General features: G+C 40.4%; 4 protein-coding genes across 8 annotated transcripts in view; 3 read left to right on the top strand and 1 right to left on the bottom strand.

Moving 5' to 3' along the window:
- Nucleotides 1-5,145: 5,145 nt before the first annotated feature.
- tmed7 (transmembrane p24 trafficking protein 7) lies at nucleotides 5,146-12,441 on the top strand. Of its 3 annotated transcripts, none has more exons than XM_048243401.1 (4): nucleotides 5,146-5,183; nucleotides 5,529-5,726; nucleotides 6,024-6,269; nucleotides 10,424-12,441. In XM_048243401.1, the coding sequence occupies exons 2-4, from the start codon at nucleotides 5,559-5,561 to the stop codon at nucleotides 10,658-10,660; spliced, it is 651 nt and encodes a 216-aa protein (XP_048099358.1). In that variant the 5' UTR covers nucleotides 5,146-5,183; nucleotides 5,529-5,558; the 3' UTR covers nucleotides 10,661-12,441. The 3 variants fall into 3 exon arrangements, with proteins under 3 accessions (XP_048099358.1, XP_048099359.1, XP_048099357.1); XM_048243402.1 differs by lacking the exon at nucleotides 5,146-5,183 and adding an exon at nucleotides 5,196-5,412; XM_048243400.1 differs by lacking the exon at nucleotides 5,146-5,183 and having other exon boundaries at nucleotides 5,427-5,726.
- Nucleotides 12,442-20,539: 8,098 nt separating this feature from the next.
- Nucleotides 20,540-42,035, top strand: LOC125294698 (protein fem-1 homolog C-like). Its single transcript, XM_048243641.1, has 2 exons — nucleotides 20,540-22,748; nucleotides 38,157-42,035. Exons 1-2 carry the CDS (start codon nucleotides 22,205-22,207, stop codon nucleotides 39,500-39,502), a joined length of 1,890 nt encoding a protein of 629 aa, XP_048099598.1. The 5' UTR covers nucleotides 20,540-22,204; the 3' UTR covers nucleotides 39,503-42,035.
- A 5,991-nt stretch (nucleotides 42,036-48,026) lies between these two features.
- LOC125295194 (coiled-coil domain-containing protein 112) lies at nucleotides 48,027-62,312 on the top strand. Of its 2 annotated transcripts, XM_048244422.1 has the most exons (9): nucleotides 48,033-48,556; nucleotides 48,656-48,774; nucleotides 48,874-48,963; nucleotides 49,185-49,260; nucleotides 49,342-49,732; nucleotides 54,515-54,931; nucleotides 55,281-55,376; nucleotides 61,922-62,040; nucleotides 62,213-62,312. In XM_048244422.1, the coding sequence occupies exons 1-9, from the start codon at nucleotides 48,423-48,425 to the stop codon at nucleotides 62,241-62,243; spliced, it is 1,473 nt and encodes a 490-aa protein (XP_048100379.1). In that variant the 5' UTR covers nucleotides 48,033-48,422; the 3' UTR covers nucleotides 62,244-62,312. The 2 variants fall into 2 exon arrangements, with proteins under 2 accessions (XP_048100380.1, XP_048100379.1); XM_048244423.1 differs by lacking the exons at nucleotides 61,922-62,040; nucleotides 62,213-62,312 and having other exon boundaries at nucleotides 48,027-48,556; nucleotides 55,292-55,376.
- A 2,898-nt stretch (nucleotides 62,313-65,210) lies between these two features.
- plekha2 (pleckstrin homology domain containing A2) overlaps nucleotides 65,211-72,089 on the bottom strand; it is an 11,516-nt gene continuing 4,637 nt past the window's right edge. For both annotated transcript variants that reach the window (XM_048243904.1, XM_048243905.1), the window contains 6 exons: nucleotides 68,726-68,851; nucleotides 68,534-68,602; nucleotides 68,345-68,415; nucleotides 67,987-68,050; nucleotides 66,971-67,048; nucleotides 65,211-66,448 (listed from right to left, as the gene is read on the bottom strand). In XM_048243904.1, coding sequence (XP_048099861.1) covers nucleotides 66,116-66,448; nucleotides 66,971-67,048; nucleotides 67,987-68,050; nucleotides 68,345-68,415; nucleotides 68,534-68,602; nucleotides 68,726-68,851 — 741 coding nt within the window. In that variant the 3' untranslated portion in view covers nucleotides 65,211-66,115. The remainder of the gene's footprint in view (nucleotides 66,449-66,970; nucleotides 67,049-67,986; nucleotides 68,051-68,344; nucleotides 68,416-68,533; nucleotides 68,603-68,725; nucleotides 68,852-72,089) is intronic.

Genomic DNA, 72,089 nt, shown 5'->3' with positions numbered 1-72,089 from the left:
TAAAAAGAAAAAAAAAAAAAAAAAAAAAAAAAAAAAAAAAAAAATCTGACTAAACCTATATGACCGCCGCTTCGCTGTGCGGCGGTCATAATAATGATCTAAAGTACTTATTTTTCATTCTACATTGATCTTGCACACAGCTTTGCAAGACCTGGTGCTAGGGCTCAGTTGTGTTTCTAAAATCATATCAATAGACCTAGAGGGCTGAAATGTGGTCAATTCAAGATGCTTGTTATCAATTGTTATGGGAGAATTTAAAAAGAGACTGGCACTCTTGCACTCTGGTAACATATCTTTACCCATTCCTGTTATGGTGGAAAGAGAAGTAAAAGTGAAAGTGAAGTGGAGTGAAATATGACATCATTTACGGGAAACCTTCTCTGTAGCCCTCATCCTCTTGCTCCATCTTTGTCCCATTTAACATAAATGGCCTACATTCCTGATACTGAAAATGTATGGATGGTTCATCTTTATTTAGAACATACAGGTACATTTTCAGAAGATTTTTTGTCTGAAGAGGGTCAGTTTCTGGGCTCATGTGAGGGAGGATGGACATCTTAAAAATCGCAATAGGCCTAACATACATTGCATGGCCATATCATGAAGTCAATATTGGGGGATACCAAATGTGCATGGCAGGGGATACAAATGCATGAACACATGAGGTGATATGTTTATTTATGTTATAAATATTGTTAAAAAATGTTAATATAATGTCAATAACAATAAACAATTAAAAACAATAATCATACTGTTTTCCCATTTTCATGGGTCCATTCTATCTAATGCCAGTGAGAGTCGAACAAATTACTACCATAACTATCATATCCCTTGAGGAGGGAGCTAGAAATGGACCAACAGGTTATGGGAGAATTTAAAAAGAGACTGGCACTCTTGCACTCTGGTAACATTTGTGTGGTCCAGGTACCATAAAAAATTGTTGTTATTCACAAGACTACTTTTACTTTTATACTTTAAGTAAATTTCCAAGCCTGTACTTTGTTACTTTTAATTGAGTAAAGAAGTTAAATCAGTACTTTTACTTTTACCAGAGTATTTTTTAACACAAGTATTTATACTTCTACTTAAGTATGGGAAGTGAGTACTTTTGCCATCTCTGCCGATCTAGGCAAGGCTGTCGGCCTGGTATTTCTTCACTTAACTGAGATCATCTTACCTCTGCACTCCCTTTCTGTCAGTTACTTAATTATCTAGCGTATCATTTTCCAGTTTGTGATCACTACTGAATTGTGATTTAACAGTGAGTGATACTGCTGTAACGTAACAATTTGTGTAGATATTGGAGGGGAGTGGCATTTTGTGCATTGCTGAATATTGGTGTGGACATGCCCCCCTCAAAGTATATTATGATTACGGCCTTGATACAGTCCATTCAGAAAGTGTTCAAACCCCTTCCCTTTTTCATATCCTTATGCTAAAATCATTAAAAATTCAGTTCCCCCTCATTGGTCTGAAGTAACCTATCCCATAATGAAAAAAGGACTTAAAAATGTTCAGACCTCATTACATGAAGCATATTTGGTGAGTCTTCCTGATGCGACAAGCTTTGAACATGATTTGAAGATTTTCTGCTAATCCTTTCTGCAGATCCTCTCAAGCTCTGATTGGATGGGGACCTTTTGGTGGACATTCAATTTGGTTCAAGTCAGGGTGTTGGGCCCTTCAAAGACATCCACAGAGTTTTCCAAATAGCCATGTGCTTAGGGTACTTGGAAAACTCTGTGACTGAATTAATCTGTTGCAAGGTGAACCTTTGGGCCCCTCTGGGGTCTCGAGCACTCTGGAGCAGGTTTTCCTTCAGGATATCTCTATACGGACAATAAAAAGTAATTTAGAAGGGAAATTGAAGAGAAGCAGGGAGCAGTTTGAAGTTGAAAGACTCAATGATATTAAACGCTGTAGACAAAGACGTTTTGCTCTTCTTGGTCAATTTGCGTTGATGTAGTAGGCTGTAGTATATACCAACTTAGGCTATACACCTATTTAGCTTGCAAAAATCTATTAATTTTCCATGAATCAAAAGTCGAAATGTGCCCCACGCACTCATATGATCTGGCTGGCGAATGAAAATGTGCTTTAACTATTTACAAACATTACATAAAACATTCTAACAAAAAAAAAGGCCTATACTGTAGCTGCAACATATAAAATGAGCAGTGCTAAAAAAAATATTTTTAAAAATAGCAAAATTAAAAAATGACAAAATGATCAGTCCAGCTGCTGATAAAACACAGAATGCCCGTTATGTGACTCATCCATGTGGAAGCTGGGGAATGGTGGAGGAGGAGAGTGATATGGAGCCGCAGCAGGTGCACGGTAGTGGCGTGGGGTATGTGTTCTGGAACAGGAGCTGGAATTCTGGCAACCATGTCCCACAAAAGGGAGGACTGTGCCTGCATGTCCCTTTGGATGTCCTTGAACATGTTGCCCAAGAACCCCATCTCTGAAGAGCGACAGGGCTGGCCGAGTGGCTGCTCCCCCAAATCGCACAGCATAGGTCGAAATATGGCCGATCCAGTCTTCCCCTGCCACTTCTGCCGTTGTGATCATTAACGCTGTTAAACTTTTTGCGCAGGCATTTCAATTTGCTGGTGACCTGCGCTTTGTACCGTGAATAACCGAGGTCACTGAGTTTTCTGGCCAGTCTTTCCAATAAAGGACTCCCCATGTCTTCTTTCTCCTTTGCTGTTGATGTTGCTCCTGTTGCTGCTGATGAGATGATTAGTTGTTCATGTTTATAATGTATACAGTATGTGGTGGGTTGCATAGATAGCATACACCCCCGCCCACGTCCCCGTGTAAAAACGACTAATGACTTGTTGCCCGGTCATTGCCACTGAAAAACAATCAAATATGATGCTGCTACAACCACGCTTCACCACTGGGATGTTGTTAGGCAGGGAGTGATCTGTGCGTCGTTTCTTCCAGATAGAACATTTATAACAGATGCCACAATTCAGTCTTGCTTTCAACATACCAGACATTCTTGTATCCTTCAGGTGCTTTTATGCCAACTCCAAGACTTTCCTTTTGGTTGTCCTGGTTGTCCTGGTTGTTGAGAATTTTTTTTTTAAAAGCTTAAACTGTTTACCATGTTGTTAGTCGCTTTGGTTAAAAATGTGTCAGCCAAATGTAATGTAATGTAATGTATACATGCATTTGGGCTCCCTCTACAGTTGTGGAGTATTTGCATTTTAAAGAACTGTAAATCTGTTACTTAACTGTAAACTGTAAATCCACTCGCCTTATTCAGGTGGCGGCCACTGTGTAAACCAAAAGGAGCCTAATGGGTACACTGAATATCATTAATGCGTTTTCGCCACCTACTGGCGAATGCATAGAACACAACAATCCTATGGTTTGTGTACCCTGTAGTCTTGTTTTGGTTTACAATGGCCGCTGCCTGAATAAGGTGAATGGCTTCTGCCCTTCCCCCTGGAAACAGTACATGTGAATGTGATTTTTTTTTAGAAGCCGAAGAATAGGAACAGGAACAGGCAAAGATATAATGACCGGAGAAAAATGTTGCATTGTCACATTGTTGTGTTGTGGTGGTTGTTCCTGTTGTTTATTAGGCCACCATTGGCCCAAAATATACTTAAATTAGCTAGCAGATCATGAGAAGATAGTTGAATGTGTATTGGCTTTAATTTAACTAAGACAACTTCTAGCAACAAACACTAAAACTAACACCCATGGATTAGCTTCCTTGCTAGCACGCTGCCTCCCATGCCCAAGATGAAGAATTCAAGTCTAATGCAGGAGTAGGCCTACACTTTTTTACACAAAGCAGGTTACCGTAGCAGCAAATGTGACGTGTTTGAATGAATTTGAAAATGTATTTGAAAAACACACAGCTATATATTCTGAGGTGCCAACCAACTACAGACAGAGTTTGATATCCATGATGAAAGCAAAAACCACTGAAACTGCTGTCAGTAAATAATTGCATGTGAAGTTTGAGTGTGCAGTTACAATTTTTTCTTTGTTTGTGTTTGAATGTTAGGCCTATAAAATAAAATCAATATCCACAAACAAAGCTTTAGTATACACACTATGGTGAAAAAAGAATGTGCTAGCCAATTTAGATCCAGCATGTTTTTGTTTGGATTTAGCAAGTAAAGAAACCAGGCTGCAATTAGGCTTTGGATCCATAACAACCATGTACCTACGATCATGTACCTAATAGACCTAGCATTCAAGCTAGATTGTATAGCATCCAGTTATCAGGCTGCTAAAGTGCAAATGAATACTACTGCATTTCTAAGCTAGTGGGAGAACTACTATAGAGTGGCAGCACACCAAGGCAGGCACATGACTGGGCCTGTGCTCCCAAAGTTGTAAAAAAGGGTTCAAAGTTAATGAAGACAGAATATCTCGTATTTACAGGTAATTGTACTCCATCATTAGGAATAATATTCCACTTCTGCTAATAGATGGCCTTAAATAGGCTACCTACCACACACTTTAAAATCACATAGTCCTAAGTGAGGACAGAGACTAACATGTAAATAAATACATGCCTGCCATCTAGTAATATTGTTTTTCCATAATTATTGAAGTGATTGGTTTCCATAATTCTGGAAGTCTGTCTAATCTTAAATCACAAATCACACAAACACAAAAAGGTAAACACAAAAAGGTAACAATTACGACATTTCTTGTCATAGCAATAACTGAAACGTGAACCTGAGCTATAGCCTAGATTAGGCCTAAACCAAAGAAACAGATGCTGATGACACACCAGGACTTCTGAAAAATTGTTATGAAACTTTCTTGCTTATCTTGCACAACCTAGGCTTGTTTGGTGTCCCTAGCAGACATTAATGTTTAAATGTATTTAGCATAGGCTACAATGCAAAATCTTACATTTACACTACGCTTTGTTTTCCTAATGGAAGGTTGTGCTTCAGTTTCAACAGCTCTGTTTTCTTTTTGCAAAAAAATCTGTTTATTTGAAATATGTATTTTGTGGTTGTTTTGTAAAGCATGTAATGCATAGCATAAAGTAGGCCCTAAAATAATGCGCAGGAGAGCTGCAAATGAACAGCTAGTAAGAGAAAATCGGATAGTGGCACATCTGACAACTAGAAAGCCTTTGCGATGGTGCTACGTAGCCAGGAAGTACATGTACTTCCGCCATCCGGGTCATTGCATTTGAGGTAAGTTAAATCGCAGGATTGTTCCTTCAACGCCGTACACTAAATTATAGTTATTTGTGAACAGTTTTGTCCGTTTACGTGGCAATATGATTATGTAAAAAATACAAGTTAGCCCCTACCATATACAGATTTTCCCAATTGTTGATTGGTCCCACTTCCCCACCGGCTGGTTAAACGAGCAAGAGCTAGCATAGCATTCAAGACTGGATATTGGGTTGCTCCGTCCAGGGTGATATGTGACTCGTGCCGTGTGACATTTCACAATGTTAAAGGTTCTGATTGCTGTAATTCGTGTTGCTAAGTGTATTTTTACATTTGATGCATAAACAGCTGTTTCAATTCCAGGGTACTTGCTGGCAAATACTAGCTACTGCTATGATGGGTGAATGTCGTCGTGTCAGGATGTGGGTACAGGTGCTCTGTGCTCATTTACTTTGTGGATTGGTGCTTACTTCGGAGCTCACATTCGAGCTTCCCGACAATGCAAAGCAGTGTTTCTATGAAGACATCGTCATTGGCACGAAATGTACATTGGAGTTTCAGGTAGGTGACTCCTTCACTAGGTGAACTTCGTTAGCTAGTTTTTACGTAGGCTCTACGAAGGTTGATGGGGAAACATTTGACGGAGGGAGCTAGTTTTTCCAGAATGTTGGCATTGTTTCCATCCCTAACGTTATACACATTAAATATGGCCATTGGATGAGCATGTAGAAGCAGACATGGTACTATAACTGAGTAGTCATGTAACTTGGACATTGCTACTGTATGCTTGCAACTGGTCAAATGCATTGAGTGCTGGTCCATTCATTTGCGTATTGAAATTTGAACGTCATCTTTTAGGTCGTTACCGGGGGGCATTACGATGTCGACTGCCGCCTGGAGGACCCTGACGGAACTGTGCTTTACAAGGAGATGAAAAAGCAGTATGACAGCTTCACGTTCACAGCCGCCAAGAACGGCACCTTCAAGTTTTGTTTCAGCAATGAATTCTCCACATTCACCCACAAGACTGTATACTTTGACTTTCAAGTCGGAGATGATCCTCCCCTCTTCCCCAACGAGAACAGAGTCACCGCCCTCACACAGGTTGCGTAGGCACAGGCTGGAGTATTGAACCTTTTTCACAGCAGCCATTTTTTTACATAAAATATGGCAGACCCAGGTGTTAGGAATTACACTAATTAAGGTTGTAATTGTGCTATACACACATTGAACAGTGACTTCATTAACATAATCAGTAACACCTGAGGTTGTCCTACTTTTTCATGTCAAAATGGCTGCTGTGAAAAAGGTCTATAATGAAATACTGCATTAAAGTAGCACTATGGAGTCATGGTCTAAAACGAACACGGTAGCTACTTAAAAGGCATGCAAACACCACCCAGAGCCTTGTTGACAGAGGCTTTCTGACATGCTGAATGTTGTCTGGTGATATAGGCAGCAATGTCTCACTGTGAAACACACTGTGCTGTGTGTTCCTACCCGGAACTTCATAGTGCAGATCCTGGATGGCTCGTGGGAAAGACACATGTGTTTATCTATCCTTCACCTGACCATATATCATAATGTATTTGGACATGATGCCAAAACTAATTGCCAGATAAAAGCTTTTCTTGTAAAGTGGCAAATTGTTGCATAGTGTTTTAAATTGGGTATTTGGGTACAATCTAGATACAAGTTGCTGATGACTTACAACTTACAGAGTTGTAACTGTGTCAGCAGCCTTCGACTACTATTATAGTCGAATCAGCAAACTGGAAATAGTGACATATTGAAAGCTACAGACTATATTATGAAATGGAAGATATCACAGTTAAACAGTAAAATCTGTTTTACCAGTTCCAACAAAAATATTTATCGTGATTTCTAGAACACAGTTAAAAACAACATATGGTTGAACATAGGGCTGGGCGATATGGACCAAAAGTCATATCCTGATATATTTAGGTTGAATATCGATATACGATATATATCCCGATATTTTTTTCGCAAAGTTAGAGCTGTAAAATGAAATGTTCAGTCAAATATGAGTAGTTTTATTGAAAACTCACTACTCAAATAACAATTAAATGTAAACATAAAACTGGAGTGCCTTTTTTGAAATCAAAGCTCTGTAAGGTGCACATTTAAATAAAAAAAAGTATCTTAAATAAAAATAGCCTATAAAATAAAATAGGCCAATCTTTTTCTGAAATAAATATATTTATATGAGAAAAGTAGCGTGCAGTTTCACAGCAGTGCAGAGAGCTCCGGTCAGCGGCTTGCGTGGAGCAAGGATCACAGCACAAATTTGAACTATATCGATATATGCGATATGGTCTAATTCCATATCGCATTTTAAAATACATCGATATATCGCCCAGCCCTAGTTGAACAAAACACCAGAAAACTCGTTCAGAGAAACAATCAAACAAAAAAAAAAATAACAATACATATAAATATACCCTTAAAAAAAAAAAAAGACCAATGGTTGGGGCAGATCTAACAGGGAAAGGCAGACTATTTCATAATTTCGCCCCTACTACAGAAAAAGTCACAGTCACCTTTAGGATGGGATCACATTAGCCAGCGGCAAGCGGCAGCAGCAAGTGTAATGCTCAGACCATAATAAGTTCTATATCGTTCTAATGGTAACACAAACGGTTTGCCTCAACTGACAATTGAATACGCCCGCATTGCACTTTGAAAGTTGAACCAAGTTCAACGCTCAGCTTGTTCAACGCTAGCGTTACACCAGCGTTGCCACCGTTCCGCTGCTGAACCATAGAGAACAATAGGAAACATGCCGCTTGTCGCTGGCTACTGTGATCCCCACCTTAAGCTTAACTGATGGGGACCAAGAGTAAAAGTTTGTAAGAAAACCTCAGTGTACTAGAAGGACCGATTAGATGTTATAGTTCACTAATATACATTGGAGCTTGTCCATATATGGCTTTCAAAACAAAAGAAAAAAAAGGAAAAGGAAAACATTTGTACTTCACTCTAAATTTTACAGGTAACCAGTGCAGTGACATTAAAATAAGGTGATCTGGTGCTATTTAGGTAGCAGATGTGCGGGTGCATTTTGGACCATCTGAAGTAGAGTGGACTGACTCGCACCAAAATGCAGAGCATGCATGACATTGCAGGATCATCATTTCCTCTTGCGCCATAAAGCACAGTCTATAGGCTGCGCTCAGTGAAACAAAACCATGTGGTTTTGTTCATTGACAATGTCATATAACTATTCTGATGAGCTAGCTAGAACGGCAAAAGTGTTACAGTCTGAAGTTGACAACAGGTGGATTGAGTGAGTGCCCCTACAAACTACCATCTGGATCATAGGAAAATTACTAGTGCTGTCAAACGATTAATTTTTTTTAATCGCTGAATTCCTATAGTTAATCATGATTAATCACATATTTTATCACATGATTAAAATTCTATTATTTTACATTTCTTAACTTTCCAGGAGTCCATATTGACAATATAAAGCAATTATTGTGTATCTTGATTGGGATTCAAATGAAAGCAAAGCAAGTTAGCCTACTTTATTAACTTAACTTTAGACGTAGGTCTATTTGATTATTTCAAATCAAATTTCAAAAGATGTGCAGCAGGCCTTGAGGCAACACAATATAGGCCTATTCTTCAGAAATATAGCTGATATAAACTGAAATAAATGCTACCGCAGAAGTGCATGCACAAAATGTACACACATTATAAAGGCCATAACAAACATAAAATACTATAAATATAAATACTATAACTTATTCATACTATATTCATTATCTTTGAGTTCAGTTGAAAAGAATGGAATCAAATGTAAATGAATGTCCAAAGCAGAGTTCATCGCACTCATGTCGGCATTGGTGTCCACAGCAATTTAAAACACCATTCAGCCGACTGCCGGAGGTTCACAACTGTGCTGGTGTTTATTAGCTTATCTCCACGACTACGGGAGGAGGACTAGGAGGAAGTAAAGTTCTTAGACTATTTGCTACTAGGAAGTGTCTGGCAGTTTGAGGACAAGAAACGGAGCATCAAAGCCACTTTGGCATCATCATAAAGATACATTTAATCTGCATCACGCCCCATTTTAGCGGAAAACAAGTTAACATTATATCATTGATTCCAATGGGAAAGACAGCTAGTACTCACACGTTGACGTTCTAGTTATTAATTCACAGAACATTCAAAGCTACATGTACCATAATATCCCATGTAAAACTGTTAGCTTGCTAGCTAGTTAACTGTGGAACTTTAGTATAACATAGCCAATTATCTTCTAGTTGTAGGAAATAGGCTACGTTCATATCACAAGTGATAGAATGAATGTGTGACTTGTTTAGTTGATGTTATGACATGTAAAGTTAAGCTTGCCGAACTTAGTTATAGTCAAGTTCAAATCGGCAGAATTTCTTAAAAAATAATAATATGTAATACATTATTGGCCTTTTTGTTTTACTTGTTTTACTTTTACTAGTTGTTTGTGTTTTTTTTTTTGGGGGGGGGTGCCAATTTGTTGTTACATACCCTTCAAAAAATGGGTAGCTGCGCCCCTGTTCAAATCAGTCCAGTTTATACAGGTTTTCAAATATTCTAATCCTCTAGTGTTCCAAATTATTGAAATGTTATTTAATAAAATGATAAACACACACACACACACAAAAAATCGAGGTATGTATTGAACTATGGGTCAAAAATCATGATAGACCAAATTCACGATTTGGTTTGTATCGTTACAGCCCTACTATATGGCAATTATGTGGAGAGGGTCCCTACAGACCAATTGAAGTATTGTTAACTTTGAAAGTATACAAAGAGGTTATAATACAGACGGTTGATAAAGTCAATGCGTTACCTTAATTGGTCTTCCAGTTGCCATGAACATGAGCAAATTAGTGGGTGCGTTTTGACTTCTTGCCATGCTGTGCAGATCTGGTTAAATGTGATGCATGTTTGCATTGTAACGTTCAGCCACATCTGCACAGCACTCCGTCGTAAGAGCCCACTGATTTGCGACCAGAGGACAAGCTTAGGTAGTGCACTGACGCTAAAGTAAAAAAAGTGTTATAATAAGTATTTATAAATATTTAGTGAAACTAGCTGGCACAAAGGGTTAGGTCTTCAGAAAGCTAATTGTTCTCACAAGCTTTTATATGCTTCATATTTCATTGTCACACCATAAAGCAGCACATTAAAACTTCTAAATTGACCATGCAATAAACTATGCCCTTTCCTTTTGCCTGTCTTCCTAGATGGAGTCTGCATGTGTATCCATTCATGAGGCACTGAAGTCGGTGATTGACTACCAGACCCATTTCCGTTTAAGAGAGGCTCAGGGCCGCAGCCGGGCTGAGGACCTTAACACCAGAGTGGCCTTCTGGTCCATCGGCGAGGCTATCATTCTGTTGGTGGTTAGCATCAGTCAAGTAGTGCTGTTGAGGAGCTTCTTCTCTGATCGCAAAACCACCACTACACGTGTTGGTTCTTAATGCTGTTTCCCCTGCCCTCAGCATTGTCTGACCCCCTTCCCACAACTCCCATGATAACTGCTCTCCATTATGGAGACTTCAGTAGACTAGGCCCTGATCCACCGCTCAGTGGCTTAGAGGGTTTCTGTTTCTTTATGTGTTTGACTGCTTTTGTATGTTTCTGTTTTGTTTTTAGTGCTACAATGTGAAGTTTTTTTTTTTTTTTTTTTTTTAACAGCCAAACAAATATTTGAACACTGCGGTGAAAGACCTAATGGCTTAACTTATTTTGTGGATGTAATGTTATTTTTTATGTATATCTGAATGTAAAAAAAGAATTCAGACACAGAACCAGACCCATCACTGAATCTGCATGATTTGAAATACCCCTATAGACGTCCTGCATTCAGACTGCAGCTACACCTCTCTTGTCTGAAATTCCAGCCTGCTTAAACAAAATTTGTCACTGTAAATTGGCCCTAAAAGATAAGATGCATATCTATAAGCAGGTTATTGGAATTTGCAACAACATTTAATGATATTAAGCATAAACACAAAATAGTTTTCAATAAGTCAACTCAACAGCGCAATGTCTTAACCACTATTTTTTATTACATTAGGAGAGATATTCTGACATAGAACACAGGTCTGACTTAAAGGAATTTATTATATTAGAATATAATTATGTTGGTTGCCATTTAGCTGTATTTTCATGGTTGTTTAAATTATTTCTTTCAGTTATTTTTTTTATTTAAAGCAAGCACTGATATGAAAATGGGAAGCAGGTTAATTCTATTTCCTTCCAGATGTGTGTTTTGGGAGAATTGGGTGGGTTTTTTGGATTGTTTTGGGCTGATGAGCAGCTAACCTGCTCTTTTCCATTAACGTCTGAATTATTTTTATGTTTGTCACAATAGCTCAGTTTCCCAACCACAGATAACACAATATAAAAAATTGGAGGCTGATAATTCTGTTGGAAATACACCTACTGTCTTTATATGCTTCAAGCTTAGTTTTTCAACAATACATTAAGGTTTGCATTCAAGCTTAGAATTCATACACAGCGTGGAACTTACTCTGCAAGGCCTCTGGGAGCGCTGATGGGATGATTAGGGAGGTCAATCCTAATGTAATTGCATGTGATGCAAATTCATACAGTGTTCCGTAGAAGCAGACAGAGAAATATAAGTTGCCAATTCGGTTCTTGCACTGAAAATGCTATGTTGGAGGATCTGTCTAGTAGGTTCATGCACTGAAAAGGTGCAGTCTGAGTTCAGCAGTGATATTTCAACTCATATTAAATCAGGAAAGGAAAGGCTGTGGTTTAGTCTCAGAATCGCTGGCTCCTGTCAGAAAATGTCCTGGTGAAACTGAGCAATTAACTCTGGTGAAGAGGTAATTAAATCCCTGCTCAGTTTGACTTCTTGTTACTATGTTGGTTGTTTTCAGTTGCACACAGTTTATTGATATAATTACTCTCCCCTCATGTGATGCTGTCAGTCATCAAGTCACTAGAGGGAAAGGTATTTCCTCAGACAGTACTTCTGTTGTCATCTGATTAGTGTATTCATTATTGTACACCTCACCCTGACCCACTTCACATTTCAAATCATGCACACATCAGCCAACACACACCACAAGTTCCTGATCATATACCAGAGCATATGCCAGTGTAATGGGATTTTGGAAAATGTGAAATGAAAACAAACAAGTTCAGTTATGATATACGCTTTTGTCAAAATGAAAATGACAATGTACATTGTCTTTATCCAGTTCTGTAGAATAAAGTCTGTGTGACTTTTCTCAGGTGTCCCCTTCCTTTCTCTTCCTATACCATATTCTTTACTCTGTTGTGCAAAAAAGATCCTTGCATTTTTATTGTTTGTGTCAGGCCTAATTGATCACAAAGTTTTCAACTCTAGTTAATACATTAGGCAATTCATTTAGCAATGTTGCGGAGCAACCACATCACTGATTCCTTGTGGTCTGATTGGATGCCTGATTAAAGTTCTCAAGGGGAAAAAATGTCTCAGTATGAATGGGAATGTGCCTAAACAAAACTACTCAAGAACACTGCCCAGCAACATTGCTCAGAAAGTTGCCTTGAGTACCATCAGCTTTAGTTTAGTTATTAGGAGTGTTGAACAGGTAAAATGCACAAAGGCCAAAAAACACTCATTCACAACAAATACATACAAGATACTAACCGACCAAAATGAGAGAGTTCCGACAGTCATGACAATTCCAGGCCTGAAAGTTATACAATTCATTAAATTGGCTGAGCGTTTTGGAAATATATTGATAGATGTCTTTTTCCCATTGATGCCTGTTTCCAAACTTCCCGTTTTATGACTTCCAGTCTCTTACAGACTCTTACCAAATCATTTCAGAAGTGCAATAAAAACGCTTTTTTCTTGTAAACAAGGGTTTGTTTACTCAATTTAAAATAAAAAAATAAGTTCCTGGTTGTTGGTGATTTGGAAACATCAGTGGGCTCCTTTTCAGACCTGCAGAGCGAATTCAAATCTGCAACAGGTTTGTCTGGGTTCACTCAGGCTAGTATATTTTGTCAAATAAGGTCTGATCTTCCTTATATTGTATAGGATAAACTGACATGACGTTGTGACAGGCATTTTTTAGAGAAATTTAGTCGGTCATCAATTGTGACACCCAACTTGCATGCCGATGAGGCAAGCTGGATGTTAATCTGTTGGGGAACAGCTGCATTTGCTGGAAGCACCACAAACTCAGTTTTGGAGTGATTAGGCTGAAGTTGTTGATCTTATCTTAAATATCCCTTAAGTCTCCAAAAATCTGATCAGAAACAGTAGTCATCAGGTGGGAAAGACAGGTAAAGTTGCGTATCATCTGCATAGCTGGCAAGTTCCTGAGAGCAAATTATCTCACCAAAGGAATTGGTAAATGGACAAAAGAAGGGGCCCTAGTACTGATCCCTGAGGCACACCTGTGATGAAACACCTGTGATGAGTTATGAAACGTTGATACCTGTCCTAGCCAAGACACATTGAATGAATGTTCTTTGAGGCAAGATGCTAACCAATAAAGAGCTCTTCCAGAAATTCCAAGTGCATGTAGAATGAATGGTATGGTTCACTGTGTCATAGGCTTCAGATAAGTAAAATTAAAACTGATGACTGAGGCCTTATTTACTATAAATGCTTCAGTCACAGATAAAAAAGGGCAGTTTCGGTAGAATGAACAATTTTGAAACCAGACTGCTTAAAATGAATAAAACTTGCTTGAACACCACCTTCTCTTTGACAAGAAAGGAGGGAGGGAGACAGGCCAAGTTCTTTATATCAGCTGAATTAGTTGTAGGCTACTTTTCTTGAGCAAAGGTGTAACCCTTGCTTGTTTGAAGAAAAAGGAACTTTTGCCATAACTGAGTATGAGAGATGAATTAATCATATATATAGGCAATGCTCAGCCATGAACTTCCTAAATATCGACAGTTCATTAAATGTCCGACCAGAGAGAACAGCACTTTAGATCACTGTTACACTACAGTAAGTAGTGCATATAACGCCGTCCCTCGCGCAGCATTAGGACTCTCAGATCTCGTTATGGTTCACTTTATCCCCACCTAGAGGCAGAAACTGAAAATGTCTAAACCTGTTGTAAAAACAGGGAAGCAGCGGACAAATGAGGCTGTGGGAGCTCTGCAGGCATGTCTGGACTGCACTGACTGGGACGTTTTTAAGACCGCCACCAATAGCCTGGATGAGTATACAGAAGCTGTCACATCATACATCAGTTTCTGTGAGGACAGCTGCATACCAACACACACCGGGGTGTGCTATAACAACAACAAACCCTGGTTTACTGACTCAGATCAGGTTAAGGATGGAAAAGGAAGAAGCGTTTCAGAGTGGACAGAGACAGCTTCAAAACAGCGAAGTATAGGTTCAACAAGGCTGTGAGAGAGGCTAAACCCCCACCTACCCACACACACACTACACACACACACAAACACAGTCACTGTTCCACTCCCCTCCCGCCCACACACACATCTTCACTGACATCACTCACATACATCATACATACAGTACTCTGCTTGCAATAGTAAGTCCCTTCACCATACTTGCAGTACACTGCCCCCCCCCCCCCTCCCCTACCTACACAGCACATTATTTCATCAGGAAGCTTCTCCAACACACATCCCCAACATACTTACAGCACACCTGCCCCCATCCCAATCCTCCCCCACCTTTCTTATGCAACCCTTGCCACTTAATCTACTAAACCCCTCTTCTACTGCACTCCCCCTCCCCCCCATAAATGCACAAATAGGCTGACACCAGACATAATTTCACTGCATTTCTTACTTCCAGTAACTATATGCATGTGACAATAAACTTCCTTGTATCCTTGTATCCTTGTAAACAGCTGTACTTTAAGAAATTACAACAGCAGTTCTCAGCCAATGACTCTGCATCTGTCTGGAGAACCTCTGTCAACCTAAAGCCCCCAATACCACAAACAATGTACAACTTGCCAACAGCCTGAATAACTTCTACTGTCTTTTTGACAGACAATGGGACAGTCCTCTACCATCTTCTACCATCTTGAGCAACCATACAACAGACATCTGGTCTAACCCCCTGTTGTCCATTACCTCAGAAGTCCCTCCCCCCATCACTATGACTCCTCTCTCCATATTAGAGAGAGATGTAAACAGTGTTTTTAAGAAGCAGAACCCCCGTAAAGCAGCGGGGCAGGACTCTCTATCTCCATCCACCCTGAAGCACTGTGCTGATCAGCTGACTGTGTTTACCGACATATTCAACACCTCGTTGGAGACATGACATGTACCAAGGCCTCCACCTGAAGGTCTGCTTCAAGGCCTCCACCATCATCCCTGTCCCCCCAAAAAATCAAAGATCACAGGCCTCAATGACTACAGACCTGTGGCCTTGACCTCTGTGGTCATGAAGTCATTTGAGCGCCTCGTGCTGTCCCACCTCAAATCCATCACCGACCCCCATCTGGATCCCCTGCAATTTGCCTACAGAGCCAAATAGGTCTGTGGATGATGCCGTCAACATGGCACTACACTTCATCCTCCAGTACTTGGAGTGTGCAGGCACCTATGCCAGGATACTCTTTGTGGACTTTAGTTCTGCCTTCAACACCATCATCCCATCTAGGTTGCATGACACTCTCTCCCAACTGAATGTGCCTGATCCCACCTGCAGGTGGATCATTGACTTCCTGTCTGACAGGAAGCAACATGTGAGGATGGGCAGCAGGCATGTCTCAGATCATTGAAAAATCAGCACTGGTGCCCCGCAAGGCTGCGTTCTTTCTCCCCTGCTCTTCTCCCTGTACACCAACCACCTCCAGTCACAAATCTGTCAAGCTCCAAAAGTTTGCGAATGACACCACCTCATTGGTCTCATCTCTGGAGGAGATGAGTCTGTCTACAGGAGAGAGATTGACAGTCTGTTAACCTGGTGCAGTGACAACAATCTAAAGCTGAATGCTGCAAAAACTGTAGATAGTTATGGACTTTAGGAGGAATCCAGCCTCACTAGCCCCCATCATACTCCATGACTCCCCAGTGAACACTGTGGAGTCCTTCCGCTTCCTGGGAACCATCATCTCACATAATTTGAAGTGGGAGCATAACATCAGCTCCCTCATCAAAAAAGGACACCAGAGGATGTATTTCTTGCGGCAGTTGAGGAAATTTAACCTGCCAAAGTCGATGTTGGTGCACTTCTACTCTACCATCATATCCAACCTCACTTCCTCCATCTCCATCTGGTATACTGCTGCCATTGCCAAGGAAAAGGGAAGACTTCAGCGCATCATTTGCTCTGTTGAGAGAGTGATTGGCTGCAGCCTGCCTTCTCTCCAAAGTCTGTACACCCCCAGGACCCTGAGGCAGGCAGGAAAGATTGCTGCAGACCCCTCCCACCCCGGACACAGTCTTTTTGAGACACTCCCCTCTTGCAGGACGCTGCGGTCCATCATGACCAAGACCTCACGCCACAAAAACAGTTTCTTCCCCTCTGCAATTGGTCTCCTCAACAAAACATTACCCCCCTTTCTGCATAGTATTTTTGTCCCTGCATCTGCACTTTGTCATATTTGTATATATATGTATAGGCCTATATTATATTATATTATATATTGTATTTAAATACTTCTTAAGTGTCTTGCACCATTTCACCAAGTCAAATTCCTTGTGTTTTCTTTTTTGTGTTTTCAGCTGCCTTAAAGGATAATTCCGGTATTTAGCAAGGGTCTCTTTTTTACGGGCAGCCGTGGCCCACTGGTTAGCACTCTGGACTTGTAACCGGAGGGTTGCCGGTTCGAGCCCCGACCGCGGCTGAAGTGCCCTTGAGCAAGGCACCTAACCCCTCACTGCTCCCCGAGCGCCGCCTTTGTAGCAGGCAGCTCACTGCGCCAGGATTAGTGTGTGCTTCACCTCACTGTGTGTTCACTGTGTGCTGTTTGTGTTTCACTAATTCACCGATTGGGTTAAATGCAGAGACCAAATTTCCCTCACAGGATCAAAAAAAGTATATATACTTATACTTATACTTTTCTGGTTTGTTTTGGATGAACCTGAGTGGTGGACACCGACATTTTGATGATGGGTCCTGTTTCGACTTTCTGGCTCGTTTTGAATAGCCTTTGACTGTTTCAGAGTGGCTGGCTATGGGCATGCACAAACATGTCCTTAAAACAACCCTTAGCGTTCGTTTTCAAAAGTTATATTAGGCTACCTTATAAGTTAAGGTAATAACTACCTACATGAATTTAAATGTGGAACAAAAATTGTTTTCATTTGGATTATACATAATTTTAATTATCCAATTGGGTGTGTTATTGGGATTTGATACATTTAATGTGTGCAAATATAATTTTGGTAACCTTACAACCTTAGCCCAGGCAACATTGTGCGGACCCCCTACAATCTCTGGCGACCCCTAGTGGGGTCCACGGACCGCAGGTTGGGAACCACTGATCTAAGCCAGTGGTTCTCAAATGGGGGTACGCGTACCCCTGGGGGTATGTGAAGGCACTCCAGGGGGTACGTGAGATTTTAACCCTCAGAACCCGATTGACGCGAAGTGCGTCAAAAAACACACCCTTTCTTCTCTGTTACATTGCTCCGCAACTGTTCATCGCAGCGAGATGAAACCTTTAATGCGTGACAGAGCAGAAATGGGGCTTTCCAACGAGACAACGCACCTGTCTGTACGTTAAAGTATGAAAATAAAAATCATTAAATCAAATTGCACCATATTTACAGTCTTTACTTCTCTGCGTTCACCTGCGCACCCATTACTCTCGTTTGAATTACTCGCGAACCCGTGAACGCATATGGCAAGCATATCAGATGAAAGAGGAGACATTGGGGCTATCATTTGATAGCAAGTATGTTGATCCTTCTGGCTTATGAAATCAGACGAAGTGACTACAAAATAATAACGCCATGTACAAAAAACAATGCTGCACACCCATTACTAGATATGCCACGCATGTCAGATGAAAGAGGAGACACGGAGCTATCATTTGATACCACATCCTTCTGGGTTATAAAACAGACGAAGTGATATTATGGAGGGACAAAGATGCCATAAGTTTTCAAAACAAAACTTCATATTGAATTAAAAATAAATGAATATTGAGTAATGAATGAATGAATAATGTGACAGCAAAATAATAACTTCATATAGCTCAACTTACCTTACGTTTTTGTCTGTTTTTGTAGCAAAGCATGTTTATAATCCAACGCTATTGTGTGTTTTCTATGGCAAAGAATGTTCATAATCTGGTTTTGAGATCCTACCAAATTCCTGCATGGCATCCAATTCAAGGCTCATATTGCATCCCAATTTGTTCGGCAAAGAAACACCTTTTTTGCCTTTACTTTGTTCATGGCAATGCAGTAAAAAGTTGTAGAGAATCATGAGTGCATACACTATAGGCACACACAGGCTATAACACGTAAACTCGGGTCAAGTCAGGTCAGATCAGTTTGTGTCACAGAGATGGAGCACAGAAAAGTTATTAAATTTCTGTAAGGCACACACCACATATTGCCAGATTCAGGACAGTCTGCCACACATGAAATGCATGTAGAGCTATGAGCTTGCTGTGGTGAGATACATATCAAAATATAAGAATTTTTATAATACGCTTTTATATTTGAATTCTTTAAAAATCAAAATAAAATCAATGCTAGTACTAATACATGAAATGATGGCATATCTGGATAGCCTAGATTCTGCTGGAAAAAAACCCAATATATAATATGTGTGTGTGGCACTTACAATGACCAGAATAAATCCTTATGAATAAAGGTAGTGAAAATGCCCTTAAAACAGCTTATGGTTAAAATATACATAGATTTAACAGCAAAAATACTTTTTTTTTTTTTACAATTATTTAATAAATATGTCAGGAAAATATAAGTTCATAAAATTAATTTTATATTTCAGTAGGCTATTCAATTTCATTATCCTAAAAACCCAGAGTCCCCCCCATACCAGGATGGTTCAACCCAACCTGTCACATGCCACCCGCCATCACCTGTCAATCAATGTCAAAACTCAAACGATGGAGTCGTGGTTGAAGTTTATGGATGGAGTCGTAGTTCCAAAGTTTAACAAATTAGACACTGATGTCACAGCGCTCTGTTTTAAGTCTTTTTTTCTCAACTAAAAATGCTTTGCGCTGGTTAGGGGGTCCTTGGATGAAAAAATATTTCACAGTGGGTACATCACTGAAAAAAGGTTGAGAACCACTGGCCTAACCTGTGACAGAAACAGCACAGTGCTGGCCAATCAAATGTTCTGATGAAGCTTCCGACTGGAAAAAAATAATCAGGATGATGGGCCGACTCCAAAAACAGTCATGTTTATGTAAATAGTTTGGCTTTGTTTTGAGCAGATTTTGTAAACTTTAGTGAGAAATAGGCACTGTACAGTTAAAAAAATAGGTTAGAGGTGTTGTTTGCAATTTGTGTACCAGCCAACTAAACATTGGCAAGCTAGCAGTCCAAAGTCAAACAGCAATTATAGTCGTGTCATTCGGTGTTGAGCTGTCAATCTCGGAACCTCCCAGTGCTGGGCAAGCCCACCATCAAGTATTGGCACCGGCACACACTGTGTCTACTCTGTTAAAAAGATCTCCCCCCTTCCCATTGAGAACCACTGCTCTAAGCCAGTGGTTTTCAAAGTGGGGGCCGGGGCCCCCTAGGGGGCCACGAGGGAGTGCCAGGGGGGCCACAGCAAGGAAGGAAAAATAAAAGCAACAAATACATTTTAAATATACCTATTACTATGAGGGTTGTTATACAATGCCATTAGAATAATTTGTCGCATATCTGAACATTATATTGTCCATGATAATGTATAGGAATAATAGTAGAGTAATAGCTCTCATATAGCAGGAAGCCCCAAATGCAATTTTTACACACTGTATGCTCCATCGCAAAGTGCTTGTAGCTAAAATAATTATTAGAATTAACTTAATGTATTTTTACATTTGCCGTAGTATTGTAGATGGGTTTAATAACACATCAAGGGGGTCCTTGGCCAGAACCTAGTGGTATTTGGGGGGCCTTGTCGTGGAAAAGTTTGGGAACCCCTGCTCTAATCGATGCTGGGTAACGTCACTTCTGTTGACATTCAACAAAAACAGAACGCTAGCTCGCTACTTCCTCCCCCTCCCTCCCGTGCAATTGAAACTCTCCTAAACGAGCATCTCGTCTGTGATTTGCTGGAACAGTTTGTTATGTTTTTATGGGCTAGGTTTGCCCAGGTTGTTTTTGTTGCCTGGGCTGTCCACAGAGATCGCGTTTTTTACATTGATTCAGAACACAGGCAGCTAGCGGGTGGTGAGGTGATGTTTGCTGTAAGTGACAAAAAATGTTTTAACCTAAAAAATCGCGTGGCATCGCTTAGAGCACCTTGGTCAGGGTTGCCTCGACGGTCGCAGCACTGCCTTGAGTCGACGGTGGGGAACACCATCAAGCGAAGTAGCTTTGGCGGCGAGGAAGGATGACTGCAACGTCAGTGGCGTTCTCAACTTTTCTGTGATAGAATGACTTTTTAGCAAGTGTAATGGACACATAATTAATATAAATAGGTCTAAATTGCACAAAACTTAAAGTAGCCTATATAGTTCAGATCACAACAAGTATAGGTTCATGTTGATTTAAACGCAGAAAAAACCAGGAAGAAAAATATGAAGCAGCCAGCGAATAAAAGCCACCGCAGTGCACTGTAGGCCTAAAACGCTCCTTTATTTAGGTGTTCATTTGTCAATTTCAATTGTATAAATGAAGGGGGTTCCCCGATAAAGGCTTTCCTCGTGTTCACTATCTATTTTCGTCGCAAATACGTAGTTAAAAATTCAGCTCTGCGATTGGATACATTTTTGCCCATTCAAATAATCTGCATCATTTCCCATAGAACTACCCTGTATCCTGAAGTAGAAGTGTGCATTTGCTGGAGCTCTTTGCGGCGATGCATTGCCGCACTGCTTCGTTCGCTTCCGCGTGATGTCTGGATAATCGTAATATTTTTAAAAACCCGTTTTTTGCCTTTACGAAGCCAAACTAGTTGGATTAAAAGACTGTAGTTGACGGTAGACTAACATTAACCAATTACCTCGAGGCAATGGCACGTAATTTAATACGGGAAACGAAACAAGCGGGGGTGGGAAACCCATCTAAGCTAGTATAACGCAGGTTATTTTCCCCTGGCCCAGATATTTTTCATCGAACTTGAGACATTAACAGCTTCGATCAGCCGTTTCTTTCATGACAAAACGTTACGACGCACAAATGGCATTGTAAGAAAGTGATGCGTCTGGTTATGTGCTAACGTTATCTGGGTGGATTGTTCAATGGATCAGAAAACGACATTAAAGACACAGGTGACAAAGGTTGGCTAAGATTGCTATGCTAGCCAGCTAGCTTAAAAAGCAGTTTCGTGGATGGAAGAACTGTGGCACCCATTTCCACGTAGCAACGTAATCTAACGACTCTAACTAGTCAGATAGGTTAAGTGTTGTATTTGTTAAAATATATATATACCAACATTTTGGTAAGTCAAGTGCATCGGTGCAGGAAATGTAACGTTATTTTAGAAAACGGCAAATTGACTACATTGTTCTTGGACAGATAAGTTAGCTGAAGCTAGCTACTGTTAACTTAGCAGATGCTATCCTCGTTTGCTGTCAAAGGTATCGTTAGCTAATCATTGAGCTGGGAAGGAAGTAGAATTCGTTTAACGTTAACCTGTGATACTTAAATGTGTAGCATTTGATTGGTTTCAGACCGTTTTCGCTCGAGATTTTTGGTGGGGGATTCACAGGGCCACTTGATTGATGTGTCGTGATTCTCTCAGCTGGCTAACATTAAGTTAGCCTATCACATGCACAGACGAAAGAGTGCAGTAACACTGACTAAACATCAGGTGAAAATGCTAGAACTAACTTAAACGCCATCTATCTTATCCTCTGGTGAACAATTGAAAGACTTTTAACTGTTTACTGTCAAGTTACACTTCCTTCCATGCAATGGATTTAAAAACGGCCGTCTTCAACGCTGCCAGGGATGGGAAGCTTCGGCTGCTCCAAAAACTATTGGAAAACAAAAGTGACCCCGAGGTCACTAAACTTATGTCTGAGAAAACAAACGGGGCAACGCCATTACTAATGGCTGCGAGATATGGACATCTTGAGCTTGTGGAATATCTTTTGGAATGTTGTTTAGCCCCTGTCGAAGTCGGGGGGTCTGTCAATTTTGATGGCGAGACAATAGAGGGGGCTCCACCATTATGGGCTGCTTCGGCTGCTGGACACTTGAAAGTGGTACAGTCGCTGGTAGGCCATGGAGCTTCCGTTAACAACACAACCCTTACGAACTCAACGCCCCTAAGAGCCGCTTGTTTTGACGGACATCTCGATATTGTTAAATATCTGGTGGAACATAAAGCAGACCTTGAAGTGGCTAACAGACATGGCCATACATGCCTCATGATTTCCTGCTACAAGGGCCACAAGGAAATTGCTCAGTACCTTCTGGAAAAGGGCGCAGATGTCAACAGAAAAAGCGTGAAGGGTAAGACAACTTCTGAAAGATTAAACCATGTATTTTGCCGCCTTAGGCTTCATCATTATGTTTGTTAATTAACTTGATTGAAAGCACTATCCTACTTGTCATATGTCAGGTAATTTTGGGTTGGGTTGGGAGGTCGAACAACATTTTCACTCACTCATTGTTGTAATGTGTTAGTTTGTGATCTTTCCCCATCTCTGCCTCTGCCTTTTTATGCATGGGTTATTCAATAGTGTCACTGGTCAGTCATGGCATCCCAGGTGTCAGGCAAGCATATTTTTGTTACTCTTCTGATGGCCTACATTTTTTGTCAAATTCAACCAATTGCTCCACATAGAGCAATTTGTTGAAACAAACAGCTACTGGCTCAGAACTGGCTGGCTGATTTTGGCTGAAGTTTGTCTACACAGTGTTTTAGGTCCTAAGACCTATTAAATATCTTTATTACATTTCAATGTTTTAATACATTTTTCAGCCTTGATCCCCCATTTTTTCCCTTAATTTTTACACTCTTACTCTTACTCTCACTCTCAAATGCCTTATTGTGAAGGCCATGTTTGGACATTAATATTTGTAAGTATTATTCCTAGCCAGTGCAAACTTTGTAGGATGGAAGACAAACATATGCTCTGCATGACTGCACTATTAAAAGTTTGTCCTGCATGCCCATTGATTTTATATACAACCCTAAATTTGGAATAAAGTGCAAGTGATATTGAGAGTCTTGTAAACTTGTTTTTTGTACACACAAAGCATTGATCAGAATATTGTCTGCAAGTACAATGCTTTATTAATGTGGCAATATTTGAGGTCTCCACAAAAAAATGCACATGTACAAAGTGCCACTAAATGCCCATTATACATTGAGCACTACTTCTAGTTATCCCACATACCAGTTAAAGGAATATGTAGAAGAAAAGGCATAAAATGTATTTTAGACTCATGTGGATGAAAGCCAACAACTCCCAGAATGCACCGCATGCAAGGCCACCCCCACGACTGTGTTGCTCACCACCAACACGGTATTCGGAATGGGGAACTCCATAGACTGCTGTGCTGAAATATTAATCTTATTTGCTTGGCCTTTTCTTGCTTAGATATCCTAAAAGTTAATCGAGAAATAGACACAGTATATTCCAATGACCTAATTATTGTAACCAGAAAAATAAGTCTGGTTATTTGCGAGGTGTCTGCCAGCCAGTTATCGCGGTGAAGTTAGTTTTGATATTGGATATTCGTCAGCTGGTTATGTGTAACATATCTGTCGAATATCCAACATCAACTAACTTCACCGCAGTCAGCCAGTTTATGTTCGCAAGTGAACTTTTCCACAACTGCCCACAAAGTACTGCTGGCTGGTAAAGTGCTGATTTCAAAACGTTTCTGACAAATAGAGACTTTACAAACGGATAACCCGGTCATTGTAACCAAAATATGTATGAGTTTATTAGCATTTTTAGGATATGTTGTAAAATATTGATGTTTGATGGTAATTTTGATACCGTAGATTTAATAGAGACCCAGTCAGACCAATAGTATGAAAAATCAGGAACAGAGTTTATTTACAATGATGCGCATCAAGGGAGAGACAGCATGACTTCACCTAAAGATCCATCAGCCACTCTAACTAGACAAGGAAATAGTTAGGGTTTAAGTATCCTTCCACGCTGACGGGAGATGGCGTTGGTCATCCCATCTCACATGGACTACACTGAATCAGACTCTGATTAGTGGCAACCTGGCAATCCGGAGCAGATAGCTACTGACGCAGCCATGTAGAACAGTGAAACACTGCAAAGACATAATATTCCCGCTTATCTCTAAATAGTCACACACCGATATACACAGGGACAGTACAGATATCATACAGTCATTACCTAGAATCATACTTTTAGTATCAAAGTGACCCACTAATGAGAAATGCAGAACATTAAACCACATATTGGAATATTGGACATAATGCAGAACATTAAACCATATATTGGAATATTGGACATAATGTTCTATTCCACTTTCTCTCAAGTTGTAGGACGTTTACATAGCTTAAACTGTATGTTTATTTTGTCCCCTATGCCTGTTTCATTCATTAGGACCAGGAGGGAGGAATTAAACATTAAGTCATCAACCTTTTCTCCCAATTGAAATCACTAATCAACTGCACAATAGAGACAGTAGAAGATAAAAAAATACTAAATAAACTAAATCAAATATCCATATAGTGTGCTTAAGCATGAGGCGCTTGCAGTGACTGGTAGGGGCTGAGCCTGTAATTCTGTATGCATGGTAAGGTGCTCTATGAGAGTAAGTGGTGATGGTGCAAATAAGTAAGTCCAACATTGCAAGAATAAAGTCTAGAGACCAGCATAAAATAAATATGGACATGTAAGAGAATAATGTAGACAAAGTAATAAAAAAAAATATATAATAATAATCAGCTAATATACGAACAAAGGCAGGCAAAAAAGATGATTGCCTTACCCAATCTCTTGCCTTTGGGAATTCCCTGTCCATGTATGGCCCAAAGCTATGGTGATCTGTTACACATACTGCCTTTCCAAAGCTGCTTAGATATCGTAGACAGTCAGACTTCATATAGTATAAATTAAACGGTTGCACAAAGCAGTTTAGCTCTTGACTATCTGAAGTAGGACTATAGTGCAATGAATTCTGGATAAAGTAAGACTCTTTTCAAAATAAAAAACATGGCTGCCTGAGTAACCACATTTAACCAACTCAACTCAATTTTACCCAAGCAGAACATGCTTGTCTTTAGGTCAAACAAAATGAATAGGGCATTAATTTGTCTTTACAAAAATATGTCTTTACAAATGACACCTCAGATGTGGTGTTTTTTTTTAATTTATTTATTTTTTTGAGTATATTTTTTTGGGCTTTTTGCCTTTATTCCGACAGGTCAGTGAAGATAGACAGGAAGTGAGTGGGAGAGAGAGATGGGGTGGGATTGGGACATGACCGCAGGTCGGATTCGAACATGGGTCCCCGTGGGCACTTGGACCCGTTCATGATACGGGCGCTGTAGCCTGTTGCGCCACAGCGCCCCACATATGTGGTATTTTCTAGGGATGCAAGATTGGCGGCCGATATATTATTGGCCGATAAGTGAAAAAATGAAAATATTATTATCGGTCCGATAATAGAATTCTGGCCGATAATTTGCGCCGATATTTTTTAAAGCCCTAATTTCTCGACTAGGCGTAGGTAAGGTCCGTCTGGCTACACTGAGCTACTTGAGCTTAATTGGCTATACTTCTTCCTCAATATAATGTCAGCGGTGTGAATGTATTTCACCACTCTAACAAGACCTGTGGATCTGCGTTGATTCTGTGCATCCCAAAATCCTATCCACCTCTTTAACCTTAGCAGAGTGGAGCTCAGCCTACCTAGATCCGTCTTGTGCTGGTGTGTTTGCACTTTACCGCGCTAGTCGGGGAAACAAATAAACAAAATTGTCGGTGGGACGAGTACATAAGTAGACCTAGTTCTAAGTTGTATTTTAGTACTATATTTGCATTACGTTAGCTTGGGTTTTGTATTATTACCTAGAAATGCTAACCATCCCTGCCTCAGTTCCAGACAAGTCATCATAAGTTATTAAAACCTTCGGGGCTAACCCCTTTCTTTTCTGCTGCAGCAGGTTGTGCGCAACAGAGTAGATGGACATAAGATACAGTCTGAGGAGTTGCACACAAACTCTGATTTGAACAATATATTTTATTTATTTTTGTTTTATGAGCATTTACTCCTAAATGAAAACGATTCATGCACTGTCTCTAGCCACGCACTCGTAGTTCACTGACGTCAGGTTCACTTAAAGGAGCCACACATAGGGCTAGGCTACTGCTATTTTGTTGACTGCTGTACTATTGAGGACTATTATGAGTTCTGTCCATCATTTGGTGGTAGGTAAAATTACTGCAATAAAATTATACTTATTAAATGCTTTCCCCAAATCACTTTTCACAATTTTTTTCAAAAGTAATATTATCGGTTATCGTATCGGTATCGGCCACAACACACCAATACATATTAGTTATCGTTATCGGCCCTAAAATTCCATATTGGTGCATCTCTAGCTGCATGATATCATTGTGCTGCTGGTGTTCATGTGCCCATGGTGTTCCTTGATTATTACACTGGAACAAAAAATGTGACAATGCAAATAAAATTGTGATAGAACAGTGCATTTGTATGTAACTTTTATTGTTAAAACAATGTTATAAGGGACCATTGGCCCACGGGAATCTTCACATGATCAAATCTGGAGAGGTCTTTTTTGAATGAAGATCCTTTATTTCCACTCTTGTTTTTTGGACCTTTTTGCATCTTGCCTTTTTTGCGTTTTTTGCCGAGGCTACCGCCTACCGCCTCCTAGTGGCCTGACTTAAAATGGGCTATATGGACTGCTAACTGCTTTTGTGGTTGTTTGCTTGTTTGTGCGTTGTGTTCATATGATGTGTCCTCAATAATATAATATGTTCAATACATTTTGAACACAGCTACTTGAATCATATTTCTTGAAGTCTTTTTAGTTAGTCATTTAGTGTTTTGTGGTGTTTATAAAGTCCATTTGTTATTATTTCTTAATTTTAGTTTAATTTCACTCTGTCTGAGTGGTGGTGGATAAATCCACCTGGCGCCCAACCGTTACGCTACCCCACTACCGTCACAAAACAAACAAACTTTGAATATGATTTTTGGGCAAAAGTCAAAGCCCTACCCAGAAGGTGGTGTCAGGTGGTGTTTGAAAGGTTTACATTTCGAGTTGCGGAACCTTCCATTGGTTCCATAGGTTTTGGCACTTGGCTGGCATAGCCTAACCCAGTGGTTCTCAAATGGGGGTACGCGTACCCCTGGGGATACGTGAAGGCACTCCAGGGGGTACGTGAGATTTTAACCCTTAGAATCCGATTGACGTAAAGTGCGTCAAAAACACACACCCTTTCTTCTCTGTTACATTGCTCTGCAACTCTTCATCGCAGCGAGATGAAACCTTTATTGCGTGACAGAGCAGAAGTGGGGCTTTCCAACGAGACAACGCACTTGTCTGTACGTTAAAGTATGAAAATAAAAATCATGAAATTAAATCAAATTGCACCATATTTAGTCTTTACTTCTCTGCGTTCACGTGCGCACCCATTACTCTCATTTGAATTACTCGCAAACCCGTGAACGCATACCCCAGACATGGGGCTATCATTTGATAGCAAGTATGTTGATCCTTCTGGCTTATGAAATCAGACGAAGTAACTACAAAATAATAACGTCATGTACAAAAACCAATGCTGCACACCCATTACTCTCGTTTGAATTACTCGCAGACTTGTGATCGAACAGATATGCCACGCATGTCAGATGAAAGAGGAGACACGGAGCTATCATTTGATACCAAGTACATCCTTCTGGGTTATAAAACAGACGAAGTGACAGCAAAATAATAACTTCATATAGCTCGACTTACCTCACGTTTTTGTCTGTTTTTGTAGCAAAGCATGTTATAATCCAACGCTATTGTGTGTTTTCTATGGCAAAGAATGTTCATAATCTGGTTTTGAGATCCTACCAAATTCCTGCATGGCATCCAATTCAAGGCTCATATTGCATCCCAATTTGTTCGGCAAAGAAACACCTTTTTTGCCTTAACTTTGTTCATGGCAATGCAGTAAAAAGTTGTAGAGAATCATGAGTACACGTAAACTCTGGTCAAGTTAGGTAAGATCAGTTCGTGTCACAGATATGGAGCGCAGAAAAGTCATTAAATCACTAAATAAAAAAAATGGCATTTATTTCTGTAAGGCACACACCACATATGTCTGTAAATTGCTCAGCCCCAGAGAATTCCTCCACCATGGCAATGATATTGCCAGATTCAGGACAGAATGCCCTACACACACATGATGCATGTAGAGCTATGAGCTTGCTGTGGTGAGATACATATCAAAATATAAGATTTTTTTATAATACGCTTTTTATATTTTAATTCTTTAAAAATCAAAATAAAATCAATGCTAGTACTAATACATGAAGTGATGGCAGATCTGGATAGCCTAGATTCTGCTGGAAAAAAACCCCAACATATAATATGTGTGTGTGGCACTTACAATGACCAGAATAAATCCTTATGAATAAAGGTATTGAAAATGCCCTAAAAACAAATTAGGGTTAACATGTACATAGATTTAAAATATGTCAGGAAAATATAAGTTTATAAAATAAATTTTATATTTCAGTAGGCTATTCAATTTCATTATCCTAAAAAAAACCCCATACCAGGATGGTTCGACCCAACCTGTCACATGCCACCCGCCATCACCTGTCAATCAATGTCAAAACTCAAACGATGGAGTCGTGGCTGAAGTTTATGGATGGAGTCGTAGTTCCAAAGTTTAATAAATTAGACACTGATGTCACAGCGCTCTGTTTTAAGTCTTTCTCTCTCAAATAAAAATGCTTTACGCTGGTTAGGGGGTACTTGGAGGGAAAAATATTTCACAGGGGGTACATCACTGAAAAAAGGTTGAGAACCACTGGCCTAACCTGTGACAGAAACAGCACAGTGCTGGCCAATCAAATGTTCTGATGAAGCTCCCGACTGGAAAAAATAATCAGGATGATGGACCGACTCCAAAAACAGTCATGTTTATGTAAATAGTTTGGCTTTGTTTTGAGCAGATTTTGTAAACTTTAGTGAGAAATAGGCACTGTACAGTTAAAAAAATAGGTTAGAGGTGTTGTTTGCAATTTGTGTGCCAGCCAACTAACATTGGCAAGCTAGCAGTCCAAAGTCAAACAGCAATTATAGTCGTGTCATTCGGTGTTGAGCTGTCAATCTCGGAACCTCCCAGTGCTGGGCAAGCCCACCATCAAGCATTGGCACCGGCACACACTGTGTCTACTCTGTTAAAAAGATCTCCCCCTTCCCATTTTGTACTTCAGTCAGAGCTGTGCATAAACTTCTGTGTCTCAGTCAGCAAACCTAAATGTGGCTGGGGGAGTTGGGTCTTTCACATACAGGTTTTAAACAAGTAAAATCCAGCAAGGTTCCTCAGCTAGACTGCTTGCTTATTGCTACTTTCAGAGATTAGGGACAGAAATCCTCAAGAATTGCGGTAGATGTCAACTTCTCTAAGCATCTTCCAGTATTGCTACTGTGTCATACAAGCTCTTCAGTTCAGGACAGTTCATCCTGTTTCCTGTGGGAATGACTTAAAGGCTGAATGAGAATAGGAATTTGTTATCTAATGGCCCTTTCCATTAGACTTGTAAATCCGTCGCCCGAGTTAGAAAGTGTATATTACCCAGCTTTCTTGTGGCATTTCACGCAGGCACGCCCCCTTCACCTCAGAGTACCCCGAGGTGGACGTACGACCTTACGACACATGGCTGCGCCCATAGTTGAGATGAGATTACATGTGTTTTTTTTTTTGCATATGTACTGTGTTGGTCATTTTAATGTTGACGCAGTGCTCTTACACACTAGATTACATTGCTGCTTCAATCCGGTCACCAATTCATGCATTGCACGGTCTTGCTGTGCGTGCAATACAATGTAACAATTTGTTTTCCAGCCGTTTAGCTAGAGGCTACATGTAGCACAAAACGATAACAATGACTAGCCTCCTGCTAATGCCCTTCAGGGCTCGAGAGAAACGCATTCCTTTGCCAAACTCATTCGTACATGTTGTACGGGTGGGTGTACGATGATTTACGAGTCTAATGGAAAACCTGTGTGAAGCTGGCCCCCCATGTTATTCAAAAATGATTAAAAACACTGCTATTCGTTTGTGCTACGTTTGTGCGGTTTGTGCCGTAAAAATTATCATTTGTGCTGTTAAGGGTTTTAAGTAATTAAACTTTACATTTTCTGGCCAGTGACGTCACTCAGCCCCCCATACTTGTCCAAATTTCCCCAAAATAGTGTCAATCGTCTGTGCTACGTTTGTGCTCATTTGTGCCGTTAAAAGTAACATTTGTGCTACTATGTTTTTTAAGGTATTCCACGTTATTTGTTACACGTGTGACGTCACTCAGCCCCCAATCAATGTCCAAATCTTCCCAAAATGGTCTCAATCGTTTGTGCTATGTTTGTGCTGATTTGTGCCGTTAAAAATAACATTTGTGCAGCTATGTTTTTTAAGTTAACACGCTGTGTTACATGTGTGACGTCATTCAGCCCATCATCAGTGTCCAAATCTCCTCAAAATAGCCGCCATCATTTGTGCTACGTGCGTGCTGATTTGTGCCATTTAAAATAAACGTTTGTAGGGTAGGCTACTATGTAAATTGTCCAGCGGCCTTGTCCAGCAGTTGTAGCTTATTACCTAGCCCCTCCATCAATGTCCAAACCTAGGCCTATACCCAATCGTTTCGATTGCACCTGGCAGAGTTCTAAGCCATCTGGCAATGTCTAATGGGCTGGGCTGGGCTGTCTGTGTATATGAAGGTGTGTGCATGTAACTTTTGACCCGTATGTCCGATTTTCATAAATGAGGTACTGTTGGAATCCTTGGATGAGGCAGAGTTCCATGCCCCTGATCAAACCCACTCTTGCAGTTCCTCGGAACCGCAATTCTAGTTAGTGGATTTGATCCAGCAAGCCCACTATTGTTCTTCTTAAGTTTTCTTATTTATTAGTGGGTTTGATCCAGCAAGCCCACAGTTGTTCTTCTTAAGTTTTCTTATTTATTATTCCTTTTCACCCACTTTTTAGACAAACTACTGCTCCTAGACCGTTTGAGCTATCGAGGCAGTTCGAACTCCAAAAATTCAGGCCCGAACCGGTGTAACTTGCTTGGTACTTTCGTGTCGCTGGCCCTTGTCGTTTTCGCGGTATTCCCGTTTTTCGGCGTTTTTGGGCCCCATTGAAATGAATGGCGGAATGTTCAAGGATTCTAATTCCGATTGTGACATCACAACCGAGTTCCATGCCCCTGATCAAACCCACTCTTGCAGTTCCTCGGAACCGCAATTCTAGTTAAGTGTGCTTGCAAAGCAGCACACTTATTTTTCTTCTTCTTATTATTATTCCTGTAAGCCCGATTTTGGGCCAGCTCCTGCTCCTAGACCTTTTGAGATATCACCACCGATCCAACTCTGGGACGTCCGGCCGGAATCGGTGTAGTGTGGAAATTGAAAATGACGTCACTGACCCTTGTCATTCTTCCGCCATATTGGATTGAATAGAAAGCGAAACTAAAGTTTCACAGGTCACAAATTTGGTCAGAACTTCACGAAACTTGACGTACATGATCCTTGGACCAAGCCTCACAAAAGTTACAGAAAAGATTTTTGATTTTCAGAAGCGTTTGCCCGTCACAGCCAAACGAAATCGGCGGCGAAGCTCCGAAACGGGAAGTTGTCCATATCTCAGGACCACTGTCACATATCGATACCAAATTGTATATGAACTTGGGACTCCAATGTAAGGGTGCATAAGCTAAAAAAAAAAAAAAAAAATATTCCAAAAGTTTCCATCATTTTGCAAACCACCCACAGGTATTTGGTAACTCTCACCATTCACCTTCGCACCATTCACCTTTTATCACAATGCCTTCCAAGTATGCTCAATGCCTCTGGGCAGCCACAATGTCTCCGGGCAACCTTGCCCACTCATGAAATCCTTGCTCTGCCATGGGATAGTATGGACTTACGAACTGAAATAGCAAGGAGAACAGTAGCTATATATAGCTTACATAATAGAGTTGTTTTTTACATTGACTGTATTCAAATTAAATTTTTCATTATTGTTAAATATCATGATGGAAGAGTATTATTAAAAATGTTACAAGTATGCAAATGCATGTTTACGGGCATTTAGGTTTTACTGTGTTGTTTTGTTGTAAAGACATGCAAGGCATTCTGGGCCGTAATGAACAGTGGTCGGCAGCACTCCATAGGCTACGTATTAATATGAATAGGTGTTTCTGTAAACCTAGGGACAATAAACAGTTATCTCTGTACAAAAACGAGCTGGTAATCACTCATTGAAGAGGGAACTATGATTGTTTTCCTAAAAGCATGGAGTTGACGAAAGAATAAGCAAGCAATGTCACGTTAATGTTAAATACATCTGAACGCTAGGTGGCAACGTTGTATTACATTTTACTAAATACGGTGGCATTAGTGAACTTCATAAGTAAGGAAGGTGCAAATATGTAATTTATCATGGGAAATTATTGGAAATGTTATTTCTTGTTTATTCTAATTGCAAACCATACACATCCATTCAGTAATCACTTTCATTACACTTTTGATACCATTGGTATCAAAGACTGTCATTTCGTTTATTTGTTGTTGCCTAGCAACTCTGGGAACAACAGAGCAAAGATTCTAGAACAGAGCTTCAGAGAGACACGTTTTGAGTTCGTGGCCAAGTGCCTAAAATATCGGTTTCCATGTGTATGTGCTGGATGGTGTGCGTCCTTTATGAAAGTAAGTGTTTTATACAGTTACAGATATAACTAGATTTGCGGTTCCGAGGAACTGCAAGACTGGGTTTGATCAGAGGCATGGAACTCGGCCTCATCCAAGGATTCCAACGGTACCTCATTTATGAAAATCGGGCACACGGATCAAAAGTTATCTGCATTAACGCAACATCCAATAAGCTAAAAGGCCTAAATATTGTGGTTGCTATGCTGGTTGCTAGGGCAATCATGCTGGTTGCTATAGTGGTCACTAGGTTAGAAGGCCAGCGCCTCCTGAGAGGCCTGAAGGGTCAGTTCTGAGGTTGTTGGCTGCTGGAACCGAAAAATGGACTGCATTTTCTTCATACATTGATAGAGTATATATATATGCTATTTAATTACATTTCATTTGAATGCCTGCATGTAAGAATTCAGGAAACACAATACCAGCTTTTAACATTTCTGTTGTTTACTAGTTTATGTAAATCACATAACACATGAACTGTTTACATACTACTGATAGCCCATTAATACTCAATACACAATAATACTGTGCCCATACATCAACATATTTTAAACATCAGGCGTCTTGTTTACACATTTAAACCATATTTGCACTTCGAATTTCGACTCCAAATTGTAGTAACTACATCTACGAAGTCTAAGGAAGATAACCAGGTAGTCTGTTCAAAGATAAGATAAATTTTTACAGAACTACAGACCTCGTAAAAGTAGTACCTAAAATGACTCCATTCACTTCATTGCAAAATCGCGGTTGGTCTGTTTACACATTAAAACCATACTAACAATTTACATTTCGACTCCACGTCGTTGTAACACCATACCAAGGGTCTTAAGAAGTGAGTCAATTTGGCTGATTACGTTAACGCATTTCCAGGGCTTGTCAGCTCAAAAAAAGCAGTGGCTATTGCTAACGCATTCATTTTCAATGCTTAGCATGTTAGCTAACATTAATAGGTTGCATATGACAACAGCAAATAGCTAACGTTTATGTTAGCCTAACTTACCTATTGTTGACGTTGACCCGACACGTTCATAAGTTAGACCATAGACTGATAAGGACGTCCATCAAACTAAAAGGGTTTGTTCTTCGATGTCTTCAAATTCGTTCGAATTCCGTGTGTATCCTGTGTATCTTTCGTGCTGCTATCCTGTTGCCTCTTCCCTGCTGTTCGGCAACAAGGTTTCACGCGAGATTTACGCCACATCCCAGAGAGTTGTGTTTTCCCAAGATGGCGCCCATCTGTATATGTGAACGAGACGTGAACGGTACTGTTTTTCTTTTTAATAAACTGCCTGTAGACTTACACAGTTCTCAATGCTTCGGTTTACATGTAGATACCCTCATTATGCTACGGTGTAAGTGTGTTGCTATTTGGAGCCTTGGTAGCGATTTATTTTTACTCTAATCACAGCACAGCACCCAGAATGCATTGCAACACACCGTCATGAAGGGACTCATTGTTAGGTCGGCTTTAAATAACATACAGAACCTAGAGTAATTTAATGTTATCTGTAAGCTCCACAGGTCGTGGCAAGACAATTGAATTGATTGTGGATTGTAGTGTTGCGTGGATGTGCATAAAAGCTGTATGAATGTGTGTTTCTTAATGTTATAATCTATACAACTATACACATGACTAGGTTTGAATGGAGCTAGCTGGGCATTGAACTGGGCTGAATGGATTGGGAAAATACTTTCTTTTTTTTTTTTTTTTAATGACCTAAATGAACATGGTTTGGCTTTTGGGCTGAATAAAAAAAAAAATATATATATATATATATATATATATATATATATATATATATATATATATATATATATATATATATATTTTTATTTTTTTTTAATATATTTTTTTTTTTAATGACCTGATCAACATGGATGAGGCAGAGCGGAACTGGTGCTGGCAAGGCATTGGACTGGGCTTCATTCAATTAGAGCTGCACACACCTTCATATACACAGATGTCACTCAAACTCTGAATTAGAATGTCACAATCGGAATTTGAACATTCCACCATTCATTTCAATGGGGCCCAAAAACGCCGAAAAACGGGAATACCGCGAAAACGACAAGGGCCAGCGACACGAAAATAACAAGCAAGTTACACCGGTTCGGGCCTGAATTTTTGGAGTTCGAACTGCCTCTATAGCTCAAACGGTCTAGGAGCAGTAGTTCGTCCAAAAAGTGGGTGAAAAGGAATAATAAATAAGAAAACTTAAGAAGAACAATAGTGGGCTTGCTGGATCAAACCCACTAATGAGTCATATTGTAGTGGTCAACATAAATGTGCCCCTTCTGTTATTAGAATGCTAAGCGGAGAAGCATGCTAAGCAGAGATTTAACATTATTCATTTCTTGTGTGGCTAGAAGCTAGGGAGGAGATGTTGCTGTATGGGATTTATGTTGCTTAAGCGTGATGCCATGGTCATTTGATATGAGATGCTTGTACTTTCGTAACTTTAGGACTCCTATTTTTTTTTTACTAAGAGTAATTCAGGAAGCATTTTAGCCCTAAAAGTAGCGCCTGAGTCTGTGACCGCTTAAAAGAAGTCGCGAAGACTCCTAACTCACTAAGACCGAACTATTTTTGTGGTGGCATTTTCGTCGCTGATGTTTTGAAATCGTCTGCAGGAGCTAACAATCGCGAGGGAACAATTTTGCATTGTAGGCATAACTAAGGGATGCAGTAACCCCAACCAAAACTAGCCTACTCATTGTCAACATGTACATTAAATGTAACGTTTCATTGTGAATCAAATTCAAATGCTCTCCTCCTTGCAAACGTTGGCATAGGCATATGGTGACAGATTAATTTAATAATGTTGCTGCGTGGATCACGGTAAGTGTGAATGAAGTGGCCACTTCTTAATGGGACTCGCTGTATGGAAGTAAGTAAAATAGAGATGCTTCAAATAAGATAAAGTTAGGATATGCCCGCTTGACAACGGCAGAGATAGAACTGGCCTTTGGCCATAGCAACCATCCATTTAGAACGACTGGCCTTCATAGCAACCAAAGATCTTAGCTGTGATTCATGTACAGTATGCATTCAATGTGATGCAAAGTATAGAAAGGTGATGAAATATACAGAGACAGGTCAAGAAATATAGTGCAATGTAGACAGTAGTATACAGTTGATTTACAGAAGGTGGTTTAGAGTAATATGAATTAAATATAAATATGTGCAGTGTATTAGCAGTTACCTCATAAAATAAGTAAAATAATGTATGTAGATGTAGCAGTAACAGTATAATAGTATAAATAATAATATAGATATATGCAGTGTATTAACAGAATATAATAAAACAGAATAATTATGGATATTCAATATGACAAATATATAACAGATATGTACATAACATACAGCTATGTGCAGTGTGGAAACAGTGTCATTGTAGTGCAGAAACAACATTATAAGAGTAGTAAGAATAAGTATGTGCAGGATGAAGAGTATAAAGATCAGTAGTATATGTATAACTATGTATAAATGTAATTACAGTAGGCCTATGTACATTTGGAAATAAATAGAAAACTATGGGTGAGAGGGATAAATTAATTTTATTTAATCGTAAAAGTAAATTGCATTCAATGAAATTGCATTTAAAAATATGCAAATACGCAAAAAGTACAACCAAAGCTGAGCTTGATCAACTAGAACGTCTAAAGAACCAGAACTTGAGTGTAGTTTTTTGCTGGGTGGCCATGTTGGTCTGAGGGGAAATGAGAAAGCGGACAGTGCTGCTAAGCAAGCCCTCAATGAAGAAGTCACAGAATGTCAAATCCCTGTCCCAGACCTTAAACCTATACTGAACTCTTACATCTCAGGTAAGTGGCAATCTGAATGGGATTAATGTACCAACAACAAGCAAGGAATGTGAATTTTGGCACATTTTCATGATCCACTGGGTCGTTATGGGCCACACAAAATAATGGTGTTGCTAAAATTACTCCTATTGTGGCTATTAGAGACATGCGTTCATGAGTATCCAGCTACATTCAATGAGTTAAGTAAAATACATTCACACACACAAAAAAAACATCATTAATGTTGTGGACATTCCTTTATTCTGAGATACATCAATAGGCTCTCAAAACAATCTCAAACAGACATAAGGTCTTTATAGAGCAAATCCATATAGATTATTTGTCAAATAAACCAGTAAAACAGAATTAGGGGATGGAATATATAACATTTACACTCATAGCTCATATTTTTTAAATAAATCAGTGAAAAAGTATCCTGACAAACAAGCAGCATTTTAATGCTTTCATAATTTCAAATTTTTCTCTAGGTTACCTGATAGCCCAGTTTGAGAGGTGCAAGACGCCTGACATTATTTATTTTTGCAGCCAATCACTGCTGTTGTTTTATTTTATTGATTTGATTTTAGTCATAGAAGCTAAATTCGAAGGCAGGCCACAGGTAAAAATCCAACGAACCGCATTCACCCCGCAAGGCAATAGTTGAATAGAGCTTTTGAGGTATTGCCACTGCTCCAACGCTGAAAGGCACTGTTAGAATGCTTGGATCAAGCCAGGTTCAGCATAGCGTATGTCACTGTCTGCTCACGTTGGTGACCGGACCAGGGCAAGCACACTTTCGCAGTTCCCGCCGGAAATGCAGTCTAGTTAGTACTTAAAACCCTTAACGGCACAAACGATAATTTTTACAGCACAAACGTAGCACAAACGAATAGCAGTGTTTTTAATCATTTTTCAATAACATGGGGGGCCAGCTTCACGCAGGTTAATGGAAAGGGCCATAATTTGGACTCCTCTCATCTGGCATTGTTACAGATGTTGTGTACTTTTGAGGCAAGGTTCTCTGTTGGACAGTGCATTAATAGACTGTATTTAAATGTTAATACAACATTTTTCAGATGTCTAACTGTACCTTGAGAGATTTTTACATCTTAACATTCCCATGGTTCTGTTAACTCTTTGACCTTGTCTTTTCAGGCAATACAGCCCTTCATGACTGTGCTGAGTCAGGCAGCCTTGAAATACTTCGCTTACTGTTGGATTATGGTGCCCGAATGGAACGTGATGGTTATGGCATGACACCGTTGCTGTCGGCCAGTGTGACGGGCCATGCAAATATTGTGGACTACCTGGTCCAGCACCCATTAACACCCCCTTCTGAGCGAGCAGATGCGCTTGAACTGCTGGGTGCCACTTATGTGGACAAGAAACGTGACCTTCTGGGGGCCCTGCAACACTGGCGACAGGCCCTTGAGCTGCGTCACACAGATCCTATTAACCTCCTACCCAAGCCCCAGCCTGAACAACTTGTGGCAGCGTATGACTTTGCAGTGGAGGTGAGCTGTGAGGAAGAACTTGACGCACTCATTTCCGATCCAGATGGCATGCGCATGCAGGCACTGCTGATCCGTGAACGTGTACTTGGACCTGCCCATCCAGACACCTCATACTACATCCGTTACCGTGGTGCTGTGTACGCTGACTCTGGCAACTTTGAGCGCTGTGTGGCACTATGGAGCTACGCCCTAGACATGCAACAGCGCCACCTAGAACCTCTCAGCCCTATGACCGCAAGCAGTCTGCTTTCCTTTGCTGAACTCTTTTCCTTCATGTTGCAGGACCGTGCTAAAGGCCTTCTTGGCACCTCGGTTTCCTTCCATGACCTTATGGCCATTTTGGGCAAGAGTGTGCTGGAGATCGAGCGGGCAATTAAACATAAGTCTCATGGGGTAGGCTCACTAATGACACTGGCAGCAACTTCCACCCCAGACCCAGCCCAGCTGAGTAAAGCACTCTCCATCATCCTGCACTTGATCTGCTTGTTGGAAAAAGTGCCCTGTACGCTGGAACAAGACCACTTAAAGAAGGAGACGATCTACCGCTTCCTCAAACTTCGGCCGTGTGGCAAGAATGGCTCAAGCCCACTGCACCTGGCAGCTGACCGTGCCACTACTTGTGTGGGCCGCTACCCTGTCTGCCGCTTCCCCTCACTGCAAGTGGCTGCTGTGCTGCTTGAATGTGGTGCCGACGTCAATTGCCGTGATGCACAAGACAATTCTCCACTCCACGTGGCTGCCTCCAATCAACAGCCTGAGTTGATGCGGCTGCTGATTGATCGTGGCACACATTTCGACAGCACCAATGCCATGCGACAAACTGCCTGTGACCTGTTGGGCCAGAAGGAGCTGGCACGCAGCCTCATCCAGCCAGTCAACCACACCACCCTGCAGTGCCTGGCCGCTCGTGCCATCATCCAACATGGCTTGGTCTACCAAGGCAACATACCCCAGCGCCTGGAGGACTTTGTGCTCTTGCACAGATAGTGGAGACTTTTTAATTAACCAAGGAACAAAACCAGGAGTGAGGGCTGTATGACTGAGAGGAATGATAAGCAAGGAAAATAAGGGAAACTGAGACATTCATAACATCTTTGCCCTTCCCCCTATAACTTTGTTTTTATTTATTTATTTTGTCCAATGTTTACTTCCCTTTCTCCAAAGCATAGTCCAGTTGCCTAAGCTAAGGACAACTTGGCCCAAATTAGTTTTTATGACACACCAGGGTGCTTTTCTCCAAAGCCTCATGATTTCTGTTTTGTCTCCACCTCTATGCACTACTCCCTTCACTGACATCTATGGCTCTTTTTCTCTGCAGAAACTGCCCTTTGAGAAGCTTTATAATGTGTTTTGAGGTTTGCACATGCCATAAGTGCTTTAATCCTCCTATGCACAGGCTAGGATAGACTGTTCTGTGTTATACAGTACAATACAGTAAAACTAAAGTATTTGTTTTCATGTCACAGCCTGTGTTTTGAAAGTCTCGATATCCATGTTCTATGATTGGAGCCATTAAATAGCAGAGGGCTTTTTTATGGTCCTCAGTGGAGAATGAATAATCTTACAAATCAGTTATTGGCAGAAGTGGATTGATTGGCTGCTGTTATTTCCAGCTCTTTTCTAGTTTTCTGCAGTCATTTTGGTAACTTTGAGCCCTCTTGTTCTAAGGCAAGCTGTAAACAACATAAAGACAAAAGTCCGGGGTGATGCAATTACCATTAACCTTCACTACTGCACATTAATCAATGCTGAACACCTCAGAGGTCTTTTGATCTCAGATTTGCATTTATGTTGAAATTCTTTTTTTTACTCATGTAATTGTACTAAAAAGATAAAGGCCTTGCATGGTACAGGTGTGTTGTGGTGTAACATTTGCACATTTAACTGCAGTTGCATTTTTTTGTTCTCTTTTAGACAGGGGCACAGCAGAGGTTTTTGAAGTGTGTGTGTGTGCACGTGTGTGCGCATGCGTGCGTGGTAGTAGCTGGGGTGGGGGGAGGCATTTTGTGTAATTTTGGCCAATGGTTTAACGCTCTAAAAGTCATGATGGGTTACTGACTTTTTATGAAGCCATGGACAAGACTTGACACAGGCCTAAATGATCAACACTGGTCAATTACACATGATCAAACTATTGCTTAGTTGTTTTGTCAGGGTCTGGTTAATTTGGGTGTGTAATGTCATTAATGTGTCCTCAGTTTCCTCCTCCTGTCTCCCCATCCTCATGTCTTTCTACTTTCTTCATTGCCTTCCAGTCAATCATCTTTGTGATTCATGAGGGTTGGCTGGAATGTCAGTGACTGATTTTCCTTGTCATCATTAAAAAAAAATACTATTTCTGAATAGTCTGTTTCCATGCATTTTCTTGCATGTGAGGGCTACTCATCAAAAAACAGCTTTGAAAATCAGATTAGGAAGTAAGGGGTTAGATTTGGTTTATACCACAGGCTACAATAGACTGTTTCCACACACCTTTTTGAGTCTAAATGGCTCATACTAAATGTATTGATCTGTTTGGTTGTTCGAACTATATTGATGCATGACTGTCACACCCCAATCACTGACCTACAGGTGTGTGTGTGTGTGTGTGTGTGTGTGTGTGTGTGTGTCTGTGTCATCTAAATAGTTTAGATTCAAGTTTCATTTCTTAGTTTAATCTGACAGTTTGTGAGTGTGACTTACTTCCAGACAACATCAGCCCAATCAGTAATTTAGTCTTAGTCATAACCCTTGCCTGGTGTGTTATGACTGATTGATCTGATAGTACCATAAACAGTCATGAAACTTTGGCAAGCCAACACTGCAATAGTAGGCTGGTTGGGTGTGCCTAGACAAGGTGAGGCACAGTACTAACATTAACAAATCCATAATAGCTGCATATAATGCCATGTTCATATCATGTTCAAGTAACTTGGAACTCCTTTAGACATTTACACGCCTCGTGTTCCTGAGCATTAGGGGATGTGTGCGCTTAAGCCCCGCTTTCCCTTTTAGGACAAGATCAATTTATATCCATTTGGGCAGGCTTACACTGACTTGACTGTCCATTTCACCTGTGTGCTGGTGTTTGACGTAACCAAATCAATGGAGAAGCTGACAGACACCTGTCAAGTACTAAGATACGTGCATATTTCCACATATTTTACTGTAAACCTTATTTGGTATTTCTTCACTGTAGATAAAATAAATAACAATGCAATCTTCTTTTACTTAAATGTCCAGTTACGTAGTGACAAACATTGGTATTTTTTTCCTTGGGGTGAGGGTATGCCTCTGTCATCATCTGCACCCCTGCTTTTAGACTATGTGAAATCAAGGGCTTTCATGGTTTTCTAGGAACTCATTTCATCACTAAGAGAACGCAGACACACCATGCCAGCAGGGGGACTTGCACTTTATTATTTTGAGGTTTTGAGTATTTCATTTATTACTTTGAGGTCTTGAGTATTTCATATTACAGAGATAAATGCTTGTTTGATGTCTCAACAGCATATTTGACAATAAACCCCTGTTGCTATTGTTTGATGTGTCCTGGTGTGATTACATGTACCTGTCTAGTATGTATGTATGTAGCCTATTTATTTATTTAGATTTGCAGATTTTGCACAGATATGTTTGTAAACTGACCCTGAGGCATTACCTTAAAAAAGAATGATTCTGTGTGTCCTTACTTATATACAGAAGATTAATGTTGTGATGTCTTAGATACTTCTACATGTGTGTATTAATTGTAAAGCGAAGCTATAGCTTCAGCAGCATAGATTAAACTACATATGCATAAACTACTCCAAAATCAGACATTCCGTCTTAGACTCAATCTCATCCACAACCTAGATAGATACTTTATTAATCCCCAAGGGATAGATGTAGCCTCTTCCCAGATGAAATTATCTTAAAGGAAAGTCAGGAAGGTAGTGCTTGAGGGCTTGCTCACACGCTTTCTGTGCCCATTCATATCACACTTTACTCAAGAATTCCCTACAATTCATAGCATTGTGATGTGAAACATGGGATTACCCAAAGGGTGGCTGTAAGCTTGGAGAAAACATCAAAAACATCAGTGAACTACTGCCATTAAACGGAAACGTGTTCACAACACGTTTTTTTGTATTGTCAATTTAATGATCGGTCACAGGTGCTGTCTCATCCCTGTTATTAGCGTTTTGAACCCTTATACCCGCGCAAACTTGTGAGTGCCCTATATTCCGCAAAGCAATGGAGCACCTTTACAGTCACTGGGCATGTTGCATTGGAACAAGGCTCTGTGGAAACACTTTACAGAAAGACATCTCCAGCTATTCTAAGAAGTAGACCCCAGAGGTGCCCAGAAACGTTTTTCCTTGATAAATGTTTTCTCATCAACATTGGCTCTCCACATTCCTCTGCTTCCACTCTGTAATTGGGGCAGCCGTGGCCTACTGGTTAGCGCTTCGGACTTGTAACCGGAGGGTTGCCGGTTCGAACCCCGACCAGTAGGCACGGCTGAAGTGCCCTTGAGCAAGGCACCCCTAACCCCTCACTGCTCCCCGAGCGCCGCTGTTGTTGCAGGCAGCTCACTGCGCCAGGATTAGTGTGTGCTTCACCTCACTGTGTGTGTATTGTGTGCTGAGTGTGTTTTACTAATTCACGGATTGGGATAAATGGAGTAACCAAATTTCCCTCACGCGATCAAAAGAGTATATATACTTATACTTATATTAAAATGTCAAGATCTATTGAAAATCTTTTAATATATCAAAGTATTACCTTCTCACCCATTCAGATTTGTATTTATTTATTTTATTTTTTCTGTTAGGTTTAGCCCTGATTCTTATTCTCATCAGCTAGGACCTCTAATGAAATGAGGTATTAAATGAACTCTTTTTCACTGTAGGCCTACTAAGTCTTTGTAGTCTTTCTAACACTTTAAAGCACTGATGTGTATTGTACCTGTAACTTGGGAGCAAATAACTTCAGAGGACAGATCAGCCTTTAGCAACAATGAATTTGATGTTGTCAGTGTCCTTTTAGCAACTAACTATGGTCAGAGACTTTCTAATGTGGAGACACAGCACTCAAAAAATACTCCATAGAAATGCATGGGGCTAGTTTGTCACGCCAATATGGCCGTTGTCTACACATATCCCACCCCTTCCTCGGCAAAACGTTGACATGTGAATACATTGAGCCAATCATATGGTGTGTTGTGAAGACATCGTGCCAATCATGTGTTGTGATCTCGCCGCTGGAGCAAGATTGGTGTCGCGAAGCCTTGCGCACGTGCAGTTCGACCCAAAGACTGTGCCCGATGAGTGCCCATAAAACGTTGGTATATGGCCGCCGAGTGGAGGGACTTGCCTAAAAGGACTTTGCTATGGTTTACAAGATTTGCAGATCACACCCAGATAACAAGAGGCTGGCGGACCACTGTCGGTCCATTGGGGGCATAGCTGGTGGTCCGCTGGCGGTGGCCGCTGCTCATCGGTTCTCAGGCGGTCCACTGGCGGGTTGCAGACAAATTGCCTAATATCTTGCCACTATTGGTCTAACATCTTTTTCATTTGTTCAGTTACACTCCATATATCAATCAATCAATTTTAATAACTCCATATATCAATCATTCAATTTTAATAACGTTTTCTTAATATTCATGACAAGTTGGACCACAGAGATGGTGGTCCAACGGCGGACCACAAGTGGCACGCAACCTGCGGCATACCACCAGCGGTCCGCTATCTGCCAATCTGATTTTGCTATCTGGGACATTCTGTTTTTAATAACATTTTTCACGTGTTCCAACTTTTTTGCAACGCTGTAGTAAATTGTAATATTCCACATGCTTGTCCCATAATTACAGATAACCAATTTGATCATCAGATTTTGTATTATATTCCAACAATTTAATAGCTGTCCTTTTTCAATAATATAAAAACATTTCAGTTTGCAGTCGCATGATGTCTATGTCTAGTTAGTCTGCAAAGTCGTTCCATAGTTGTTGGTCAGCTCATGTAACAGCAGCTGTGGCTCTTAGTAGGCTTTGCTAGCGTCCTGTGATGTATGTGTTGGAGCTTATTGCATAACAGGTGTTGATGTTGCTTCTAAAAGGAGAGGGCCACAATGACAGTAGCCATGATTACATGGACACTTTGAATCCTATTAGAAACGGAATAATGGCATCAGTCAGATGCTGTATCTTCTCAAGGAAAAGTAGGCAAATTTGGCTATTCCGATCAAAGATTCCAATGAAAAGCGCTCTAGATCACCTGATTGGAATAGAATGTACCCCATGTAAACAGACACTACACATTTTTCAATCGGAATGACAAACAAACTGTCCATGTAAACGTGACTGTTGGTTCTAACATCACTCTTGGGTACTTTTGGCCACCTAGTTATGTAACTCATGAGATCAGGGGAACGTGATTATTTTATATATATAGCCAGTCTGGTGCACTGTTAAATGACATCTTTCAACATCATCGATCAGGCGATAGAATACGTATAATCTGTTTGACACATATGGAACATATGAAAAAACATGCACTAATTACATCATAGTATTGATTTTCTTCATTATTTATGTCTCAGATGCATCATTTGGAGCATGGTAGTGTATGTGTGCCTGTGTGTGTGTGTGTGTGGGGTGGGGGGGGGGGGGCATGGTGGGCATGGTGGGCTCAGTGTAATGTGTCTGTGTAGCCTTGGACTACAGCTAGAGCACGCCTCTGTAGATTATGACATGACACAACAGCTGGTCAGTCCTTTGGCTTTTACTTACCTCATCTGGCAAGGACATGGGACAAACCAACAACACAACCCCCCATGACGTCCCATATGCACACTGAGTTCTGTACTTGTGCACGTTATAAGTCAAACTATCAAGACGGAATTGACTGTTTTAATATATTTTGTTTCTGTGTTATTGTTTATCTGCAGAAATATAGCCTTATGCTTATTTACAATCTGACACCAGCCATGCTTTTCCAATACCAACATCTCTAAGTCCTTGGACTCTTCAAAACATTTAGTGTGTGGATTTCGGCATGACAGATCTTTTGGCTTAAGTCGGGAACTGGGGGCTGTGCCACAGATTGCTATCTATAGCAACTGTTGCTATCAGATATTTCCTTGGGGAACTGGACCATTAACAATGCTTGCCTGTGTTGACAGTTTTTCATTCAAAGCGGTCTTTCTCTTATTCTTCAGTCATTTTCTTTTGTGTAATTGTCATCTTGCAATATTTTATATAATAATACTATTTTAACATGATCTCAGTTTGTTAAAATTGAGACACTATTTGATATAGCCTGAGTAATAACCATAGCATGGCACTGCTAAACAGAGAATGAATGAAAAAGCTTTGGCAGTATGTGGAAGTAACTGTTGCTAAGTCCTACTAATAACAGCGTTCAGTCCCCTTTCCAAGAAATGTTTGCTGGGGAGAGGTGTTTTAGGGTGACAAGACGGCTGCAAGCAAGGATCCAATTTCATAGCTTCTTTCTATCAAAGTAATTAAACACAGTAAAATAAGAGATATTACTGATAAACTATCATACATTATTTAAATAGTTACTCACATGTGCAGTGCACTATTTGTGTTGTTAGCCTAATGAATGCATTTCAAAGTTAATCCGTTAATTACATTACAGCAGGGGTTTTTTTTTAGTTGCAGTGATGGACCTTTTTCACAGCAGCCATTTTTGACATGAAATACATGGCAGGCCCAGGTATAACTAATGACATTGATTAAGGTTCTGATTCTGCTACTTAAATTGGATAGAGGCTTCATTAAGGTATTAGTAACACCTGTGCTCACCCTACTATTCCATGTCAAAGTGGCTGCTGTGAAAAAGGTTATCTTTTTCACCATTCAATATTTCAAGTCACTTATTTTACATTTGCTTACACTTACACGACTTCTTTGAAATGGCATGAGTACAGTAGTAACCATTGTAATCATGGTGAGGAATTTTAGAACACCACAAACACAATAAAACAAGTGAACTAATGAAAAAGCTTTGGCAGTTTGTAACTGCTAACTCCTGAAAAAATAACTTTCAGTCCCCTTTCCAAGAAATAGGAGAGGTGTTTTAGGGTGACATGATGACTGGATATGTCGATATGTTGGATATGTTAAATGGACACTTTCTAGCTAAATGTAGGACATGTAAAAAAAAGTAAGAGCAAGTTCAATACTATAAAATCCATGATAAATGACAGATCGACAATGTAAATCTCAATAGTCCCAAAGTCCCAAAACCATATTGCATCATGTTTCCCTCACATTAATGGTCGCTCCATATGCAAAAGAGAAGTGGTGGTTCTGATCATATAATTTATTGACCTCTTATTTGTTACTCTGATGACAATAGCAGGCTATGTAGGCTACAAAAATCCTTCTGATACTCTGAATGATCATTTTTCACAGCTGTCCCCAGTTCACCCATGTTTCAGAGAGACTACTTTGCCTCTGCAGAGATCACTTGCAACAGCCTGGCGTGAGTTGCTGAGAACGTGAAGATGGCAGCGGATCAGGTTTCCTTTCTGGAGCTTGCAAGCTAAACATCAACAGAACCCTGTGTGTGCTTGAGAGAAAGAGCTGTGTGCTTGAGAGAGAAGTATCAGAGTTTACAAGTAGGCTATGTAAAACAAAGAGAGGTTGAGCTGCAAATAGGCCTACAGTAGTTTAGCCAGCACTGAGGAGAAAGAACATTTGGTTACATCAGCAAGAACCGTCTGCATCAGGCCTAATAATCTAGCATTTCTGGAAAACTGATGTGACCATAGCATAGGCCTACATGCTTGAAAATTTGTTGAGCATGGTAAAGTGTCCTAAAAGATTTATCATACTTTTCTGTTTCTGTGCTCACTCAGCCACTCACATTTTGTCATCATTTTGTTCAGTTATGCATTAGACATAGATTGATGGTGTTTTATTTTTCCCTTCCTCTATAATGTAAGGCCTATGTAAGTTATCATATTAGGCTATTTGTTTTATTTATCACAATTATTGTACTATATTTATTGTTATTTAATTGTTACTGTAATCTCGGCTTCACTGAAAATGAGGACTAGGCTACCCTCAATGAACCTCCGAGAATAAATAAAGGTTGAATGAATGAATAAAAATGAATGTAGGCCTAATCTATGCCAGCTGTCTCTTTGGGTTTTTTGGCTTGCTTTGTTTTTGATTGTATTACTTTTCTATATTATTTAAATGGTTTCATTTTCAGAGTTAATTTATAGCCTAGTTTAGCCTAGTTATTTGGGGATGTGAGCATGATCATTTTTTTTGTGTGTGGAATCAACGACAGGCTACCCAGGCTGTGGGAATAGGCAATCAGCCTTACATGTTTGGGCATTTAGCAGAGAGGGTTAAAGCGGAGCAATCAAGGATCTTTGGCTATAGCCTAGCCTATAAAACTTATATTAGACTTCAACAGTATTGTCAAACATTTTTCATAAAATAATTGCTATAAATAGGCCTATGCTGCCTTCAGAATGTAGATCTAGCCACTCGTTTTGTGCCTAGAAGAGGAGCTGCAGGTTCATTTCTGTCCGTCCCCTGCTGGACAAAGAAAATAGAACTACATACATGAAGTAACATGGCCTTGACAACCAACACTGTTTCTAACAAACAAAGACAGGTAGTTAGTTATTAATTCATATAAGCTAGGCCACGGTATATCAGTAGTTTTGAACAAATGTGATTACCAACGTTTCTACATTTGGCTACTGATACATTTCCAAAACTTCAACTTGGGTTGTCGTTTGGCTAAGCTTATTTCGTTAAACGTTAACGTCACACGTATCGTATCCTAGCTGTTGTTGTTAGCTACGCCAGCATCATGAAGAACTTAACTACTGAGCGCTTAGGGGACGCATAGATGCTAGCCTGTTTTTGTTGCGTTAATCGTTAAACACAATCATGAATGCTATTGTGAGACAGCACTTGGATGGTTCCGATGGATATTCTCACGGAGACAACATCAATATATCGAATACGACGGTCGACCTCAAGAAGACAGACTTTCTCCGACACGTTGGACATCTGCAAAAGCAGTAAGATAAATAGGCTTGCCTAGGCTACTTCGTGACATTACCCTAGCCTAATATAATATAATGTAAATCCCGTTGAGTAACATAGCAGTACTGTTTCAGGTTCGACAAGAATGATAAAGAGATATGGCTAAAAATCCACTGGAAGAATGGCCTCGAAGATTATTTCTCTGACGTTAAAGAGTTGGATGAAAGACTTCAACACGACCTCAACAATGAAAGTAAGTCTGTGATTCAGTGTCATTCAATGGCATCTTATCCCAACAGCAATCTATCTGTAATTAATAAAAAGCCTAACGTTACGTCCTGAAATTTCTTAGGGTTGAGAGTGCAGCAACAACTTGTGAAATTGCGACATGGAGTTGTCCGGTTCCAGGGACAGCTCACTGATGTAAAGCCCTCTACGGAATGTAAGTTCGGATGATCCGAAGATATTTTCAAGTTCACTTTGAGCCTTTTTGGTGTAGGCTAGGCCTATTTGTCAGTCATCAAGCAGGTTCACCAAACGCATGTTAACATCGACATAATGTATGAAATACAATTCCATCAGAAATGGCAACAAAGCCCCAAAACATTGTTTTTAAATTTACAATATGTAAGCTTGAATTTTGTGTCTGTTGTTCATTTTCAGTGATTGAGAAACTGAAAGAGATCATGGCAGAGGTTGAAACTTCAATCAGCACCTTTAAAGAAGATCAGCATCAGAGGTTTGCCCACAAACTGCACACCTAAGGGAGTGATGTGTTGTTTTGTGACATGCTTTATAAAATTGTACATTTCCCCTGCAGCTTTGAAGAGCTGCTGAAAGAGGAGAGGGTCTGCTGGCAGGAACTCTCTGCCCTCGAGAAGAAGATGGAGGCCTGGCCCTTGGTTGACAAAACTAACCGTGTGCTACATGCCACTTCGTTAGGAAAGGTGCATGTTACCCAAATCCAGAATGATGGTGCTCTCACTGAAGTGAAGGCCCTGGATACATATCTTCAGCAAACAGGGGGTCAATATGGTGGCTGGGATCAGTACGACCATCAGAGTTTTCTCCATGTATGGATCAAGTATGGTGGAAAACAGTCCTACATCAGAGAGGCCATGGCCTACCTGCCAGCCAGAAATCAAGAGGAGGTGCACCAACATGAAGCATGGTACCTGAAGCTCCAGGATCTGCAAGAGAGCAAAAAACAGGTAGCCTACTTTATGATGGGCCCTGGAAACAAAACCTGTCCATAACTTTTCATGATTTATCAGTGCAGACATTTTATTATTTACATTCTACTTTTACATTAAGCATTAAGCAGCAAGTTTTATCCAAAGTGACTAGCAAAATGAGGAATAAGATTCAAGCTACATTGCAAAGAATTACTATTACTAGGTTATGGGCAGTAATATAGGCACAAGATAGAGGTAACCATATGATCATACAATGACAGTCACTGTTAGAAAAAAGCTAGCAAAATATTTATTTAGATGAAGTAATAAAGGTAATTTCAGTTGTTTTGGACAAACACATCTGGTGAATATTGATACCATAACCATAAAGTTGAATTGCCTTAAAGGAACACGCCAACATTTTGGGAAATTGGCTTATTCACCATCTCCCCCAGAGTTGATGCATGATGCATGATGCATGATGCATACCCTTCTCATCTCTGGGCGTGCAGTAACTCAGTATGAAGCACTCATCATTAGCATAGCTTAGCATAGCTTATTGACGTGGGCAGTTCTAACTAGTGTAACGGCGTGGCCTCGTACACGCCACCACATAATGAGGGACAAGAAACAGCTGTAAAGAACATTAATGTATTAAGAAAAGTGCAATCAAACCAGGTCAATAATATGTGTCTAGGGTATGTTGGTGCAATGTCGTGCGTGTATGGATGTAGTGAGCGTCTAGTAAATCAGTATCAGAATGTTAGCCGTAAATGAAGAAAATTATCACTGAAGAATGATAGAGTGTCCGTGAAAGAAGGAAGTCAAATAGTGCCTACATGAAAGGAAAGAGTGCCCCACTGAAAGAGAAAGAGAAAAGCCCCTTTACAGCCCAACCCCTAAGTGCAGGTGAAAACAATAAGGCACTTAGGCCGCACAGGACACCTAGGCCTAGCACTGTTCATGCACTGACTGCACTAGACCCATGGGGGTCATGGCTTTCACCCAGGTGGGTGTCACACTAGCCTATCTCCCAAAAGTGACAAAATAACTCATATCTCAAAACATTGTTCTATTTACATGTTGTGATTAGTATAATTACTAGCCTGTGTGTACAATTTCAATTTCAATTGTAACAGTGATTTTTCTAAGCATATACATGCTTGGAACTTCTCATTCAAGGCACTGCTACCCAGCTAACACTTAATGCTGCAGCGACATTGCCAGAAACTTGTCATTTGATCACCGCAACGTTACGCTCTGGCCACGTCCTTGCAGTATCACAGCAACGTTGTACAGAGGATGTTGTCATTTGGTACTGCCTCCGCATATGACATGGTGTCAGAAGTGACCGATTTACCAACCGGTAAGTGAGAATGGCAAAGTTAGGACCTCCTGAGAAGTTCGATTTCACCCGTCCTGGTGAATGGCCGATGTAGCACCGTCGTTTTGATCGCTATCGAGTGGCAACGAAACTGGACCGTGACAGTGGCGAAGTACAGGTGAACACACTTCTCTATGCGATGGGAAAGGATGCAGAGGCTATCTACGAGTCGTTTGTATTTGACACCTTTGGAGACGACGATGAAGTAAGGCCTGAAATGAACTCTGACATAGTGATTGAAAAGTTTCACGAGCATTTTGTGCCGAAGAGAAATGTGATACACGAGCGGGCGTGCTTTCATAAGCGTGTTCAAAAGCCCGTTGAGCCTGTGGAAGCTTTTATCAGAAGCTTGTATGAGTTAGCACAGTACTGCGAGTTTGGGAGGAACAAAGACGAGCAAATCAGGGATAGGCTCGTGATTGGCATCTCTGACACAGAAGTTTCAGAGAAGTTGCAGTTAGAGCCAGAACTGTCGCTTGAGAAAGCTATTCAAATAACTTGTCAGAGTGAACAAATAAAACAGCAAAATGTGACCTTGTGCATTGGATGCTATGAGACAGAGAAGATGGCAATCCAATGGAAGGGATGGCGGGAAAGATAGATCGCAGTGGCAGAAAAGAGACGACAGCTGTGAGTTTGCTTGTTCGCGTTGCAACAGACGGCATGGGAACACACGCCCCTGCCCAGCTAAAAATAAGCTGGATCGTCATTCCAGCGGTGCTAAGATCTGCCATGCTGGAGTGGATTCACGAAGGACACCAGGGCCTAACCAGGTAGATAGATAGATAGGTACTTTATTGATCCCCAGGTGCCGTGCGCGAGCAAGGATGTCAGTTTGGTGGCCACGCATCAGTGGTGAGATAACACAGAAAGTCTCGACATGCCGATTCTGCAGAACGGGCTGTTCAGACGGCCAAGCACATCCTGAAACAGCCCGATCCACATCTTGCTCTGTTATGTTACAGAACTACCCCCAGTGCAGCGACTGGTGTGAGCCCAGCTCAGCTCATGACTGGGAGACATATCAGAACTACACTTCCCATGTGGGAAGAGAAGCTACAGCCTGCCCCTGTTGATAGACAGCTGGTTCAGGAAAGAAATGCACAGGCGAAGTCATCCTACCAGTTCTACTTTAACCGCCGCCACTCTGCATGTCCACTTCCACCACTCCATCAGGGTCAGGACGTCAGAGTCAAGATTGATGGGGAGAAGGGGTGAAAAACTCCTGCCAAAGTCATTGGCCGGTGCACAGAGCCCCGGTCTTATCTGGTGAAGATGGACAGCGGTGCAGTGCTGCGTCGCAATCGCCGACATCTACAGGCTGTGCCAGAGGCTTCAGATCTGCCTGACCAACAGGAGCTGCAGGCCGAGAGACCTACACCACTGCCAAGTGAGCTGTCTCCTGCAGCCAGTCCTGCCCTCAGCGACAAGCCACCAGACCAGACAGCTCCAGACCGCGCCATGGAGAATGCATCCCCACATACACCAACGCACGGTGGGCTACAGGTGACTTCCAGAGGCTGTGAGGTTAGACTCCTGTACAGGTATAGAGACACTTAGTTCAGGCCTGCCGTTTTACACTTGTTTGAAAAAAAAGATAGGTGGGTTTTGGTGTGAAAGGACACATAGTTTGTACATGTTACTAAGTTGACAGTATTGACATTGTTATTGATGATTGTTTTGATATTGTTATTGATTGATTGTTTCGACTGTTTTTGCTGACATAGTTATTATAAATGATCCTTTCTTGGGTTATGACATGGAACTGTGGGAAAAGACTGTATGGCTGTTGCCGAAGTAAAACACCCATGGACTGTTCGAACTGTTGAGAGTAATAGGAGCAGCAACTATTGAGGGCAGAATAATCCCTACGTTGCTGTGGATGGCAGGCAGCCTACCCCAAAATCCTAGTTATTGTGGTTTCACTATGTTATTGGAAATTATACCAGTTCTGTCCTAGGTAATTCATGAGATTCCTCAACAACTTAAGAGGGGGGGAATGTAGTGATATGTAAATGTATGGGCCACCGTAGTGGCACCCCTGTGATGTCATACGCACACGTTGAAATAAACCGGCAGTTCGATGAGTGCAACCTATATGGTAGTCACGCGTATTGCCTCCGCATATGACACTGGTCATCTGATAACGTAGCCAGTTTGTACTGTGGATAACATTACCACAATGTGCTATGATCTCTCGCAAAAGTCTTCATTTGGTGCCATGCATAAAGTTGCTACAACGTTGCGACCAATGTGCTATCAAACTACGTTGCAGCAACAAATGAGCTACATGCTCTCTACGTAACTGAGTTAGATGGGTACTGCAGCTTTTCAGGTGCTGCTTGTAAATCAGTCCACCCAAGTAGCAGGGCTTTTTCTAAATGAGAACATAGTTCCAAGTTTGTATATGCTTATGAAATCACCAATTTGTAGCCAATATGTTGTAACTATACAGGTCACAACAGGTAAATGGGAATATAGTGGTGTTTTTGTCACTTTTGGGTACTATAGGCTAGTTTGGGTGCTATAGGCTGCCCACCTCAATGAACTATAATAAGCTAAGCTAACGGTGGGTTCTTCAGACTGAGTTACTGCAAGCAGAGAGAATGAGAAGGCGTGTTCCTTTAAAGGCTCCCTAAAGAGTTTTTAGCTTGAAATAACGTTTCCAAAATCATTTTGATGGCACATAAACTCTAAATAGGCCGAACGGCACTTCTGCCGCACACTGAGCTGGTCTTATAGCTTGTAAAACAGCCATAGCCCCTCCCCCCCCCCCCCTATTGTATCAGAGCAAATCTTCTTTAGTGCTGCTTAATTTAGCCTTCATTTTTCTTTAGATTAGAAACAGATATCATAAATAGAGACAACCACTGAGGGAAAACTGAATGACTTAGTTAATAAACCTATATATGATGGATTTGTAATTGGAGTGTAAACATAGTATGTTGTGTTGTAAATTGTATTGCTGAAATGCATTGTTGCATTTGGGTTGTCAAGCAGTCCAAAAGTAGCCTGGTCCTACCAGACTCTTGTACATTTCATAATGTACAGGGAGTCTGGCCACTTTCCATTGCCAAGCGTTAACTTCCTTGAAGGCGGGTACTCTGTGGAAGTTTAAAACTATTGGATCTGCCCAGAGCCACTCTGGATCTGCCATAACCAATCGCTAATGTTTGGTCGTGACGTATGTCATGCTGAAACTAGCGCACAACCTCAATGTCATCGTTCTCAGCCACCGCCTCTGTTCGCTGATTGGACAGGTAAAATTTGGCCTGGGAAAACTCGCGAATATACCGAAATCCCAGACGACGTACTGAAGGAAAATGAAAATTGAGAGGAAATATGTAGGAGGGCGGAGCCAGGCTAGTCCAAAAGAGGGAATTGGAAAATCTTATTTAGTAAAGCATTTTGATGGTATCCATTTTGTTTCTTAGGCCATCCATAAGTGGAGGATAGAAAGACAGCAGGAGAGAGAGGAAAGTTTGCAGCAGAGACAAGAGCTAATGGACGCAGAGAGGAGAAAGAGGGAAGAGATGGCACAGGAGCGCCGCCGTCGGGCCGATGAAGAGCAGAAGGAGGCAGCCATTAGGCTTGAGATGTGGAGGAGCCAGCAGCAGCTCCAGCAGGAGCAAGAGAAGGAGCAGCGGCTCAAGGAGGAGGTACTCCGCAAGAGGAAGATCCAGGAGGAGCACAGGAGACAACAGGAGGTTAGGCTGGCTGTGAAGGCTTGTGTACAACAGAAAAAGGAGCAGGAGAAGCAACGGTTGGCAGAAAAGAAGACAAAGGAACAAGCAGAAATGGAGGAGAAGAGGAGAGCAGCAGCCCAACTCATCCCGCACTTTCAGGAAAGGGTTAGTAACGTGCTATGATGTCATGCCTTCTGTCAAATGAAGACAGTAGTCACTGTTTACCAGTTTAGATGAAATGAAGATACAGTAGCGCTCCCTAGATTTATTATGTGCAGCCTGTTAATCTAAAAACTGGACCTGAAACTGAAATCTCCAATTAGGGTTCCATAAAGATTTTTGGTGCTAATAAAATCTTTAACATACATATTACATTAGAAACAAAAATGCTAGACTAGCACATTTTCCAAAATGTTCAGATAAGTTAACTCTGGATATAGATTTTTATTAAAAACCAGTTGGTCATAAACCTGTTATTGACAGAATTACATTGACATAAGCTTGTTTAATGAAGGATCTGCACAGGCTTAAAACACAGCTGTTGGAGAAACAACACAAAGAGGAGGAGCACCTGGAGAAGCAGAAGAGAATGGCCAAGGTTAAAGAAAAGGTATTGAAAAGCATTTGTCATCAGAGAGAACCACTGCCTCAACCAGTTCACATAATGTAGTTACCCTGTCCTAAAACACTGTCTAATGCCCTGAGTTCCTCAAAGTCAAAGTCAAAGTCAGCTTTATTGTCAATTTCTTCACATGTTCCAGACATACAAAGAGATCGAAATTACGTTTCTCACTATCCCACGGTGAAGACAAGACATATTTGACCAATTTTAAGTCCACAGACAAACATAACATTCAAGTAAACAAAAAAGTAAGTAAATAAGTAAATAAGAGGGCACATATAATAATAATGAAAAATAAGAGCAGCAAAATTTTGTTGAAATTGTGCATAGACAGTCAATAAAATACTAGTGCAAATACTGTAAAATACTATAAAATACTGTTTGACCTAAGTAATAAAGAAAGTGGCATAGTGGTGCAAGTTATGTAAGAGCAGCAGAAGTGTTGTGTTTTCAGGACAACAACACCAAGTTGTAAAGTGTACAAGTGTGCAAGTGTTCAAGTGTGCAGGTGGAGTAGTGCAGGCGGCCATTGTGGGTCCAATGTCCAGGATGTTATGTAGCTGAGGGTGGAGGGGGAGAGGAGGGAGAGAGTTCAGCATCCTTACAGCTTGGTGTATGAAGCTGTTAGTGAGTCTGGTAGTCGGGAGCGCAGGCTTCTGTACCTCTTCCCAGAGGCAGTAGATCAAACAGATTGTGAGCGGGGTGACTTGCATCACTCACAATTTTGGTCGCCTTGGCGGGTGAGGTGGGTGGTGTAAATGTCCTTCAGGGAGGGGAGTGAAGCACCAATGATCCTTCCAGCTGTGTTCACTATGCTGCAGGGCTTTCCTGTTGTATTCAGTGCAGCTTCCGCCCCACACAGCGATACAGCTGGAGAGGATGCTCTCAATGGTGCCTCGGTAGAATGTGGTCATGATGGCTGGTGGAGCACTTGCTCGCCTGAGTTTTCGCAGGAAGTACAGGCGAGCTGAGCTCTTTCGCCAGTGATGCAGTGTTGGTGGTCCAGGAGAGGTCTTCACTGATGTGCACCCCCAGGAATTTGGTGCTGCTCGCTCTCTCCACCACAGCACCGTCGATGGTCAGTGGCAGGTGTTGGGTGTGACCTCTCCGGAAGTCAACAACAATCTCTTTGGTCTTGCTGACGTTCAGCAGGAGGTTGTTGTCCCTGCACCACGTGGTCAGATGGTCGACCTCCAACCTGTATTGAGTCTCGTCGCCCTTGGTGATGAGACCCACCAGAGTTGTGTCGTCAGCAAATTTCACTATGTGATTGTTGCTGTAGGTTGCAGTGCAGTCATCGTCCAGCAGGGTGAAGAGCAGCGGACTGAGCACGCAGCCTTGGGGCCCCTGTGCTCAGTGTGATGCTGCTTGAGGTATTGTTGCCAACACGCATTACTTGGGGCCTCTGACAGAGGAAGTCCAGTAGCCAGTTGCAGAGGTAGGTACTGAGTCCTAGTTTGTCAAGTTTGCAGATGAGTTGTTGTGGTATTATGGTGTTGCATGCACAACTGAAGACTATAAGCAGCAATCTCACATATGAGTCTCTTTTTCCAGGTGGGTGAGGGCTGGGTGGAGGGCAGAGCAGATTGCATCCTCTGTAGACCGCTTGGCTCGGTCTGCAAACTGGAAGGGGTCCAGGGTGGGGGGAGAATGGCTTTGATATGTGACATGACAAGCCGCTCAAAAGCACTTCATGATGATGGGGTGTCAGTGCCACAGGGCGGTAGTCATTGAAGCAGGATGGAGCAGTTTTCTTCGGTACAGGTATGATGGTGGCAGCTTTGAAACATGATGGGACGATGGCTTGCTTCAGGGAAGTGTTAAAGATGTCTGTGAAGACATCCTTAAGCTCCCCCAAGCAGTCCTTCAGCGCCACGACCTGGGATGTTGTCTGGACCTGTTGCCTTACGGTGTTGATAGCAGCAAGTGTCCTCTTCACGCTTGTCGGCAGAGAGGCACAGGGGCTGCTCATGTAGAGGGGGATGGGTCTTCTGTGGGCAGGTGCTGTTTTGTGCTTCAAAGCGAGCAAAGAAGCGGTTCAGGTTGTTGAGCAGAGGGATGTTGCTCTCACAGCTCTGTGGCGGCGGGCTTGTAGTCCGTGTGAGGGCCTGAATGCCCTGCCATAGGCTTTGTGAGTTCCTGCTGTCTTTGAAGTGGGTGGTTATCTTGTGAGTGTATTCCTTTTTTGCTTCCTTGATGCCACGGGACAGGTTGGCTCTCGCTGTTTTCATGCCAGCTTCATCCCCAGCTCTGTAGGCTTTGTCTCTGGCCCTCAGCAGCCTGAGGACATCCCCTGTCAGCCATGGCTTCCAGTTAGCCCGAGTGATGATGTCTTTTGTGTGGGTCACATCATCGATGCACTTGGTGATGTAAGAGGTTACAGTGTCTGTATACTCCTCTATGTCTGTCCGGTTGTTGTAAGTGGCTGCCTGCTTGAACATTTCCCAGTCTGTTGTGTCAAAGCAGTCTTGAAGAGCATCGGAGGCTCCCTCAGGCCACACTTTTACCTGCTTACTTAACCGGTTTGTTCGCTTTTACCCTTTGTCTGTATGCGGGCATTAGCATAACAGTGATATGGTCTGAAAGTCCAATGTGGGGGAGGGGGGTGGCTTTGTATGCTCCTTTGTGTGTAGTGTAGGCCAGGTCCAGGATGTTATCTCCTCTTGTTGGAAAATCAACATGCTGGTGTAGCTTTCCTCAGTGGTTGTTCATGATGGTGGCAAGACAAAGCTCCCATTTCACAGGAAGAAATATTGAGCAGCACAAAAAGGGGGGGCCCATGAAGGTTGGTGAGATGAGTCAAAAACAAATAAATCAGGTGTTTACATACAGTAGTCAAGTTTCCATTACAGGAACCGGAACTTGGTTTTATGGGACCGGGGCCATTTGTTTGCGTTTCCTTTAGACAAACCGCCCCGTAACACGACGTTCCGGGATCTTCTACGGGGCCGAACCGAGTACCTCCCTTGGGGCAGGCACTTTAGTGCAGCCCCGAAGAACTCGAGATCAGATTAGATTAGATTACATTAGGTTAGATGAACTTTATTGTCCCAGAAGGGAAATTTGTCTTGGGCATACAGTGCTACATACATAGCTGCTTAACATTCAACAACACACACCAGTTCAACGCCACATACCACATAAAAGACAGCAGGAATAAAAGTAGAAAAGCATTTCCTGAAGGAAATACAGTGCATGAAAATGCAAAAATATGAGGTAAAATAGCATACAGAGTAAAAACAAACTATATTGGTTGCTAGGTAGATGAGGTTTAATATAGTTGGAATGACTGAACAGTTAAATAGGTGGATAGTTTAAATGGTTAAATTATTTAGGTAGATAGTTGACGATAACTGACAGTTGGAATGGCTCTAATGTTTGCAAGCAGTTATGTTAACTATGTTAACAAAGATAATAATGCTAACCAAGTTACTTAGTTAATTTATCTAATGTTTTCTAGCAGTTTTTAAAAAGAAATGCTAATAATGTTAATGCTGTTAACTATGTTAACAATGCTAACTATGTGACTTAGCTAACTTAGCTAATAATTTATAGCAGTTGTGCTAAAATACTAAGAATGCTAACATGTTAACCATGTGACTTAGCTAACTTAACTATTCATATTTAGCAGTTATGCTAACTATGCTAACCATGTGACTTAGTTAACCTAGCTTATCATTTTTAGTAGTTATGATAACTATGCTAACTAGCATGCTAACAATGTTAACATGCTAACCATGTGACTTAGCTAACCTAGCTAATCTTTTTTAGTAGTTATGCTAATCAGCATGCTAACATGTTAACTATGCTAACCATGTGACTTAGCTAACCTAGCTAATCATTTTTAGTAGTTATGTTAACTATGTTAACTAGCATGCTAACCATATGACTTAGCTAACCTAGCTAATCATTTTTAGTTGTTATGCTAACTAGCATTCTAACAATGCTAACATGCTAACTATGCTAACCATGTGACTTAGCTAACCTAAGTAATCATTTTAGCAGTTTCGCTAAAAATGCTAACTATGTTGACATGCTAACTATGTTAACCATGCTAACTAGCTACAGTGGGTAGGAGTCATAGTTGATGACAAGTGTTGACATAGTTAATGACAAGTTAAAAGTTGTTGATAGCTAGTTTAATAGATAGTTTAATAATAGTTTAAAAGTAGAATGTTTAAAAGTTGAATGTAGATATTTTAAAAGTTGTTGATAGACAGCTAGTTTAATAGATAGATAGTTTAATGATAGTTTAAAAGTAGACCGTTTAAAAGTTGAATGTAAAAAGTTCAGTAGTTTAATGGGTTACATTGTTTAACAGTGGATTATTGTAGTGAGGACTTTTATTTTGAAACAGTTTTGGGCAGAGGAAACAGTTGAATAGGATGTGTAGTCTTAATTGACCCAGATTGTATGCTTAAAGCCTGAGGCTGCAGGTGGCCTGAAAACCTGCCATAGGATTCTAATTGCTTAATGGCCGTATTATGATGTCATAATCGGCAATGTTAAGTATAAGGGGATTTTTAAAAAGTTTTTCTTTAATAGTTTAAAAAGTATAAAAGTTTTAAAGTTGAAAAGACATAGCAGCTTGGTCCGTTTGAATACCTACGTTACAAAGTTTGAATGAAGTTTCTAATTTAAACTGTTCAAGAGAAATTGCGTACGGAAAAAGCGGTAAGCGGAATAATAATAACTAGAAATGCAATTCCAAGGAATTACCAGTGCATGAAAATGCTAAAGTTGTGATGTAAAATATCACACAGAGTAAAAACAAACTATATTGGTTGCTTGCTAACATGCTAACTATGCTATCCATGTGACTTAGCTAACCTAGCTAATCTTTTTTAGTAGTTATGCTAACTATGCTAACCAGCATGCTAACTATGCTAACCATGTGACTTAGCTAACCTAGCTAATCATTTTTAGTAGTTATGTTAACTATGCTAACTAGCATGCTAACAATGCTAACCATGTGACTTAGCTAACCTAGCTAATCATTTTTAGTTGTTATGCTAACTAACATTTTAACAATGCTAACATGCTAACTATGCTAACCATGTGACATGAGCTAACCTAGCTAATCATTTTAGCAGTTTCGTTAAAAATGCTAACAATGTTAACATGCTAACTATGCTAACTAGCTACAGTGGGTATTATGATGTCACATGCTAACCATGGACCCCCTATACTCAAAAATAAAATAACATTTTAAAATACATCACAAATTCTGAATAAATTATCAGCAGTAAAACCATCACTTGTAACGTTATTGCAGAAGATTTACAACATTGTAAAATACATCACAAAGCCTGAATAAATTATCAGCAGTAAAACCATTGTAGTAAAAATTATTTGTAAGAACATGCTGTATACAAATGTAATCCTAACTTCATCAGCCTGTCTCCCTCATATTTGCATTAACTGCTGTGCCTGGTAAAGACACGCCTCGACCATTTGCAAATCAAGTCTTTTGTCATGTACGACGGCCCAGCTTTTGTCTTATGCCAGACTTCACCATAGGTGGTCGGCGCCAATTAAGCACGCAGATGACCGGGGCGTGTCTGAACTTTTCCACTGGAGCAGACAAAGAGCCTACTAACAGAATATAAGGCTATGACATCTCAGTTTGTGAGGTGACTTGAACAAGGCAACTTGTTTCACGTTCTCCTCCGAGCCGGCTTGTAATAAACCTGGGAGCGTCTCCCATTCTTAACACATCTCAGTTCGGTTTTGTTTCCATGTCATTTTTAATTCTCACCTCACCATCACTAGTAAAAAAGTAGCTTCACAAGAAGTATGATAGCAGCACAATATGTTTACAATACTTATACCTTACCTAATAAGTAAACACTTACTTATTACTTACAATAAGCCAAGTGGACTTGTATTCAAATGAAGGAAGTTCAGAAATCACAGACTAAGTCCATAAATTCTCTCATTGACAAGACAACACCCCTCTTCAACTTAAGTAAACTGCAAATGGTTTCTAGTTAGGGCATTGGTTGGGCTAGAAATACCTGAACAACACACACAGCTTTTTGGCAGAGAAGCAGAAAAAAGTGCATCCAGTTTTGAAGCAAAATCAGACAATTAAGACAAACAAAATCACTAATGTGTCCATACAAGTGGGAAGAAACAGTGGCAAGATAATCTTTTACAATATATCTGCGCATTTTATTCATCTAGATTTATTGTTTGTTGGTTTGAAGTTGACATAACAAACAGGGTTAACATTTCAGTCCTGTGTGGTACAGTATTTTGGCACTGACACCTAATGGATATGAGTAAGGGATTTTTCTTGATGTGTTCAAATGTCAAAACACTCAATGGCCTCGGGAGGATCAAAAGACTGTCTCTGTAGCAAATAGGATAAGGCAGATGTCCCATACAAGGGCATAGTTCACATTTTGTATGTGACAGTACAATATGATGTACATTTCTGGATTCTTTCAAATGTTGTTAAACAAGTTTGTGAGAGATGAATGGTTTCACGTGCATTTACTGACTGTAATGGTGAATTGTTAATTATTCAGGTTGAAGCACACATCACCAGAGATCAAGCTCGGGTCTGTAAACCCACCAAAGGATGGGAGGAGCATACCAAAAACATCGGACCAACAGGAGGAGGACCTGTCTATCAGATATTCCACAGGTATTTTAGGCTACTATGAACAGCTGATTGGATTAGTGTATCAGGATGTCTTAGCATATCAGAAATGAGACAATTAGACATAATAGTAATGATACTTAAACATGGATCAATCAACATGGATTGTACTGTATCTGTTAACATTTGCCTTTTTCCCTCCATTTCTCACCTTCAGGGCAGTTCCAAGCTGGAGACAAGGTTTATAGACTTCTGTTTTCATATTTTTCACAGACACAATAGCTACTAATCTAATTAAAATGAATTTCAGTTTAAAAGAGTGCATGTGTTTCATCAGTTTCAATTACATATTTAAACTATAGGAATGTAGATAGTTTAAAAGTTGTTGATAGACAGATAGTTTAATTAATGTAGATAGACAGTTTAAAAGTTTTTGATAAACAGATAGTTTAATGGATGTTGATAAGCAGATAGTTTATTGGATGTTGATACACATAGTTTAATGAATGTTGATAGTTTAAAAGTAGATAGTTTAAAAGTTGAATGTAGATTGTTTAATGGATGTTGATGGACAGGATGTTTAATGGATGTTGATAGGCAGATCATTTAATTGATGTTGATAGACAGATAGCTCAATGAATGTTGATAGACAGATAGTTAAAAAGTTGTTAAGACAGATAGTTTAGATAGATAGATACTTCATAGATAGATCCCCAAGGGGAAATTCAAGGTCTCAGTAGCATACAGACATCACACACAACATGCACTTACAGCAGAAAAAGTAATATATATATATATACATATATAAATACTCCACTGTACAATAGAGACAGTAGAAGATAAACATGATACTAAAATACTAAATACTAAATATACTATATAAAGTAAATCAAATATCAACATAGTATGCTTAAGGATGATCAAGCATGACAGGGCAGGGACTGAGCCTGTAATTCAGTGTGCAGCTGAGGATCATCGCTGCCTTGTTGTCCCTGTCAAGGGTGCCATGGTCGTGGACCCCTCAACAGACACAAACAAGATGCAATATACAGTTGAAAGGGTGGGGATAGTAATATGAACATATAAGAGAATAATGTAGACAAGATAATATAACAAAACTTGTCAGTGCAAGAATAGGTTGAGGTAAAAGGGTTACAGCCATTGGTCAAGTATTGAGTATAAGGTATTAAGCATCAAGTACGGCCACAGTCCAGGAGGGAGGGAGGGGTTGTGAAAATGTGCTAATATAGCATGTAAACAGACTATGCAGAGAAGTCTATCTCTCCTCTGCCGCTAGGGGCGCGTCTAGATTTCTAGGCTAATTTTTGCCATCACTTTGGCCTTGTTCATCCGCTGGTGCGCAGGGCCGTTTTACCACTTTGAACGTGTATTTCTTTCTGTGAACCCAACGCCGTGTCATCCATTATCCCTTACTTAAACTATCTGCCGATCAAAATCCATTAAACTGTCTATCAACATCCATTAAACTATCTGCCTATCAACATCCATTAAAAACTATCTACATATCAACATCCATTAAACTATATGTCTATCAACAACATTTATTAAATTATCTATCTATAAACATCCATTCAATTATATGGCTATCAACATCCATTAAACAATCTGCCTAGGAACATGCATTAAACATGCATTAGTGCATTAGCACTATTGTAAAGCAGAAGAGCCTGATCAGCTGGAGACTTCGCTCACTGTCATGCACAACTGACAGACTGAAGTCATTTTTCCCCAGGGCCATTGAACTGTTCAACGCTTCACAGAAAGAAATACATGTTCAAAGTGGTAAAACGGCCCTGCGCACCAGCGGATCAACAAGGCCAAAGTGATGGCAAAAATTAGCCTAGAAATCTAGACGCGCCCCTAGCGGCAGCAAATTATTATTGCCCTCGTACACCAGTGAATATATTTTCACATTTCTCAATTATATTGCACAGTCCATCTTTCTCCCCAGATATTAATATTGCACATTTCCCTAAAACTCATAGGACCCCCTAGCCTAGAAATCTAGACGCGCCTCTAGTGGCAGCACATTTGCTGCCGCTAGGGGCGCGTCTTACATTTGCTGCCAGGGCTAGTCTAGCAACTCTCCGTTGGCTTGTGAGCTCCAGAAATCGAAACTTAATCAGGCCAATGAAATCGTGTATAGAGACGTTAGGTGGGCTTAACATAATGATTGATGGCAGAGTTGCAACGGTTTGGCTTGAATTCCCTGCTACTTGAAAACAAATAAGATGGATGTTGCTGCTGGCTAACAGTGTGACACGAAGTTAAGCTTTTATTAAGTTGGCAAACGCTTGAACTAGCCAACTAGCTCCGCTGGTGGAAACGATGGGACTCATAGCGCCGCCGCTGTCCCATTATGCAGAGGGAATTTGAAAGACAACTGATTATCCCGCCCCTCGGACTGAGCACTGCGAACGGTGAGTGCCCAGACCCTACATTTTAATGTGGGTCTGGCTCGTCAGGCTAGGCAAAAATTGTTTCTGCCTGAAAACCTGGATTGCTGCTAAAAAGGTGTGGTCTGCAATCATTGTGGATACATGGAGAGGCTTGGTAGGTATTATATGAACCATTTTGAGAGGTTTCCATTGATTATTTAAAACGGGAATGAATAATTTTGGACACGCCATTTTTCATAATTTAAAATAGATGAAAATGCTTCTTTTCCTGATCCCATGTTTCTAGATTAAATCAATATTTGCCAGGAGTATGAATCATTTTGTTCCTAAATGTATAATGGATGTTAATACACCACATAGTTTAATGCATGTTGATTGATTAAAAGTTGAATGTAGATCGTTTAAAAGTTGTTGATAGACAAATAGTTCAATGTATGTTAATAGACTAGTAGCTGAGCAGTTGACAGTTGGAACCAATGTTTTTTGTTAATCTCAAAAAGTATGAAGTTTACAAACTTTATTAAGTGCTTATTAGCTTGCCACCTTTCTTCAGCACCTCTAGAGCTTCCAGCTCAGAGATGAGTAGCTTTTGCTTCCCTGCTGCCCTTTCACTGAGATTTCAATCTGGGGACTGATAGACATGATAGAATTGCAGTAACATTCTTTAATATGTCAACATTGTATTAATGTTGACATCGTTTTGGAAATGCTTTCCCCTGAAATGAGATACTCTATTTGGAAATACAGGATTCCTCCATGAGAGGGCAGCATTGTGTATTCACTGAAAGCCAAGAGTGCAAATAGGCATTTATTTAATTTACACTTTTTTCCATCGTACCACAGAGTGCAAGCTACAATTATTAGGTACAATTTAAGCATTCTTTCATATTCAAACAATTCTCTCGGCCATGTAGGACATTTTTAAAATCAAACATATGATGCAATATAAAATTATTTCTAAAATCAGTCAACCGCCTTTGTTTTACTGTATTTAATCGCCACCTAGAGAAATAACTCAAACTGACAATTACTGACTAAAAAGATATAAAATATAACAGTTTTGTAACGACAATCTAAGTCAAGCAGCTATAACAAAAAAAACTACACAAACAACAAATAACAAAACCAACTCAAACACCAAAACATATTTGATACAGACATGTAGGTTAATTATGATTGTCAACAAAAGCTCCTTCACATTCTCTTATCCATGTACCTGACCAAAATATGAAATACAAAATATGGTTAACATTAAACCATTTACAATGACTTATTCTCACATTATTGAGGAGAGTGGTCATGTGTACCTTCATAATACTATAAGGCTATATGTCTTTTTCCTCACCTGGGTTGTGTTACATAGAATGTCCTGCATTACTAAAAACATTTCTGTAACTATTCCATCACATTTTGCATAATGCATACATGATGTGTAAAACTTGTGCCTTAAACTATGCATGCATGCTTTTGTATCATTGTGTTAGTACCCATGTGTAAACAGAGGTGAGTGGGTGAACCACTGGACCATCTGAGATGCCTGAACTTGACAACCAATCTCCTAACTTTAAGGAGAGAGAATAAGCCAGAGAGCAAATACTGATTCATTCATTTAGGCATTAGCAAACACTACATTTCTGGGGTGAGTGAGTCGATATTTAAAATCTGCTGTATGGGAGAAATACAAAGCATCAGGGGTGGAGCTAGACATCAGTGGTACGGGCACCAGTGTCCATGTGGAAAGGAAAGTCCCTCTTGGACGATGGCTGTGGCTGGGAGCAGTGGCGTTGCCGGGGCTGGGCCTCTGAGGGCTGGGTGAGGAGAGACGGCAGAGACACGAAAGGGCTGTCTCTCTCATTCTCTCGCTCTTTTCCTGACTCCTCCTTTTCCTTGCTCAGCCCCGGACATGCTGGCACAGGCGTCCAAGGCTGCCACGATGAAGTGACAGAGCACGACTTGACCAGAGATGGTTTACTCTTTCCTGCAATGGGAGGTGCCTGACTACAGCGGATACTAGGACGCGGAAAAAAGGGTTCCTGAGGGGGGGGGGGGAAGTGACGGGAGAAGTAACTCATTGTGCACAGTTGTCAATTCGGTCCAATTTTACTATAAACTGTACCTCAATTAACATGTATGATATATGATCTCATCTAATCTGAATGAACATGGGGGCTCATGAACATGCTCCCAGAGTGTAGTGCTGTAGCTGCCTTGGCTACTAGCTGTTGGCTGTAGCAACTTGAGCTAGGTAAAAACAAACGTAATTCCCCTTTAAGTTTTTTTACTGGAACCGAAAGCCAGGGTTTCCCTCACCTCAGGGTTAAAAAAAACTCAGATTTTTAACAAAACGCACTACCTGGGAAAAGCCCCCCAATGTCATCTGATAATCCTTCTCCACACAAACAAAATTGAACTTAGTCAGGAGGTTGTTAAGTAAAAATACAGTCATCTGGATTAGGAAACCCCAGCAATTACCAGTTTCATTTCACTGAGTGCCTACTCATAATTTTGTAAAGCATTAAAAGAATCCCCATTCACACACAAACATGCCTTCTTACCTTAACTGGACCTCTGAAGTCTTGAATTTTCACTCCAATATCTTTGATCCATCCATGCATGTCTTCAGGAGTATTTGTCTATAGACATGAACAGACACCAAGAGAGAGAAAGAGAGAGAGGTTTACTATGGCTGATATTAAAGATTATCATTCTAGCTTGTTTAAGACATTGTATGATTTGTATTTTGTAGGGTGGGTTGAGGGGTGTTCATTTGTGTTTCAGAATGTGCTGGTCTATAAAAGGTTAGCAGTGACAGCATGCTTGAAGAGCATTGAAGCATGCACACACACTCAAATCTTGATGAAACTTTTTAACAGTGTAAACATTGTACAGTGTAAACGTACTATTTGATCTCCCTTCCATTTTAATTGTATTGATGTGTAAGTGCATGAGCAATTGTTGATCTATATAAATGCATCTATATAAATGAGAAAATGGCAAGCTCCTGGATTTTCCCTCACAATGAAGATGAATTCATCAATTGAATTCCCTATGTTATTTTGATGCTGAAGATTTCATGAGTAGAGACACATATCTCATTTCTTGCACAACAATCTGTGTTGGGATTATGAAAAGCTGACAAGGGCCAATCTTTTTTTATTGTTGTTGGTATGTTGTTATTGTTGCAAAGGTTTGCTGTAAATACATTTCTGCATTTTTCCAACTGCAATTTCTGATGATCGCAGGCATTGGTACTACCGTTTACCATAATCAGTTTTGATTTTGTCATCCCCTCTCATCACTGATTGGCCTGACATTTTCTTTGTCTGAAGAAAACGTTAGTGATCCAGACTAGTATCTCCCTGAAAGGAGATCTAGGTGAGCGTGGCCAGACTATCTTAGCAGACTTCCTTAGCTGCACTGTGACATGACCGTGCTGACTGACTGCTGCACTGGGACTCAGCACATACATGCTAAATGGCTCCATGACGTGCAAATGTGCAGCTTCTGGACTCACATTTGTCTACTGTCTGTGATCTATTTATTCAGTCAACGGGCTGGGTAGCTAACAGACCTGAATGTAAAAGGTCCTTGCTGTGGTGATGATCTCAAAGAGGTTGTCCCGCATGAGAAGTTCCCTGCCATTGCAAAACACCAGGGAGAAAAACAAAATTAGACCAGATGTTCAGATCAGTTGGCAGAACTTTGTGACCTCATGGTTGAGTGAGTGATTGTGTGTCTGTCTATGGTACATGTTATATGTGACTGTAACTGCAGTCATGGTTGTACTTGTGCATGTTGTATGTATCTATGCATATCTATGTCTGCCTATGCAAGGTGCTTGTTGACTGATAACCGGACCCATCAATATTCATGTTATTAAAAAAGAAAATATTGTCAAGAGTACTTGTGACACATTTAGCATTTCTTACCCGGATTTCACAAGACATTCATGAACCTTTGTTATATCCATTAAGCGGATACTTCGCAGGGGTTCTTTATCCTTTGAAAAAAAAAAGACACACAGTCAGAAAGGGCAAGAAATAAAGTGTATTTTACTGTTTATATTAAAATATGGTATGCATTAAGACTGACCCATCTGTGTCTCATAAGAACCTCACCGTTTCATGTTTAAAGTAGCTCACAGCTTGATCATCTAGTATGAAGAATCTTCTTTTCCAGCTCTTCCTCTGTAATAGTGAAGATGAACATGTTAATCCACACAATGGACTAATACAACATTTTTCTTATGAGCATTAGATTAGATTTTCATACCAAACCAAACTGTTATACAAAAACACACATAAACATACCACATTGCCTTGTTTGACACAGTAGCCACATCTCATAATGTTGGGGCGGGAATTCGGCAATCTCCTCAGACCCACATAAGTACCTTCACCCCCCAATCGATCACTGCTCCCATCATCACTTTCATTCTACAACACACACATGCACACAAGCATGCATACAGAGGCAAATCCATACAAAACATTTCAACTTGAAAAACATATGAGCATTAACAAAACCTCTTATACAAATCAACTGATGCAAAATATTCATATTTGCTAGTGTTGTCAGTTAAACGCGTTATTAACGGCATTAACCCTATTTTAACGGCGTCAATTTTTTTATCGCGAGATTAACGTTCTTTTTGGTGTAACAAACTTTGTAGTTTTTTCACATGCTGTTGCAACAACTAGTAACGTTAGAACAACTACAACACCACACCGGATCTAGCTAGACTGGAAACTAAACAATATGCACTGACAAATGGAATGGAACTTTGTATGTGCTGCACGTAGGCCTACACGCCCCCTTTTAGGGGGAAGATGACTGATATAATGGAAACCTATGCTGCATCAAAGTGGGGAGCGAAAGGGGCTTATAGTGTACTTACTAAATCTTGAAACAAACGTGAATAAAAGGCACAAAATAAGGTTGGTGTAAGAGTTATCTGTGTGTTTATGGGAATGTGACCATGTTCCTATGTTTTGCTCTTAGTTAACTAACAGGAGTGTCACCAATGTATTGATAGGCACAGTCAAACTGCCCGTGGCTGACTATAATTAAGTTCAGCAAGCTTAACTTTACATGTCATAACATCAACTAAACATAAGTCACACATTTATTCTATCACTTGTAATATGAACGTAGCCTTCATATTACATAATTGGCTAAGTTATACTGAAGTTCCACAGTTAGCTAGCTAGCAAGCTAACCGTTTTGCATGGGATATTATGGTTAGTGTAGCTACATGCAAAATTTGTACAATACATGGGGTATTGCAAACGAATTAGGTTAGTAATGTACAGTTTCGACATGAGTAAGTTACATAAACATAATTCTTCATAACTGCCGTGTTAGTAAAATGATTGAATGTCCTGTGAATTAATAACTAGATGTAACGTCAACGTGTGATTACTAGCTGTCTTTCCCATAGACCTCTCCAGAATAAGTCCCGCCTCCTAACTTCCGTATCCATCCAACCTTCGGTCGTCAAATGTCTATGGGAAATAACATGGCGTTTTGAAAGATCGTACCTGTCAAACTCTGTAGGTGACAAAGTAGAAAAAGCTGCTGGGCAGATTGGCCTACACACTTCTGCCATTTGGTTAACACTGGATTTTTGTATTTTCGGTGCCGTTTAAGTAGTATAGTCTAGAGTATACTACTTAAACGGCACCGACAATCAAAAAATCCAGTGGAAACTAGATGGCAGAAGTGTGTAGGCCAATCTGCCCACCAGCTTTTTCTACTTCGCTACCTACAGTGTTTTACCGGTATGATATTTCGAAACGCCAGGAAGTTGAATGGATACGGAAGTTACGGAGGCGGGACTTATTCTGGAGAGGTCTATTGGAATCAATGATATAATGTTAATGTTTTCCGCTAAAATGGGGCGTGATGCAGATTAAATGTATCTTTATGATGAAGCGCGTTACTAGGCTACGTAAAGGCATGTTGCACACACTTGGTTGGGCTTACGAGCCGGCCAAAGAGTAGCAGGCGGACGCAGTTGTGTGCCGCCAAAGATTTTTTCACCGTCACTTGTTCTGTTATCAACATTCCTCTTTGGCTGAGCTATTTGCGATGCACTCTGCTTTCGACATTCATTTACATTAGTTTCCATTCTTTTCAATACAACTCCGCACACCAGCATCGCACTTTGCCGCCGTGTAAATCACGATTCAGTTATATTTGGTCGACGCTACTCCATAAAATCCATTGTTCATCCAGTGTTTAAAAACTTCGGCGTTGATGTGTGTGGCAAGTGACAGTGCACCATAGACTGTAGGCCTATAAAATGGCAATGCACTCATGTTGATAAATGATAAAATATGTGATTAATCGTGATTAACTATAGGAATTCAGCGATTAATCGTGATTAAAAATTTTAATCATTTGACAGCACTAATATTTGCATATGGCAATTCAATGTTCTACAGCTAAATATACTGCTTTGACGGTTTCATTATTTCTCTTCTGTACATTACAGTGTTGCAACCACAGAACTTTGGAGTTTTTCTGATATTTGCTGTGGCATATAATTTCTTTTTACGATACATATTGATGTGCTGCTACCAAAAATATAGATATTTTCACGGAAATATTCAATTACACATTTCATACTCTAAATGGACTTATCCACCAATTTAACTTCCAAGAGTCCCTACTCCATGCATATAAGCATCACAATGTGTTTAGAAACACTGTAATATGCATTTGAAAAATAAATATGTTAAAAAGGTATAGAGGCATATTTTTTGTCCATTTAAAAAATGTAGACTTAGATTTTTAAGAGGCTCTGAGCTAAAATTCTATTCACTGCATTTCACAATTGTGATGTATCGTAGATGAATGTTTTGCAATGTATTGAGTATTGCAGAATCCCTGAATCGTGATATTATTGTTATCACAGGCAAAGTATTATTATTTCCCTATATATGACACTCATGCATGGCCCATTTTGGAAACCATGTGTTTCTAACATTTGTCTGGGCCTATGTTAAAAAATCTCAACAACCTAAAGTGACTGTAATCAGTTTTGGTGTTAAGGTGTAATTCTTTCCTCTTTCATAGGTAAATAATCTTAAAATATAGTTCAAGGCAGTCCAATAAATCAACTAATAACCAGGGAATGCGCCACAATGACAAATTAATTCATGAAATGTGTATCAAACATCTAATAATGACAATGAATAAAAAAGCAGCATATGAGAAACACACCCTTCACATACATGATTGATGCCACACTCAGTACGTTTACATGCACAGTTACATTGGACAGAGATGGTTTTGTACATGGCTTTGTACATTTTTTATGTGCTGCACACTTCTTTTTACAAATGAGATCCACCATAGTCCTTGTGGGAAAATGGGGTCTTGCTCTGGCAGTCGCCCTGATGTCGTTTATTGTTACCGGCAAAGGTACCACTCTGTTTACATTGTTGTCTTCTACCTCTGGGTCAAAGCCCAGTGTGGGAATTGTGGAGCATGCATAGACTTCATAGACCAATTTGAGTCCTATTGAGCATATACATGAAGGAGTTATTCGACTTTCAATCACATTATCTGGGTTTATTATACAGCTCTTCACAATGCTAGTAGAATGCTCCAATGACTTGAGTGGGATTTCCCAACGTTCTACGGTCAAATGTACCATGTAATGGCCAC

Source organism: Alosa alosa, chromosome 5, assembly GCF_017589495.1.
Source record: "Alosa alosa isolate M-15738 ecotype Scorff River chromosome 5, AALO_Geno_1.1, whole genome shotgun sequence".
Lineage (NCBI taxonomy): Eukaryota > Metazoa > Chordata > Actinopteri > Clupeiformes > Clupeidae > Alosa > Alosa alosa.
Note: the sequence above shows the minus strand (reverse complement) of the source record. Positions and strands in the feature narration are given on the sequence as shown.

Excerpts from the sequence above, each read along its gene's own strand:
- LOC125294698 (XM_048243641.1), top strand. The coding sequence starts at position 22,205 with ATGGATTTAAAAACGGCCGTCTTCAACGCTGCCAGGGATGGGAAGCTT. Across the intron at positions 22,749-38,156 it reads CAACAGAAAAAGCGTGAAGG|GCAATACAGCCCTTCATGAC; the intron begins GTAAGACAACTT and ends TTGTCTTTTCAG.
- tmed7 (XM_048243400.1), top strand. The coding sequence starts at position 5,502 with ATGCATAAACAGCTGTTTCAATTCCAGGGTACTTGCTGGCAAATACTA. Across the intron at positions 5,727-6,023 it reads AATGTACATTGGAGTTTCAG|GTCGTTACCGGGGGGCATTA; the intron begins GTAGGTGACTCC and ends GTCATCTTTTAG. Across the intron at positions 6,270-10,423 it reads GAGTCACCGCCCTCACACAG|ATGGAGTCTGCATGTGTATC; the intron begins GTTGCGTAGGCA and ends CTGTCTTCCTAG.
- LOC125295194 (XM_048244422.1), top strand. The coding sequence starts at position 48,423 with ATGAATGCTATTGTGAGACAGCACTTGGATGGTTCCGATGGATATTCT. Across the intron at positions 54,932-55,280 it reads TCCCGCACTTTCAGGAAAGG|GATCTGCACAGGCTTAAAAC; the intron begins GTTAGTAACGTG and ends TGTTTAATGAAG. Across the intron at positions 55,377-61,921 it reads TGGCCAAGGTTAAAGAAAAG|GTTGAAGCACACATCACCAG; the intron begins GTATTGAAAAGC and ends TTAATTATTCAG.